The 60,948-nt window shown below is 45.5% G+C and overlaps 1 long non-coding RNA gene, 1 pseudogene and 1 gene segment (V, D, J or C); all 3 read right to left on the bottom strand.

Moving 5' to 3' along the window:
• Window positions 1-3,056: 3,056 nt before the first annotated feature.
• Window positions 3,057-12,546, bottom strand: LOC140619063 (uncharacterized). The gene is made up of 2 exons (XR_012018988.1): window positions 12,277-12,546; window positions 3,057-3,224 (listed from the first exon to the last, which is right to left on the bottom strand). It is a non-coding gene; the product is annotated as an uncharacterized lncRNA (long non-coding RNA).
• A 297-nt stretch (window positions 12,547-12,843) lies between these two features.
• Window positions 12,844-17,958, bottom strand: LOC140619020 (immunoglobulin lambda variable 1-40-like). The segment is given in 3 exon segments: window positions 12,844-13,007; window positions 17,495-17,800; window positions 17,913-17,958. Coding segments are annotated over 3 exon segments (516 nt in total).
• A 15,567-nt stretch (window positions 17,959-33,525) lies between these two features.
• On the bottom strand, window positions 33,526-34,022 carry LOC140619019 (large ribosomal subunit protein uL11-like; annotated as a pseudogene).
• Between the last annotated feature and the right edge of the window lie 26,926 nt (window positions 34,023-60,948).

The following is a 60,948-nucleotide window of genomic DNA, read 5'->3' as shown; positions in this document are numbered from 1 at the left end:
CATCAGGAGACAGGAGTCCAGGACATAGTGACGGTCCCCTCACCAGGTGGGCTTCTGCAGATGCCTCCTTTTACCCCCATTATTTTCTACCAGAGGGTGTCCATGCAAATGAAGTCCATCTAGTGATTTCCCAGCCCCTCCCTGAGCCCTGGTGCTGGAGCTCAGCTCACACCCCATTGTGGAGGTTGGGAGTTGGCTTCCCCCCTGGGGAGAGCCCTGGTGGAAGAACCTGCTGAGACCACACGCAGTCCCTGCTCAGGGGACTCTTCCAGGCCTGAGAGGACACAGCTCTTGAGTCCCCATCAGTGAGCAGAGGGCTCAGCACACAGACCCAGGCTTCCTTGAGTGAAGGTTCCTCCCTGAACAGTTATGTAAGGTCCACACCTACAGGTCCACAGCTCCCCCTGTTGGTCACGCATCCACCCCATCTGGGATCAAAGCCCTGGGAGCCCAGGGGCTTTCACCAGCTCACCAGGGCCCTGTCCACACCCCCATGTCTTATCTCTAGATACCATGATTTGTATACACTGCACACGATTACTCTGGTCTCCTTCTGTGAAGTGATGCTTCCCTATCTAAAGAACAACCATGTGCACAAATAGCCAATTAATGTGTCACCAGAGAAGTTACGACAAAAGGTGAAAGTTAAGGGTGTATCATGTCAAACATCACTGATCAGAGGACAGTGGAGCTGGTTTAAAGGACTGGTAGGTGCACAGGACACATTCATAGATCAATATTTAACAAGTATTCCGAGATATATTTATGAAAGTTAGTGTTCAAAAGAATCTATTACTATATTTTTGAAAATTTTTAAATTTTTAATTGGAGTTCAATTTGCCAACATATAGCATAACACCCAGTTCTCATCCCGCCAAATGCCCCCCTCAGTGCCCATCACCCATTCACCCCCACCCCCTGCCCACCTCCCTTCCACTACCTCTTCTTCATTTCCCAGAGTTAGGTGTCTCTCATGTCGTGTCACCCTCACTGATATTTTCACACATTTTCTCTCCTTTCCCTTTATTCCCTTTCACTATTATTTATATTCCCCAAATGAATGAGATCATTTAATGTTTGTCCTTTTCTGATTGACTTATATCACTCAGCATAATATCTTCCAGTTCCATCCACTTTGAAGCAAATGGTAGGTATCTGTCGTTTCTAATGGCTGAGGAATATTCCATTGTATACATAGACCACATCTTCTTTATCCATTCATCTGTCGATGGACACCAAGGCTCCTTCCACAGTTTGGCTACTGTGGACACTGCTGCTATAATCATCGGGGTACAGTTGTCCCCGCGTTTCACTGCATCTGTATCTTTGGGGTAAATCCCCAGCAGTGCAATTGCTGGGTCGTAGGGCAGATCTATTTTTAACTCTTTGAGGAATCTCCACACAGTTTTCCAGAGTGGCTGCACCAGTTCACATTCCCACCAACAGTGTAAGAGGGTTCCCTTTTCTCCACATCCTCTCCAACATTTGTTGTTTCCTGTCTTGTTAGTTTTCCTCATTCTCACTGGTGTGAGGTGGTATCTCATTGTGTTTTTTTTTATAATAATTTTTTTTATTGGTGTTCAATTTGCCAACATACAGAGTAACATCCAGTGCTCATCCCTTCAAGTGCCCCCCTCAGTGCCCATCACCCATTCACCCCCACCCCCCACTCTCCTCCCCTTCCACCACCCCTAGTTCGTTTCCCAGAGTTAGGAGTCTTTATGTTCTGTCTCCCTTTCTGATATTTCCTACCCATTTCTTCTCCCTTCCCTTCTATTCCCTTTCACTATTATTTTTGATTTGCATTTCCCTGATGGCAAGTAATGTGGAGCATTTCCTCATGTGCTTGTTGGCCATGTCTATGCATTTCTGCTTTTCATACAAACCTCCCCGCTTTGTAGGGAGTGGCCATGATCTGTCTGAAACCTGCAGAGGAGTCCTTCTTGCCTCTCCATAACTGTAAGAAATTTGAGGACAAATTTTGTGATTCCCTCTCTGCAGCTGCAGAACCACATTCTTCATCTCCACCTTCCTACGGATCCCTGCTTGTCTCCATCTGACTGTCATGGTACAAGCACAGGAATCAATTGAATTAGGAGGCCACCCCACTCTCTTAATCACTGCACCTGTACTAATTAAATCTGCAGTACCCGTTTTCCATATAATGTCACATTCTAAGTCCTGAGCTCTACAATTTCAACATATGTTCTTTGATAGGATAGAATTTAAATGAGAATGTTAGGAAAGAAGAATCCTTTCCCAAAAGGTTTATAAGTATCACTATTTTATTTATTTATTTATTTATTTATTTATTTATTTATTTATTTATTTATTTTAAAGTTTTTGTTTCTTCATTCAAGAAAGACACACACACAGAGAGTCAGGGACACAGGCAGAGGGAGTAACAGGCTCCATGCATGGAGCCCAAAATGGGACTCAAATCCAGTACTCCAGGATCAAGGCCAGGGCTGAAGGCAGGAGTTCAACCCTTGAACTAAGCAGGCCTCCCTTTAAAAAAAATTGCTATTATTTTTTTTTAGTATGCAACACAGTTTCATTGCACTGAAATGCAACCTAATAAAGTAAGCATCAAGAAAATACTAAATGAACGCTTCTCGATTTTTCATTTTTTTCTGTAAAGGAAATGTATTTAGCCTCAATCTATAGTCCTGATCCAACAGACATTTTGTAATACGAAATATCTGATTTTGGGTTTTTGTGAACTAACGCCTCCTGAGTCACTCATATACTTTTCAATGTTAGCATTCACCCAGGGATGGAAATCAGACCAGACCCTTCCCAAGGCCCATCACCCCATGACCAGTCTGCATTTATAGTGCTCTGGGCTCATGTATTTGGCCATGAGATGTCAGTAATCACATGATATTTGTATCCACACTTGATGAAACAAAGTGTATGTGTCCCTTCCTCATCTTGGTTTCTCACTGGGCCCAGCACCACTATAGTGTAGCCCCCAGGGGTACTCATCCTTGTCCTCAGGCTGGGCACTAGTAGTTGGTCAAGTCAGATTTGTTCCCAAGAAGGGAGCCTGAGAAATCAGTATTTATTGTTTTTATTATAAATAAATGCTCCAGACTTGGCCAATCTTTTCCTAGATCCAGTATGGATAGAGTCCTGTGCTGGAGGCATTCCTGAAAGTGACTGTCCCTCCTGGGGACACTGCCATGAAATCTCCTGAGTCACCATGATCTAAGAATTGGTCCCTGAAATGAAAATAGGCACATGTTAGGAATGAAGAAGAAAGGTGGATGGATTCCCTCCTAAGGATGCCTCTGAGATCCCCATGAACACGGGAAGTGGCTGAGGAAGGGGAGAAGAAGGAGAGGAGTCAAGATCATGCTGTGGAATTTCCACAGATTTCCTGGCCTTAAAACTGGCTCTGGTCTCTGGGATGTCTCTTTTTTATTTAGGTTTTTCTTTACATTTCAATTATTAACACAATGTGTAATAGGAGTACAATTTAGTAGTTCAAGACTTAAATAAATGAGCCTGTGCTCATCACAAGTGCACTCCTAAACCCCTGCACCACCTTTGTAACCCATCCCTCCACCCACCTTCCATTTAGTAAGCATTAGTTAGTTCTCTAGAGTTAAGGGTTCGTTCTTGTTTTCCTCTCCTTTTCCCCTATGATGCATTGTTTCATTTCTTAAATTCTTCATGAGTGAAATTATATAGTATTTGTCTTTCTCTGATTGACTTACTTCACTTAGCATTATACTCCCTAGCTCCATCCACATCTTTGCAAATGATAAAATGTGATTCTTTTTATGGTTCAGTAATATTCCATCATATATATGTATATATATAATTTCTTTAACCATTTATCAGTGGGGCTCACTCTGGTATTGCTCAAAATGCCACTATGATATCAGGGAGCATGTATCCCTTTGAGCTATTATTTTTGTATTCTTTGGGTAAATACCAGGAGGGTAATTGCTGAATCACAGAGTATTTCTATTTTTAACACTTTGAATATCCTTCAAATTGTGTTCCAAAGGATCTACATAAATTTGCACACCCATCAATAGTGCAAGACGTTTCCCCTTTCTCCACATCATTGCCCACACCTGCTGTTTCCTATGTTGCGTCTATTAGCTGTTATGACTGGTGTGAAGTCATATCTCAGTTTAACTTTTATTTCTTTTGGGATGTTTTGTTTATCTCCTCCTCAGCTCCAGGGATGAAGGGTGCGCTTGGGGGTATGTTGTGTAAATAGGAGCCCAAAATTCTATCTCATTCTGGACCCTCAGCCCAGGTAGTGGCTTCCATCCAAGGTCGATTTCTGGGGTGGGTGAGAGCTATGGGTTTGTCCCCTGGGAGGAGAGAGCTGTTGTCATCTCTCCCTCTGGCAGTGAGCACCAGTGCAGGGCCCAGGCAGGTGGAACATTTTCAGTGGGTTTCAGGCCTGTCCAGCTCTGAGCAGGTGCACAGAGCCCCCTGGTGACAGCCTCAGCAGATCAGTCAAGGAGGAGAGAACTGTGCAGGAGAAATGGAACCCATTATTGGTTTCAACAAATAAGCAAGAAAACAAACAAATAAGAAGTGTTAAAAAAAAAAAAGAAGTGTTACCTACTCTTAGTCCCTCTGGAGAGTTTCCTTTCTGTCAATGACTTCTGTTATCTTTTTCAGTTCTAAAGTTTCCATTTGGTTTGTTTTGATGGTTTCTCTTAAATTTCTGCATTTCTATTTTTTCCATTTGTTGTAGAGTGTTTGTAATTTTACACCACATGGGTTTTATGAGAGTTGCCTACAACTACCTGTCCAATAATTACACCATGTGAGTGATCTCAGTGTTGGTGTCAGTTGATTCTCCTTTCTTATTCAGGATTTTATCTTCCTGGTACTTGACATGTCATACTTTTTTATTGGATCCTGAGTATTATGGCTATTATATAATGATATGCTTGATCTTCAGTTATTTTTCTTCAAACAAGCGATCCTCCCGCTAAGGTGCAGCAGCAAGGGGAAGGGTGTTCATGACAGCTTCCAGGTGGCTCAAATGAAAATGTTTACCACTCTGCTGCTTACTCTCTGCTGGAGAAGGTGGGGCAGTGATTGTCACTTCCCAGCTCTTATCAGGTGGGGGTGTGGGACAAGCTCTTTGCTGGGCCCTGTCAACACCATGGTGGGATGCACAGGACTGAATGGAGCTGCTTTCCTTCAGGGAGTGGATCCTCTGCTCCCCACTGCATTCCTTGCCCTCAGTGACACCAGGGAGTGGAGGATCAAATGCAGGTCCAGCTCGCTTGTCTCCTGCATCATACTTCAGTGTTTTGAGGCCCAGGGAGAGCCCAGGCTCAGTTCCCCAGTGTTCAGACCGCCACTAGCAATGGGTTATGGCAACAAACCAGCTTTGCCATGTACCACTGCATTCATTCTCCCTGCTGAGCGAGGGAGTTCATATGATCTCCCCAGTATCTGCCAAAATCATGGGTGAGAAAACCTGGGGTGCAAACTAGTCAACTAGGCCTGCCTTGCCCAGAATTGATGATGTTCCCATGCGATGGAGGCTCAGCTATCTCCTCAGTAGCTGACACCATGGCGGATGGGTATTGGGACATGGCCTGCTTCTGCCAGGAGGATATGGACACCATGTCTCTGCTGAGCAATAATTGAACCCTTCATGAGGATACCCTTTGGGGATTCATTAGTGTGTGCAAGTCATGGGCAGGTTTGTCCAAATATTTCCTCCACTCAGGCCAACTTATCTACATATCCTCTGACCAAAGGAGTTGCTGCTTTTGGAGATTTAGTGTTTTCTTTCTTTTCTTTTCTTTTCTTTTTTTTTTTGAGATTTAGTGTTTTCTGGTTTGATTTTCTGGATCTCAGCCTTTGAATGTTTCTTGGTTGGAGGAACCTACAGGATCTTGTCTTACATGTAGGGGACCTAACACAAGAAAAGGAACCAGGGTACGCACTTTGGCATTTTCCTCAATTTGTTTGAAGTCTTCCTTCTTCCTCTTTCTACCTTCAAAAGTCTTCCTTTACTTGTTTGTTGTAGTGTGTCAGGACATTTCAGTTGTAAGAGAGAAGACCTGCATGAATGGGAGCACTTCCTGCTGTCCAGTGCTGGGGAATCTCATGGTGCCCATTCTGAATTCTTTCTTTCAGGGCTAGAATGGTGGGGAACCTGCTGAACTGCTGGAAGGGAGGAGATTTATCTTGACTCTCAAGCTGTGTAAATAAAAGACAAAGAACCTGATTGTTATTTTTACATTACTCTTTACAGTGTAAAGAAAAACAAATACATTCCATAACCAAGAACTCAATGTGAAAAGTTTTACAGGCCGGCTGGAAACCAGTAGAGCACAAATATCTGTCTTTCTGTTCTTTTTTTTTATTTTTTTTATTTTTTTTCTAATTTTTTTTTAAAGATTTTATTTATTTATTCATGATAGTCACAGAGAGAGAGAGAGAGAGAGGCAGAGACACAGGCAGAGGGAGAAGCAGGCTCCATGCACCGGGAGCCCGACATGGGATTCGATCCCGGGCCTCCAGGATCGCGCCCTGGGCCAAAGGCAGGCGCCAAACCGCTGCGCCACCCAGGGATCCCTGTCTTTCTGTTCTTAAATGCAGAGGAGTGGAGAGAAGAAATTTTTATTCCTTTTTTCTTTTATTTGTGTATAGAAATTTTATTCTGTAATAAGTTTACATTTAAGGAAATAAATACAAATATGGGATAGAGACCTCTATGTTTCACCCAGCTTTTTCTAATGGTAACATTTTGTGTTGTTATGATATGTTTATAAAAATAAGTATTTACCAGTAGTGTGATAATCCTGAAAAATTGCAGACTCAATCTGGATTTCAAAATTTGTTTGTTTGTTTATTTATTTATTTATTTACTTATTTTAACACTGCTTTGCCTAAAATCAATCCAAGTAATAACATTGCATTTATTCATAAGGACGTACTAAAATCCTCCAATGTATGAGTTTCAGGCTTTCTCTGTTCTTGATTTTGGGAATTTGGAGACAGCTGGTGTGGTATATTGTAGAATGTTCATAAGGACATACTAAAATTCTCCAATGTATCAGTTTTCAGGCTTTCTCTGTTCTTGATTTTGTGAATTTGGAGACAGCTGGTGTGGTATATTGTAGAATGTCCCAGAAAATGGGTTTATCTGATTTTTTTCTCATGATTACATTAATTTTATGGATTTGGGGAGAAATAGCACAGAAGTGAATTGATGTTCTTAGTGCATCATTGGGAAGATGTGTCATACTAACATGACATATCATTGAGAGTATGGGTGGCGACAATGCATATTCGGTGCTATTTTATTTTATTTATTTATTTAATTTATTTTTTTGAAGATTTTATTTTTATTCATGAGAGACACACACACACATACAGAGAGAGAGAGAGAGAGAGAGAGAGAGAGAGAGAGGCAGAGACACAGGATGAGGGAGAATCAGGCTCCATGCAGGGTGCCTGACACGGGACTCCATCCCTGGTCGCCAGGATCACACCCGGGACTGAAGGCACTGCTAAACGGCTGAACCACCATAGCTGCCCCATTTGGTGCTATTTTAAATGATTCTTTCTGTTCATAATCTATCTTATGTCAGTCTACTGGATTTTGGCCATTCTGATAATTGTGCAATGGTAGTTCATTCATATTTGCTTTTGCTTTTCCCTAATCATATATAGTATGGAATAGAATATCACATGTTTATATGAAATCTCCCTATCTCCTTCTGTGAAATATCTGGTAATGTCTTTAACTTACTTTTTAGCCACTTTTTTTCTTGTGCTTTGTTTGAGAAATACATTGTATAGCGTTTTTCCTTCCTTCCTTCCTTCCTTCCTTCCTTCCTTCCTTCCTTCCTTCCTTCCTTTTTCTTTCTTCCTTTTTCTTTCTTTCTCTCTCTTTATATCCTTTCTTTCTTTCCTTCTTATATATATTTGTATCTGTATATTTATGACTGCTCAACTCTCCAGAAGTTTGGCAATTTATCTGAAATACATTCTGTCTCTGGTTTATTGATTTTGTCTGTTAGGTTTTATTTTTGTCATTTTTCAGGGGAAATGGGACACATCTTCTCTAAGAGACATTTCACATCACATTTTCCAGTCATCCAGATCATACTAGAAGTGGAACCATACCAGTCAGGGCACCAGCTGCTCTCCATTGACTTCCGTATTTCTGAAACCCCAGGTGTCTTTGTTCTGCTGCTATAATCTTTGCCTATGAGGTTGGCCAAATGTGCCAGCGTTTCTAATGACTTGGTGAAGAGGAAATAACTATGGTATGGGGTGACACCAGGGATGGTAGTAAAAGTCCTTATGAAGATCCCATCTCAAGGCCTAGAGAACACACAGTCTGAATCCATACATGCTACAAATGAGCTTCCAAACAACAAGCCATTTTGTTCAGGCCCAATGGATTGAGGACAGAACTCAGGAGGTTTGTCTGGTGTCAATTCCCCACATCTAAAAAAAAAAAAATTCCCCACATCTGCTTGTCACCTCTACAATGGAATTGCTAAAATTTCTCACTCCTCCCCTCTGCCCTTCCCCACACATTCTCTCCCTCTCATTCGAATAATAGTCTTGAAATATAATACATTATATATTTATCATATGTTTAATGCTTACATATTTATGCAATATATTTCAAATATATATTATGTATATATAGAGAGATTAGAAATTAGATGCAAATATGAATATTTTTTTCTAAGAGAAAAAATTATCTGTTACCACAGACGACAGCATAGCATATTCCAGTTTAGCCCCCTGAAGAAGAGCTTGAACCATAAGGCAACTGGATGACTAGGGAGATGACCATCCTGTGAAAATAATGAGAGCAAGGGACTACAAATGACCGCCCTCTGCATCTTTTCCCTCATCACTGAAAGGAACCCCTTGTTGATGAGGGAGGAGGTAAAGGGAAGAATCAGGACAGGACAGAGAAGCCCCACCTTCTGATCCCTGAGGACTCACTGGAGGCATTCCCATTTGCCCCTCATCAAAGGTCTCTCACCTTAGACACAGGTAGCAATACTGATGATTTTTTAAAAAGCAAATTTGACCAGGTATGGAATTGTCTCCCTCTGCCTGAACATCAGCTCTGAAAATGACTCCATGGGGATTGAGGATGAAATGTTCCTGGAGAAATTGAGTCAGATCTGAGAACTCATGAGACTCCAGGGACTCCTGTGCAGCACAAAACTTCACTGAGGACACTGCCTGCTCAGTTTGCAGGAATTTGTGTATTTTCTTAGACACCTGGCCCAGAAGTCTGGTCTCACAGGACCCATGCGACAGAGCCCCCTGTTGCTTAGCCCACCATCTCCTCTGACTCCACCCAACACTCCTGGAATGGTGTCCAGACTGTGTAATTGGATCATTTTAATGTCACTGCCCAGGAAAGGAGAATGAGGAGTTGCCCTTGTCAACTTTGGCCCTGACACTTATTTTCAAAAAACTAATGGTCTCCAGACAGTTAAATACATGATAAATTGAATTGTGCTCATATTACCAGATATTTCAGAATTACCTGTCATAAAGTTTGCTTCTTCCAGGTGCCTGAGGTCCATACCACTCTATCATCCTCTTGAAAGAAGTAAAGGTCATAAGGTTCTCAGGGTACCAAGGTGGCTCACACCTTGTAATAATTCTATGTGAATTCTTCTTTCGTTTGAATGTTGTTGTTGTTTTCTTGTTACCATGTAGATTTCCTGTCAAGTCTGCATCCCTCACTGCTAAGGCTTTTCAGCCTATATTTGCTATGACAATATAATGCCATCAGGGGAAATGTGTCTTCCACTCCTACTGATTTGTCTGAGATCAATTTTTCCCTTGAATGTTAGCCAGAAATTCTAATTTGCTTGTCCCTCTGATATACTTTGTATTTCTAGGTTCATTCTGTTATTTACTCAGCATGATGATTCCTATTAAGAGAACCTTACTATAAATGAACCTCTCCTCACTTCTGAGGTGTTCTTCAACCTCCCCTGCACTGACACCATCATGGTCCTGCACTCTAATTACATTGGACTCTAACCTAGAAATATTGTTCAGAGTTCCATGGAAGTCACTGGAGTTGTGTGTCTAAGATCTGAGTCCAATAAACAGCTATTGTCTAACATCTTGCCTAATAGGGAACCAGAGGGGATGAACAGTAGACAGTGAAGGATTGAACCAGGAGAGTGTCCAAATGGCAGGATGACACCAAGTGTGTAGATGTATTTGGATGATGGTGGTTGAAGCTTCACTATATTAAGTCATCCAATCCATTGCCACCGTGTCTTCTTACTTACTGAAATCTGCTTAATTTTTGGCAATCTTTTGTAGTTTTCAGTTTACATTTTTTTCCTACTCCTTATATTCCCTCCTAAATGTTTTATTCTTTTTGATGCTATCCTAAATAGAATTGTTTATTAGTATCTTTTTTGGGCTTCTTCATTTTGGATATAGACAACACTACCTGGTTGGGATAGGGCATTACCACTTGAACTCCTGTGGGAGATACTAGATAGATCTCATTGAGAATTGATGATAGAGTTTGTTCCCTATTTTGGAAGAGTAGGAACAAATAATGAAACAGGAAGCTCTGCAACCGTGACCTTAAAATAAGCAATCTAACATGATTGACTGTATGCACAGGAAAAAGTAGATGACTAAATAAAATGGCTGTTGCCTCGACCCCTTATGGGGAAAATAGAAAACTCTAAAGCTTTTTCTTCTTTTCCAGTTTGACATACATCTGATTTATGTTTTCTAGAACCTATGTAATAATTTGTGAAACATGTATTTCACAAGGACCAAGAATTCTCCGGTTGATGCAGTCCAAGGAGTAAGAGATGGGGTGAGGAAGGAGCTTCCCTCTTTGTTCCTGACACAGTGATTTTGGCAGGAGGGAGAGGAGAGATATGCTTCCAGCTCTTTGCTTCCTCAGGATGTGGCCCCTGGTAGAGGACACCCTCCTCCCTACAAGGAACCTTTCTCTGCTGGTTCCCCAGCTTCCACTCCCTCCTCCAAGCTCTAACATCTCCCCCATCTCCTCACTGGACCATAATTCCCCTTCTCTGAGAACAATGATATCTAGGGAATAACCCTCAAGTTTTGACACACACCTACAACTGCTGGATTATTTGAAGGTTGATTTTTTAAAAAGTATATTTCATTCCAATTAGACATCCTTATTGTCTATTCATGCTGGAATCATGCAGTGAGTAACTATAAGTTTCTGGTAATAAATTATTTCCCATATAATGGTACCTTGTTTAATTGATTCATATGTTCCACTACTGAGACTTCTTCAGTTACAAATAAAGAAGTTATAGAAGTTATTCAGTATTGAATCTCTAAGACCCAGATATTCATAAAGTACATAATTTTAAAATACGCTGTAATATCTGAAATGTATATAAATATCTAAAATACATAGATATAGATGGGATATGACATATGAATAACAAAAAGGTCAGATTTTGAAAATAAGGGTAATTTGTGTTGAGGAGGACGGGTACCATCTAAGTGAGTCCTTAGGGGAGGAGGTTGTCAAAGACCAGCAGTCCTCCCCTGAGATGTGTGGGTCTACCCCACCTCTGAACTCTCCAAGTGAGGAAGGATCTGAATGAGGATTCTAGGAAAGATTCATGGACCTTCAACAAAATTAATGTTCCCTTGCAAAGATGCATCTTCTCTATATAAGGTAGGGGCCTATCCCCATACATCTACTCCACATATTTGCCCGTCTCTGCTTCTGGTCTTAGACAAAGGCAAGTGTAAGAAGAAGAAATCAGAGACAGAATAATGAAACTCTGTCATAGAAAACTGTGGTTCAGGGAAAGGCCCTTTCTGGGCCTGTTGAAGAATGAGAGAGGCGTTTTTCAAGGAATCCCAGATGAAGGGGAGATTTTAACCATGTACTCTGAAAATGGAGATGATTCATATTTGGAGAACCAAATCAATAACAGAGGGATAGGAAGTCAAAAGTTACAAGATGTCCAGGAGAGGAGAGAAGGTTAAGCAAAAAGTGCAGGGTGAGAGAGGACTATCTAAGGCAAAGGAAATGGACCTCCTCTGCCTAGATCATTGCGGGTTCTCCAGCATAGGGCCCCTGCCCCTCCAAAGGAGAGCTATCTGAGGAACCTGTGGAATGTGTTAGAGTGAATGGATGAGGGCATGAGGAAGCTAGATAGATACAAAAAACCTGGGAGAAGATTGATCCTTTCAAAGCTCAGGCTCCTGTCAGGTCAGAGAAGCCCCTGTGAACTTAACAACTTGTCATCTGCCACTCACCTTAATCTTCCAGTTTGAGGGAACTCCCCCACACTCCTCTCAGGACACCCCCCCAGTTATTCTTCCCATCACAAGAGTCCTATCCTCAGTTGCCCTCTCTGACATTTGGTCACCTGAACAAGGACCTTAATCATGCTGACTTTGTAGTTCCTGGAGCTCATGTGTGCAGACTAGAAACAGGTGGGTATTCTGGAAACCCACACCGTGGAGGGGTGGCATGGTGAGCACCACGTCCTGTAAGTGAAGGCAGGATCTGCTTTCTGAGCTACACTGGGGTAGCAGACGGTGTTCTCATGTGCATTGTAGGTCACAATGGGGCATTGAACCATGAAGGAAATGACAGTGCAGCCTCCTGGACACAACGATGAGATCTGCGGACAGAGTCTTACTCCTTCTTTCCTTTTGCTCTTGAGAATGGAGTCACTCACGACATATGGGGTCACATTCCCCATGACTGTTCCCTACATGATTCTGGACTGGTGATGCCTTTAGTCACAGGAAGAAGGAAGAGATGATGTAGGTTTCCATGAGGGTTGAGAAATGCCACCATCCAGTTTCACCAGGGGGTTACAGAGTCACAGCAGAGGAGAACCTCAAATGGGTGGAGTCCTGCTCCAAGTCCCACTGAAGCAGGTTCAGGCCCTTCTCATGTGTCAAGAAAGTGGGCATCAGTCCTTCTAACTTGCCAGTCGCAATGGCCCAGAGCTTCCTGGTGTCCACACAATCATGACCTGTATTTAAATCAAAATAGTGCTTCATAGACAGGTTTTTCAATTTCAGAATAAGATAAACCTCTTGAAAACTTTTAAATGAAAATGTATCATATGCAAATATGGAAATAAGTAATGAAATGTGGACAAAAATAAAGAATGATAAATATGGGTTAATAATAAATAACAGGTACACTTTATTAAGAAGAAGAAAAAAGTCCAAAAATGCTTAAATAAACCAATTTCCTTAGAAAAATTACACAATGTTATTAGGAACTTTTCCTCAAAAAACATAAGATACAGGGAGCTTCCAAAGAGAAACTAACTAAAATAAAGATACAACCATTCTAAATCTTTGGGAAATGGCATAGCAGTCCTAAGAGGGAAATACATTGCAATAGAAACATCCCTCAAAATTTTTGAAAAAACTCTAATACACAAGATAACCTCACACCTAAAGAAACTGGAGAAGAACAGCAAATAAAACATACACCAAGCAGAAGAAGAAAGCAAAACTCAATGAAGTAGACCCAGAAGAACTGTAGAAGAGATCAACAAAACAAGGTGTTGGTTCTTTGAAAGAAGTAATAAGAAACATAAACCCTAAAATTAAATGAAACATTTCTCTTTCTCCCTTGCAAAGGCTACACATTATTTTATTATTTATTTATTTTATTTTTTTAAAGACTTTATTTATGGGATCCCTGGGTGGCGCAGCGGTTTGGCACCTGCCTTTGGCCCAGGGTGTGATCCTGGAGACCTGGATCAAATCCCACGTCGGGGTCCTGGTGCATGGAGCCTGCTTCTCCCTCTGCCTGTGTCTCTGCCTCTCTCTCTCTCTCTGTGTGTGTGACTATCATAAAAAAAGACTTATTTATTTATTTATTTATTTATTTATTTATTTATTTATTCATGAGAGACACACAGAGAGAGAGAGAGAGGCAGAGACACAGGCAGAGGGAGAAGCAGGCTCCGTGCAGGGAGCCTGATGCGGGACTCGATCCCAGGTCTCCAGGATCAGGCCCCAAGCTGAAGGCAGGTGCTAAACCACTGAGCCACCTAGGCTGCCCTCTACATTATTTTTATTCAAAATTAAGAGAGTAGTTAAACAAGATCTAACAAGAGTCAGGAAAGTTAATTTGTGATGCAAAGTGGGGCAAAGTATGGGAAAAAATATATATATATATAAACTCTACTTTTATTTCACAGGATTATATACCACTCATTGAAGAAGCCCTGGGAATTGTGTACTCAAATGGATGGTGCATTGGACTCTAAAATGAGAAGGAAAAAACAAACACAAAGAAACAACAACCACTAAACAAAGTGTGAGGTCCTTGAGGTGAGCTCCCAGGGCAGCTTACATATTTGACCCAGAGACAGGATTTTATGTTAAATACAGTACCTCCAGACAGTTTGGTTTCTCAAATCTGGACTCACTGCCAGTTTCCACTGGGGAACGTACACTGGTTATTGGAGAAATCTCTGTTATGGAGGGAGGCTCGTCATGAAATTCATCTATTTAATTACCTTTCTCCTTTGGAGGCAAGAGGCAGGCCCTGGGCTAGGATCAGCAGCAAGTGACACTCGGTGTTGAAAATATGCATCTTGGGGATCCCTGGGTGGCGCAGTGGTTTGGCACCTGCCTTTGGCCCAGGGCGCGATCCTGGAGATCCAGGATCGAATCCCATGTCGGGCTCCCGGTGCATGGAGCCTGCTTCTCCCTCTGCCTATGTCTCTGCCTCTGTGTGTGTGTGTGACTGTCATAAATAAATAAAAAATTTAAAAAAAAAAAAAGAAAGAAAATACGCATCTAGAGGGGCCTGACTGACTCAGTCAGTAGAGGGTGGGACTCTAGATTTTGAGCTTGTAAGCATGAGCCCCACCTGGGTGTGGAGATTACTGAATAATTAAATCATAAAAGAAAAAATGAAAATAAACATATATGTGTAACATTTCCTAAAACATAATATGATGGTATGTGCTGTCATAGGGATGGCTTTCTACTTCTGTTCTACACGTTTGATAAGGGAAAATACTTGAGTCGATTCCTTTTCATTATAACCTGAACTTGATCCTGATTTTCTCTAGCTTCCTAGGATCTCTGGGTACAAATCTGAAAACTAGCATGTTGATTTTTCTCCCACCTTTGGAAGTGCATTCAAACTGTCCTATATCCTGAAGTCCTGAAAAGTAAATGTGAAACCAACGATAGAACCTTCAGAGAAGTCACCAAAGCAGCTCATGTAGAGGTGGTTTTCATGCCAGTAGATCTATGGGACAGAGATCACCAGACACATTTGAACTACAAACCGGGAAAGTCTGTCAGATTGTCACAGACTTCTGTCACTCTACCTGAAGACGACATGAGCTTGACATCAAGAAATCTTCTCCACTGGTTGCCCTCAGAACTCAGCAACTGCCTACAATTTCATTTGATCATTTACCATCCTTTTTCCCCCTACAAATGCTTCTTGTTTAATACCTGATTTCTTGAACCACAAGCCTGACTTTGAGAATGCACCTCCATCAACCCCTTCTGAAATGAGTTTAAATAAACTGGTCTATCGTCAGGAGAGGGTCAACAAAATGAACAATCTGCTAGCACAAGTTTTAACACATGTATCCTTGGGAAATTTCAGAGAAGAGAGGGAACTGGCTAAAGATAGGCTGCCCCAGATTGAACCCCATTTGCATGAACATTAGTTTCACTTTAAACAAATGAAACTCAGCAGATTTAGGAAAAGCTCTTTAATCCCCCCAAACTGCCAGCTTGTACCAGGAAGAGAGCTATTACCAGGCTCCCTCTTTACCTAAGTCATGTATCTACACAGCAGGACAACCTCTCTTTTCCAAACAACTCCTCTCACCTTCCCTCTAATGCACTTTCTCCTCTTTGGTTATCAGACCCCTGCCCCTCTCCTTCACTCACATATGTGTCATGGTGCCTGACTGTCTTTGGAATTCTCCACGTCTGTGTGGATACCCAATATGTAGGCTATGAAATTTGATTTTCTCTTGTTAATCTGCCAAATGTCAATTAGATTCTTATTAAAACAGAGGGGCCTGAAGAGCACAGGAAATACTTACCTCCACAGCAACAGGCACTGGTGACGTTTCATCAAGGTCAGTCAAGAGTAACCAGAGATGTGCATCACTAGGACTCCTGATCAACATTTCCCTGGATCAGGGGCTGATCCTATACCCTGGAAACATGATGTAGACGTCATCCTGCGTCAGATATGGATCCTCACACTGTCCTAGCTGGTGGAGGCTCCTCCCCACACTGATCCCAAGAAACCCACCTCCTTCCCCTCCTTCCAACTCTCATCCCAGTCCTGGCTTCCTCTATGTCATGAGGACTCTGACTTTCCTCATCATCATCCCCTTGTTCAGAACTCCTAGTCTGACAGGGACAGAGTCCATACGCCTGCCACGTCCCCCCTACATGCTCATGCCCTGCTCCATCACTATCCGGACAGGACTGGGGTGTCATTGTGGGACATCACATTCTGGGGTTCCCTGGGAACTCCTCCAATGCTCCAACTCCACCCCACCAAGCTCACCCAACCTCAGTATCCAGGGACAAGCTTTCCTTATTATACGTATTCTGTGTCCTCTCTCTTCCCCCAGACACTGTCAGCTCCTTGATCATGGGGACTCTGCCATGTTCACTAGTGTCCCACATCCCTAGGCTCACATGGGGCACATACAAGGTGTTCAGTACGTGGTGTGAATGCACACTGTAAGGACAGTGCTCCATCCTCAGTCAGACGCAGGTGGACTCTGTGTCTCCTGTTCTGTCCTGACTTGTCACAGTGATACAGGATTGCCGATCCCAATGGCCAAGAACAAATTCTCAAGATATATAATGGTGGTAACAAGTGATTTTATTATAGCGGGAACAGGACCTGTGGGCAGAAAGCTGCACTGGGATTGTGAGGAGGGACTGATGATATGCTTTTTAATAAGTGGAGGTCGGGGATAGTGTAAAACTCTAAGGAATTTGGAAGCAAGGCTTTCAGGACCTTCATGATCTAGCTGCTGTTAAGGTGAGGTTATTCTCAATATTTACTAAAGATAAACATTAAGGCACGAAGGCAGCCATGAGTTCCTTGAGCAACTCACTCTCTGCATATATGTCAGGTCTCTAACAGTGGGCTGCAGGCTGTAAGGACATTTAATTTAATCTACATTTTCTTGTCTTTCTTTCTTCATCAACAGACTGTGAACAGAGCATCATGCTCCTGACAACAAGGAATTTTTCCTCAATATGAGAAAACCATAGAATATGTTTGAGCCAAGGACAGGGTGCAGGGGCTGAAGTGAAGAGAATCAGGATCATTTTGGAGCCAAAGTTCCCTCACGTTGACCACAGACTGCAGTTTACACCAAACAAAGGGGGAAGCTGAATTGGCCAAACAGTGGGTGTTGCAAAGCAAAATTAATTTCTGGGGGGAGAGCAGGTTTGTGTCTCACTTCCTCCCTGGCCCAGAGCACTGTGTTACCATCGAGGTTATCATCTAAGGACTGGCAGTAATAATCAGCCTCGTCCTCATCCTGGAGCCCAGTGATGGCCAGTGTGGCTGAATTGCCAGAGCTGAAGCCAGAGAATCGATCTGGGACCCCCGAGGGTCGATTGCTATCACCATAGATGATAGTTTCAGGGGACTTTCCTGGGAGCTGCTGGTACCATTGTACAGCATAACCACTGCCGATTTGGGTGCTATTTCCAGTACAAGAGATGGTGACCGTCTGTCCCAGGGCCGCAGACACTGAGGGCAGCGGAGTCAGCACAGCCTGGGCCCAGGACGCTGCAACAGGGAGAGACACAGAGAGGGTGATGCTGGGGCCTGGAGACAAGAGGAGGAAGCATGTCCCCACATGTCCTCCCAGGGCCCTTCCAATGTCCCCACATCCAGTCACCTGTGCAGTGAGCGAGGAGTGTGAGGAGGAGAGGGGACCAGGCCATCGTGGAGGTCATTACTGATCCTGCCTTCAGTGTTCCCACAGATGAGCAGAGCCTCTTCTCATCTCTCTCTTCCCCTCTTCATCTTCTCTGGGAGGGATGGCCCATCCATGCAGATGAGACCCTGGCATTTGACACCCACCTGGCCTTGGGTCAGGTCCCTCTGCCTGAGATGACAGGGGCATGGGCAAGGGAGGGGCTGTGTAAGGCCAGGGGATGGGGAGGTCCCAGCTGTGATCTCTGAGCAGAGGGCACAAGCAGTGCCAGGTGGCAGGTCCCAACTCTGATCACCCTGACTCTTCAGAAATGGAACCAGAATGCACCCTCGTGTCCAGACGCAGAGGCACCACTCTGTGACAAGGTGACCAGGCCCCACATCTCCTGCTTCCCCAAATCTTTGCCTACTGTTCCTTGCATTAGGGCTGCATTAGGGCCAGGCCAGTCCCCGTATGCCAGCTCACATTACTTCAGGGCTCACTATTTGCTCCACTGGGAATCTTCAGAGAGAGTTTGTCCACAACTCCCTTGACCATTCCTGGTCAGGGTGAAGGTGGTATCTCTTACACAAAATCCTCTTAGAGTTCAGAATCCAGTCCAGAGCAGTGATACATCTGCATGGGCACACAGCCCCTGCTATGCAGGATGCTGGAACTTTCCTCTAATGAGGCTTCTCGGATTTCCAGAGTTATCTTCCCCTGAGTTCTGCACAGCACTGAGGACATGGGGACAAAATTACAAACAGAGCTTCTTGGACAAAGGGATTTGGAGACAGACCACCCTTTGGGTTGGGCACAGCTTGAGCCTCTGCAACTTGTGTCCAGCATGTTCAAGATAGAACATTATTCGTGAACCCCCCATGACTACAGGCATGGGTTTTTCCTCCCCAAGGTCCCCTCGACCCAGATTTTTGTCAAACTTCCCACATGTGATTGGAGGAGAGTTGGTGCTGAGGGGAATGATGCCCCTGAGCTCACAGGTCCTGTGGCCCTGGGACGGGTCACAAGACTTTGCATCAGTGTGCGGCCTGGTTGGATGTGGCAGTTGGGTGACTGAGGGAGTGACAGCCCAGGCAGACAGCACAGGGAGGGGTATCCCACATCCCAGTGGCCTTGAGCTCCGTGGGGGCAGCCCTGAGGCTGAGGTCCCAGGATGAATGGAATGATCAGGCTCAGACACTGAATGGTGCCAAGACATGCTCAGAGACTGAGCTGCTCATGGGGACGGACACTCCCCCTGGGTATACTGAGCATCAGGCTCACCCCAGAGGAACAGGCTCAGTGCACATCCAGGCTGTCCTGGTGACAGGACCCCAGTCACACTAGATGTCACCAGTGTTTCTTGTTGAAGAAGCTTCTGTCTCCCAGAGATTGAGGCTCTGAGAATGGCTGACTGAGGACAAGATGGCTCTGGAGGGATTCAGAAGCCTGGAAACTGCAGCATCCAGGATGCTATTCACTCAGGCAGATGAAAGAACTGTGTGTTTGTGTGTGTGTGTGTGTGTCTGTGTGTGTGTATGAAAGAGAGAGAGAGAGAGGGAGAGAGAGAGAGAGAAAGATAGAGAGACAGACAGGCAGAGGGAGAAGCAGGCTCCATACAGGGAGCCTGACTGGATCCCAGGACTCCAGGGTCCCACCCTGGGTTGAAGGAGGGGCTAAAACCCTGAACCACAGGGGATGACTTGAAAAGTTTGTTAGCCAAGAGGACTGCTGTGAGAGCAAACGCTTAACAATCCACTGAATCAGGAGTCTAGGACCTGTTGAGTGACAAGAAATCTGTCCATTCCTTATCTCCGCAGACACTACACCTACCTCTCTAGGGTTTCCAGGTGTCATGGAGCGCAGGACAGGGGTGAGACCCAGCCTCTTCCTTCTTACCCCACAACTCAGCCACACCCAAAGTCCCCTGAGTTTCTCTGGTGTTCACCAGGAGTGAGAAAACATACTGCTGTGAGTTTTGTGTCTGTGTGTGTGAAGAAACGATACAGCCTGGGACTGTTTCTATGGTAGAAAATGTTTCTGTGGTGGATCTACTTTCCACAGAATTCTTCAGAATGAAAGTCTGGAGCCCAAGAAAAAAAATGACTTATCTTAAAATATGCAGCAAACCTTTGTCGATGGATTCCTCCATGATTCCCCATGAGTGAGGGCATCGGATAATTCTGAAGTAGGTAAAAATCATTACATCCATGTGCAAATACCTAAAAGTAGATAAACACATCCTTTTCAAGAAATGTAATAATTTTACTTTCATATTAAATACAATGGAGTAGGGAGTGCATCTAGGAGGTTCAGGTCATTGAGCATCAACTTTTGTTTTTGCTCATGTCCTAATCCCAGGATAGTGAGCTCGAGCCCTGCACAGAGCTCTACACTGAGCCCAGAGTCTGCTTGAGCCTCCTTCCCTCCTCTGCCTGCCCACAACCCCCCAATGCATGCCCTCTCTATATATAAAAATAAACAAACCTCTAAAAATATTAAGACTGACTAGGAGTGCTGGGTTAAAAAAAATGGAGCCTAGATCTTAGAGCAGGAACGAGAATGTCAGGAGATTCTTGCAACTCTATTTTCTTATCAATCTCCTCCAAGAGTTGGACCCCTCAGACTAGAAACTACAGCAAGATCATTTCTGGTTTTCTCTGAAATCCTGAGGTGGAGACATAGCTCAGACCTGAGGAGCCAGAGGGAGAGACCAAAGCCAAAGGACAGAGGAACAGAGGGGAGAAGAGAAGAGAGGGGGTGTTGTCGGGCATAGCCAGCAGGATCTGGTCCAAGTTCCCATGGAGATGGTTCTGAGAGAGGAGACTGTGTCTGTGACCAGCGTTATGGTCAGTGTATCCCCTGTGGATATAACAGTAGTGACACAAGGTCACACTCTACAGAATGAGATGATAGAACTGAGTGTGGAAGAATGTTTGGAGTCTGCACGTTCAGGTGGAGCACGGTGTTTCATCCTGTTCATCTTCTCCATATTGAGAGGGGAGGTGCCTTGGGCTCTTTTACATTATATGTCTGTGTCTCCTGGAATGTTCCAATTTCTCTTGGTCTATGCGCTTTACTGGAATGTTTCTGTTTCCTGTGGAAGCATAGATCATCGTGCAGCAGAGCCCACCCTGCTCAGTCTCTCCAGATAAGTTTCTTCCTGAATGGGGGTTCAGAGACAAGATCCTTGGGTCCAGAGATTTGTCTCACTCCCCCCTTATCTGAGACCCTGTGAGTATCTTGTCAAGGAGGACAAGCTGACAAAGTCTGTGGAAGAAAGTCAGGCTGTAGCCTGGAAGCTCAGTCAAGGCTGTGCTAGCTCACAACTCAGGGTTTCTGCCAGAGAGCTTGTCCTATATTAACTCCCATTTTGCTTCTCTTCACTCCACAAAAGGTAAATTCTACATTCACAACAGCCTCATAGGCAAAGGGTTTTGCATCAAATGATCAGATTCCTCCTCCCTAGACATCCAAGCCATACTCCTCCACCCAGGACTATTGCAAACCTCCACTGTGTACCAGAGGAGAGGAGGCCACAAGCAGGCACTGGGGGATCAGGAACAGGACCCCAGAGGATGACCATGGTCCTGAGTGGTGTCAGCTGTAGGAAGTCACATCCACAGGACTACTTCAACCAGTGTCCCTGGAGCAGAGTCAGCGTTTTTACAACATTTCAGGACCCCAAAACCCCCATTCCTAACCACAACTCTGATGTCACAACTGAGGGTCAAGTCCACAGCTATGGGCCATGAATTCCTCTTGGGCCTGGCTCTCACCCAGCATCCCCACAGCCTAGTGTCTCATACCTGGGATTCAATGAGCCTTGGCCTGTTCTGAGAGCAGAGGCCTGGTAGAGAAGAGGAGGTTTCTGCTCTGACAGCTGGAAGGGAAGAGTCCACCCTGAGTAGGACTTTCAAACTGCTGGGATTGTCATTTGTTCTGAATATTAAATTAATAAAAGTAGACGTTCTATGGGAAGAGAAAAGGACCACCATGACAACAGGATCTAATTTTTCTTTTATTTGTGTATTTTTTATTGGAGTTCGATTTGCCAACATATACCACAATAACACCCAGTGCTCATCCTGTGAACTGCCCCCCTCAGTGCCTGTCCTCCAGTCACCCCCAACCCCCACCCACCTCCCTTTTCAACACCACTTTTTCGTTTCCCAGAGTTAGGAGTCTCTCATGTTCTGTCTCCCTGTCTGGTATTTCCCACTCATTTTCTCTCCTGTCCCCTATAACCCCATTTACTATTTTACATTCCCAAATGAATGAGATCATATCATGTTTCTCCTTCTCTAGTTGACTTCCTTCACTCACCATAATACCCTTCAGTTCCATCCACATCGAAGCAAATGGTGGGTATTTGCCATTTCTAATGGCTGAGGAATATTCCATTGTATACATAGACCACAGCTTCTTTAGCCATTCATCTTTCAATGGACACTGAGGCTAATTTTTCAATTTGGATCACTAACAATATTTCTGTATCTATTTCTTCTCAGTTTTTATTTCTTCTGTGTCTTCAGAAATGTGTAAATAGAAAACTAGGAGGAAGGATATTGTGACCCAAAATCTACTTCCAGGAAAATTAGTGTGTATTCAAGTTATCTTAAATTGGGAGACAAAGTCCAAGGCCATAGGCAGGCTGAGGTGTTGCCCCTCATCCTCTTCTGTGTGTGCCCTTGTGACCAGGACCACTGAGCCAGATTGTAGAGTAAGAGTCATTCTTATCCTCACCCTGCAGCCCAGAGATGAGCAGAGGCGCTGCTTTGGCTGAGGTGTCTTCAGATCCAGAACAGGGCTGGGGATTTTGAGCCCTGGTGCTTATCTGAGTCTGAGTAGAAACTCAGGAGATATGGGGGGAAGGGGACTCCCTGGCTTCTGTTGGAACCAGTATATGTAGCAGCCGCCAACAATGAAGCCACTGCTCATGGTTCATGTGAGTCTGGCTGTTGTTCCTGGAGATGCAGAGGGAGGTGGGGGAACAGCTGGGCCATCCCTGGCTGGGACAGGGAAACTGTAAATACACAAACTCCCAGGAGGTGGGGAAGTTTTGGTGGTAGTTTCCAGGGGATGTTAATATCGAAGAAGGTCCCCCAGAAGACAGATGATGTCCCTTCCTGGGAAGAAAGACAAGAAATGGAGGAGGAGAGGAGTCCAGGCAATGTTGACAAATCCCCTGTCCCAAGAATGGAGCTGCACTCTGTTAAGCTTGTCTAATTCTCCCTACAGTCTCCTGGCAAATGACAGTGCACTTTATGCAAATTGTCACCCCTTCCAGTCTCTCTCTGACTCCATCTGGTCAGTAATTCAGGAAAACAGGGGACAGAGGATGCTGAAGGCAGGGACTGCTCAGAGTGGACATAGGAAAGATGGAGGGAGCATCTGTGGGAAACGCTCAAGACCCTGCCCAGGAGACTCTGCCAGGCCCTTAGGGAACCAGGCTGTTGGGTCTCACCAGGGGCCCAGAGTGCAGCTCGGCCTCTGCCCAGCTGTGAGGTCAGGGGGGCTCCCCCAGGTGGGAGGGTCCCCTTGCAGGGCCCAGGGGATGCACATTGCCCTTTGCTGATTACATGTCCCTTTCAGGGTCCTCAGTGTCCTGAAGGTAACATCCAGAGCTGTGATCCCAGCACTCACCAGTGACCTGAAGGACTGGGTGGAGCACCCTGCATGGTCTGCTGTAAAGAACATGGATACAGCGTCTGTGATTTGAGAGCTTCCCACATGGAGGGAAGAGTCCTCACAAAATAAGCACTCCTGTGAGAGGGGGAATGTCTACAAAACATAAATCCTGCAAAAGACTGAGCCTATCCTAACCCATGGAACATTTAGGGAGCTCCTCTTGGGACGGCCTTTCATATTAATCTCAAGAGAGGAGTGGCGGTGTTCTGCACAAAGAGTCATCGAAGAAAATATTAAAATATTAAAACAATGCATAAAGATCTTCAAACCATGTTGGGAGGTGGTGATTTAACAAAAGCATCACCACCTGGTGAACCTGTGGCCCCGGGGGATAGGAGGGGGGACAGAACAGGGCAGGACTGAAGATAACCAGGTGTCAGGGCAGAGCACCTGAAGCAGGAGCACAGCCGGAGGGGATGCTGGTGGCTGTGGTCCCAGGAGAAGGCGGGGAGGGAAGCGGGAAAGAGGACTGTGTGAACTGGGGTCTCTGCTATGCCAGGCCCTTCAGAGTGCTGCTGTCACTGCAGGGGAGCCTCAGGTAGGGAGAGGCTTCTCTGAGCATGTAGGAGTAGAAGATCTAGGGAAGGAGCACAAACACTGAATTCCTAGCTCAGAAATGGGAGACCCTGACCTTGAGCGTCAGGATCAGTGCCCATAGCCTGAGGCAGGTATGCAGCCCTGGTGAGCAGGCCCTGTGGTGTATGTGTCGTGTAGGGGGACAGGAGCCTAGATTGGTACCCTGGACCCCTTCCCTGGGTACGGGACAGGGGACAGATGTCCAGGAGGCAGCGTCCCTCAGTCCAGGCTGGCTCAGGGGGCCTTCCCTGCATCATCCCTGCAGTGTGTGGTGATGTTAGTCTTCCCCTCTGCTCCAGGTCCCCAGAGGTGAGCCAGGTGTCAATGATAAGACATATGCCCCTCCTCGTCTCCCACATAAAAATGTTCCAGGAGGGTTGAGGCCAGTGACCATGTGTTGGGGGTTTGCAGACCTTTACAGCCCAGCAGAATGAGGAGTCACGGAGGAACATGACCTGAATGTCCAAGGTCAGGCTGCAGTGCCCGGGATATGGGGGTCATGAAGAAATGGGGTGGAGAACCCCAACCTCTGCCTTGAAATGCACAGCCCCAGGATCCCAGCCACAGGGCAGCAGAGCTTGGGGATCTTTCTCAACCTTTCAGCCCCCAGAGGGAGGAAAGTATCATCTTGGTCACTGCTCCCCACTCCCAGGTCCTCTCCTGGTGCCTGTAATGTAACCCCTCTGAGCTCAGGGTTTCTGAGGCTGACAGCAGGTGGGACCTGGGCCCAGACTCAGGCAAGGGATGCACAGCATCCCATGGAGCTGAGGGACAGGCTTCCAGGCTCCTGCTGCCCCAGTCCTGGTCCACACTGGCTGAGATGAGGGAAGAGGATTGCAGAGCAGAGCCCTCTGCCTCCAGTGCTGTGGGTCCCCAAACCTTGTGCATGGAGGACAGGCCACACCCAGGTCCCACCCACCCTCCTGAGGCTGCACCTAATGACTCCAAATGGCTCAGAACCCCCTGCTGTGGCTCCTTCTGGGAGACTGTCTCCTACTGTCCCCACTGCTCCACTGCTTCTCCAGGATTAGAGTGAGGCTTGGGGTCAGGACCATCCCCAGGGCAGGGAGCACATGGACAAAGACATCAGGGATGCTGCCCCCATGGACTCCAAGGTGGGTCCTCGAGGCCTGGTCTCTGTCTCTCTCTGTCTCTGTCTCTCACCCCAGCTCCTCTGTCAGCTGAGCCTCTGTCCACTCTCCTGGGGGGGGGAGGATACAAGCTCGCTCTGTCTCTACGATGACCTCTGTCTGTGGCCCCAGGTGTGTGCTGTAATTTGCAGGTTTATAAATAATCAACCATTAGTTTTCAAACTATCCAGTGTTATAGCTGTATCCAGTGTCCTAGGGCAATCGTCTCCAGAACCATAAGGGCGGGTCCGATCTCCACACTTGCTATGGAGAGGTTGAGACTCTCACAACACAGGACCTTCTGTTCCTGAAGGGACAACGATGTCTACCATCACCTATGACCTTGGACGTTACGGTTCAATTCCAGGCCCGTCCCTGACACATGACAAGGACTGAGCCCTCAGCCCAGGGGACACACTCTGTCATCCTAAGGGGCTCACGTGCAGTTTCCTTGCTCCCTTTTCAAATTTCCTGTTCACACTCCCTGAGGTCTCCACCTTCCTGTCCTCCCCCTTTGGGGACAAGGGTCACACCTCCTTGGAGAAGTGGATGAGATGATATTCCCTGTGAGCTGTCATGGACCCCAGACTTCTAGAAGACATTCTCTGCCTGCATGAAGGAGCTGTCACTCTGGGGTACAGTTTACTGAGCTGTGACAACACAGCACTGGGGTGCCGCTGCCTTCACAGTGCCATGTAGGAGAGTGACATCACCTCGAATAGAGTCACCTAACACACTCCCCCTCCTCCTTCCTCAACCTGCTGTCAATCACTGGCCTCCTTGCCACCTCTAGATACCCACATCTTCCAAATTACAATGAAATTCCCATGACGTGGAATTTAGCCTTTTATGTGTTATTCATCCTGAAGAAATATGCAGTTAATATTCATGCATGTTTTTGAACTTAAGAACTTATTTCTTTATTTTTTTAAATTTATTTTTTATTGGTGTTCAATTTACTAACATAGAGAATAACCCCCAGTGCCCGTCACCCATTCACTCCCACCCCCCGCCCTCCTCCCCTTCTACCACCCCTAGTTCCTTTCCCAGAGTTAGCAGTCTTTACATTCTGTCTCCCTTTCTATTTCCCACACATATCTTCTCCCTTCCCTTATATTCCCTTTCACTATTATTTATATTCCCCCAAATGAATGAGAACATATAATGTTTGTCCTTCTCTGACTGACTTACTTAACTCAGCATAATACCCTCCAGTTCCATCCACGTTGAAGCAAATGGTGGGTATTTGTCATTTCTAATAGCTGAGTAATATTCCATTGTATACATAAACCACATCTTCTTTATCCATTCATCTTTCGTTGGACACCGAGGCTCCTTCCACAGTTTGGCTATCGTGGCCATTGCTGCTATAAACATTGGGGTGCAGGTGTCCCGGCGTTTCATTGCATTTGTATCTTTGGGGTAAATCCCCAACAGTGCAATTACTGGGTCGTAGGGCAGGTATATTTTTAACTGTTTGAGGAACCTCCACACAGTTTTCCAGAGTGGCTGCACCAGTTCACATTCCCACCAACAGTGTATGAGGGTTCCCTTTTCTCCGCATCCTCTCCAACATTTGTTGTTTCCTGCCTTGTTAATTTTCCCCATTCTTACTGGTGTGAGGTGGTATCTCATCCTGAAGAAATATGCAGTTAATATTCATGCATGTTTTTGAACTTAAGAACTTATTTCTTTAAATGTTGACTACTATCACACTCTACGACTATACATCAGGTTGGAGTAAATCTTCGTTACTTCAAGTCTGGATATTTCATAAAAAGCTGGTATAAAAATCAGTGTGTATATTTTTTATTGCTTTCAGGGGTGCTAATTATGAATAAAGTTTCCATAAACATTCACGTGGGAATTTTTCTCTAGAAAGCTTTTTTTTTACCTTTTATATTTCTGAGTGTGGCATTGATTTATGTGTTCCTTGCAATCATCAAATAATAAGAAGAAATCATCACCTAGTTGAAGATAAGGCAATAATGTTGCCAGCTGTAAAAAAAGCTGACATGTGCATCAGCAGAACAGGGATGGGGATGAAGGACCATGATAGCTTCGTGGCCTAAGAGTGTTTCTTTTACTGAGAAATCAGAAGATGACAAGTGAATGTACTCTAGCCTAAAAGAACCAGTCCCTGATCCCAAAGGCAAAACTTTCTCATTCCTTTGACACCCTCTGTGCACAATGGGCTACTCTGAGATACTCTGAGGTCAGAGATGATGAAGCAGGTGCCATTTCCAGGAGGTCCCCAAGATGCACCTGTGTTCAGGGCATCAACTGAAGAATGAGCAGAAACCCAGGGGAATCCTAAGCAGGCAGCTGCTGGGGCGCTCACTCACTTTGCAGATGGGTAAGTGGGTTTTTGTCTCACTTCCCCACACGCCTGGAGTACTGTGCCACCACTGAGACTGCTGTCATAGGATGAGCAGTAATAATCGGCTTCATCTTCAGCCTGGAGCCCAGAGATGGTCAGGGTTTCTGTGCTGCCTGACCTGGAGCCAGAGAATCGATCAGGGACCCCCGAGGGTCGGCTACTACTATGATAGATGAGGGTTCTGGGGCCTGTTCCTGGGAGCTGCTGGTACCAGCCCACATAATTGCCATAACCAACATTGGAGCTGCTTCCAGTGCAGGAGATGGTGACCCTCTGGCCCAGGGACCCAGACACTGAGGCCGGCTGAGTCAGCACAGACTGGGCCCAGGACCCTGCAAGAAGGAGAGAATAGATAGGGTGATGCTGGAGTCTGGATTGCATATGTCCTCCCAGGGCCCCTCGCCCTGTCCCACATCCAGTCACCTGCGCAGTGAGCGAGGAGGGTGAGCATGAGAGGGGACCAGCCCATGGTGGAGGTCATCACGGATCCTGTCTTCAGTGGCCCCTCAGCTGAGCAGAGCCTCCCCTCATCTCTCCCTTCTCCTCTTCATCCTCTGAGAGGGAGGGGCTCTTCCATGCAAATGAGACCCCGGCTCTCTGACCCCTCCCTGGTTCTGGGTCAGTTCCCTCTGCCTGAGCATGTCAGGGGGGGTGGGCAGAGGAGGGGCTTGGAGCTGGTGTACGGTTCAGGAGGTCCCAGCTGTGAGCCCTGAGCAGAGGTCACAGTCAGTGCCAGGTGGTGTTCCCAGCTCTGATCCAGCCTGAGCCCTCAGTAATAAGTCTCAACTGTGTTCTGGCATCCTGACACCACCTCACCCTGCATGACATGGGGATCAGTTGGCCATGGGACACAGGTCCTGTCTCCAGAGCTCTGACCACTCTCCTCCTATGATCTGGACGAGTCTCCCCACATGTGGTCTCCCCTGAATGTGGCATAGATTTTAGGCTACACTCTCATTTCTTGGTGTGAGGGACGCCTGGGTCACTCAGGGGTTAAGTGTCTGTCTTTGGCTCAGGGTATGATCCTGGAGTCCTGGGATCAAACCCCCCATCAGGCTCTGTGCAGGGAGCCTGCTTCTCCCTCTGCCTATGTCACTGCCTCTCTCTCCATCTCTGTGTTTCTACCACAAATCCCTTGGATTTTCATGACTGAGGTGGTGTCTACACCAATTTGTCTGACATCACTGTCACATCCAGTGGAATGAAGGGTCGCCGTGTACAAGTGGCCTCCTCTACACAGGATGCTTAGAACTTCCTCCTATATGATGACCCTGGTTGCAGCCCTCTCCTTCTCTCAATTTCCTGAAATACTGAAGACCCAGGGAGCTAGATTTTCCAGGTTGTGTGTGGAAGGCCTCGTGTGCTTTCCTGGAAAGGTTACACACTGAACATCGTTGTCATCTTTCACTGTTTTCACCTTTTTTTAAATTTTTTTAAATTTATTTATGATTGTCAGAGAGAGAGAGAGAGAGAGAGAGAGAGGCAGAGACATAGGCAGAGGGAGAAGCAGACTCCATGCACTGGGAGCCTGACGTGGGATTCGATCCCGGGTCTCCAAGATCGCGCCCTGGGCCAAAGGCAGGCGCTAAACCGCTGCGCCACCCAGGGATCTCTTCACCTGTTTTAAACATTAGTTCTCCCCACCCCTTGGGCAAGAACTCCTTCCTAGAGTCTGTCCTCCCCGCATATGGACACAGGTCTGCAGGAGCCCTGCCATTTGAGGTTGTCTGTGTGCCACTGACCTCAGAGCACAAGAGGCAGACCTGCAGGGTGTTTTAGCAGGAAGATGTGACAGCTGGAGAATTTCTGGCAAGAATCCAGAGGAAGAGATTGCGTATTGGTCACTCCCTAGACCAACTGTACACATAAATTGGATGAATGTTCTTTTTTTCCGTATCATTATTTTTAAATTTTTTTTTTAATTTTTTTATTTATTTATGATAGTCACACACAGAGAGAGAGAGAGGCAGAGACACAGGCAGAGGGAGAAGCAGGCTCCATGCACCGGGAGCCCGACATGGGATTCGATCCCGGGTCTCCAGGATCACGCCCTGGGCCAAAGGCAGGCGCTAAACCGCTGCGCCACCCAGGGATCCCCGTATCATTATTTTTAATATCCAACATTTATAATATGAGGACCAGGGCTTTCTCCTCAACTCAAGTTTATAAATTTTCAGCTGGCTTGTGAAATCAATAGGGATACTTCTTGTCTAATTTGGTTTCTGGGAAGACTTCATTCAGATCCTCAATGGTCATCTGATCAAATGGAATGATGTTCTTTATCATCTCCAGCTCTTTTTCATATTCTTCAATCCTGGCCTTTGAGAGGGATAAAAACTCAGCACAGCTTTTCACATCTTCTTTATCCTCAGCATCCACCTGGACAGTGTATTTATCCTCTGGTACAGGAAACTTCAGGGCATTAAACTTCTTCTCAAAGTCACCTACCAAGCCAGCCTTTGCCACATTGGCCTTGTAGTAAACCCAGTCGGTAGCAGGTGGTTTCTCAGGAAGAGTAGCCAACCTGGAGGTAAGCATCTCATTCCAGGATTTCAGGGAGTTGGCAATGGCCTTCTGGTTTCAGGGTATGATCTCCACAAAAGCTACCCAATGGTTTTTAGAGCAAGTTTTCGCCCAGCCATCTTGAGATCCTTCACCGATCTCATCTGCCCACAGTCCTGAATGTTCTTTTTAAGAAAATCTTCTCAATGTGCATTGACTAAGACTCAATGATGATGTCACTGTGAAGACACAGGCAGAATTACGAGTATATTGTTCACAGATCTGTGCGGACTGCATGGAAAATAATGATGGAAGTGGCATTGAAAATCTCAGTGCAGTTGCACTTGGTGGCTCAGTGATTGAGCATCTACCTTTGGCTCAGGTCATTATTCCAGGGTACTGGGACCAAGACCTGCATCAGGCCCCCTGCAAGGGCCCTGCTTCACCCTCTGACTCTGTCTCTGCCTCTCTCTATGTGTCTAATGAATAAATAAATAAAACTTTTTTTAAAAAAAGAATGACTTTGTCTTTCATTTAAATAGACATTTAGAAACATTTTATAGAATCATTTGTCTCTTTTTTTAACCTTATGATTACATCATGGGTCTGTTCATGCAGGCAGGAAAATCTGAAGGGGTGCCCATGAGTCCCCATGAGGACCCTTGTTGTATGAATTTCACAGCTATCTGAGTGACCTGCATTGGCCGAGGTGTCTTTGAAGCCAGAGTAGTGGCTGGGGACACTGGGGCCCTGGTGAGTCTCAGTAGACCATCAGCAGGTACTCAGGAGGCCTCCTGGCTGCTGGAACCAGCATATGGCCACCGCTGCAGCCACTGCTCAGTGTGCAGGTGAGTCTGGCTATTGATCCCAGGGATTCAGAGACGGAGGGCAGCTGGGTCAGCACAGGCAGGGATGGGGAACCTGCAGACACATTCACGGGTGATGGATCAGAGGCCAGACTGAATTTTCTCAAATCTCTAAGCTAGACCAGCAGACGTAGGCTGACAGTGGCTCCGTGTCCCTGAGGTCACTCCTGACCTGTGCACTGACAGAGTTGAATGAACATTAAAGATCACAAGTCAGGGTGACAAAGTCCCTGGTCCCCTCCATGGGCTGGGCTGCCCCACGCCTCCTCTTCTACTCCCCCCTCTGCCAGAAGGGCTGTCCATGCACATAGGCTCCACCCACTCACTGCCCAGCCCCTCCCTGGGCCTTGATCCTGGAGCTTTGCTCACACCACACACTGAGGAGAATGGGGTTGGCTTCAGTCCTGGGAGAGCCCTGGGGGGAAGCATCTGCTGGCACCACACACAAGTCCCTGCTCAGGGTCCAGGCCTGAGAGGACACAGCTGCTGAGCTCTCATCAGGGAGCAAGGGACCAGCACACAGGCCCAGGCACCCTGAGTGAAGGATCCTCACAGAGCAGCCCTGTACGGACCACAGGGCAGTCCCTCAGCGCCCCCTCCTGGTCACAGGGCACTCACCTCAGCAAGGCCCAAAGCCCTGAGAGCCCAGCTGGTTTCCAGGGCTCACCAGTTCCCTCCCCATTGGCATGGCCAGGTCTGACTCTCAGAATGGGTTCCATCTCTTGGGCATTAGAGACATGAGTTCCACATGTTCTCACAGAAATGTATTTGTGTTTTAAACTCCTGTTTTTGTCATTTTTGTGTATTTTTTTTGGACTTCTATTTGCCAACATATAGTATGACACCCAGTGCTCATCTGTCAAGTGCCCCCCTCATTGGCCATCACCCAGTCACCCCGTTACCCCACCCACCTCCTCTTCCATACTCCTTGTTCGTTTTGTACCAACATATTTGGTGTATCAGTGACAAATCCGAGAAGCACAGTGTGTTCACAGATGAGCACTAGTGTGGCTCCCATCAGGCCATATTGTATTAGAATACAGTCTACACTATAGGGACATATTCAAACCCTCATTCATTGTCTCCATCATTCATGTCTCCCTATACAGATTCTTTTCTTTTATGGACAAACCTCATTTTTTTCATATGTTTTGCTGTGGAATCCACTCAGTAGGATTGTGTTGAAATATGGAAATTATATATACTACCAAAGATGGCGGAAGAGTAGTGTCCCCAAGTCACCTGTTCCCACCAACTTACCTAGATAACGTTCAAATCATCCTGAAAATCTATGAATTCGGCCTGAGATGTAAAGAGACAACAGGGGATCCCTGGTTGGCGCAGCGGTTTAGCGCCTGCCTTTGGCCCAGGGCGCGATCCTGGAGTACCGGGATCGAATCCCACATCGGGCTCCCGGTGCATGGAGCCTGCTTCTCCCTCTGCCTGTGTCTCTGCCTCTCTCTCTCTCTCTCTGTGACTATCATAATAAATTAAAAAAAATTTAAAAAATAAATAAATAAATAAATAAATAAATAAATAAATAAATAAATAAGAGACAACAGCTGGAATGCTACGGTGAGGAGAGTTCACACTTCTATAAAGGTAGGAAAACGGAAAAAAAGAAATAAAGAAACTAAAAGCATCCAAGGGGAGAGGCCCTGAGGAGCTGGGCTGAGGCCGCAGCGAGCACCCCCAGGTCAGGAGAGCCCTGTCAGAGGAGCAGGAGCTGCACCAAACTTCCCGGATGGACAGGCGCCCACAAGGATTCAGAGTATGACCCCAGGAGGGCGGGGATGCCCTCAGGCTCCCGGGGGTACGAAAAAGCCCCTGCCCAGGGGAGAGCCCCGCACCCTGTGGCTGAGCTCTCTAAAGGGCTGCAGCATGCCCCGTGGCCTGGGAGCAGCTCGGAGGGGCTCGGGCGGAGGCTCCGCAGAGAGGGGGCTGCACGGCCGTGAGCCCGATTCCAGCAGTGCAGGCCTGGGAGCCCAGGGCGCCGGGGACACAGCCCAGGATCCGGCCTCCATCCGGGACAGGCGGAGGTGGGAAGGCCCAGGCAGGACAGCGAGGACACCTGCCGCTGGGGGTCCCAAGCTGAGCAGGTCAGGGGCCCCGCCCCAGAGCATCCAGTCCCCTGCAGACTGGCAGATGCAGTAGTTACTGCGGGAGCTGACTCTAGGGCTGGGGAGCTGGCCACCACCACTGCTATTGTTCCTTCTGTCACCTTGTGCCACGGACAGAGCAGGGCTGCCGGGGAAGAGGGACCTCACAGGATAAACAGCTCCCACTGAGACGACCTGGCAGGGGGCAGGACAGCTCCCCAAGTGCACAAACCTGAGAGTCAGCACAACAGGCCCCTCCCCTAGAACCAGCTAGAAGGACAGGGGAAGAGCAAGTTTTTTATTTTTTATTTTTTGTCAAATGATCCTTTGTTAAAATATTTTTCTTTGTAGTCACCTCGCTGGGCATTCCACTGCATAACTATTGATGTCATCTATGATGTCATGAGGGTTACGGCAACCAACATTGCAGCCCACAGACCGGGCAGTGCCCAGGATCTCTTTAATGGTTCCAGAGAGTTCTCTGGCTAGAGATCGATGTCACGTCTGTCAGGCAATATTGACAAACTCATCAAAAGTGATATTTCCACTGTGGTTAATGTTTTTCTGCTGCTTTCTGTCTCTTGGTGGTTCCTTGAGGGCTTTGATAATCAGGGCAGAGGCAGAAGGTATCACTTCAATCTGGGCCTGTCTGTTCTGAATGATCAGTTTCACTGTAATCCTTAGACCCTTCCAATAACCGGCTGTCTTGACGATGTCATAACCAACCTTTTTTGGAGACAGACCCGGCAGTCGATCTTCAGGGCCAGGGCAGACATGGCACCGACCTCGCCACCGGTGCACCTCAAGAACATGACGTTGATCTCATTGGGATCGAACTTAGGCGGCATGGTGGAGGCAGCTGGTGTCGGATGACCCTGGATTCAGGAGGACCAAAGACAGTTGCACCTTTGCCTCCTCTGAGCCTAAAGCCAAAAGCAGAAGAGCAAGTTCTTGACCAAGCAGTGCTGGAAACAACAGGGGAAATCAGGGGACTTCCAGTATACAGAACAGGGGATACCCCTCCTTGTTTTGTTTTGTTTTTTGTTTTTTTGTTTGTTTGTTTCTGTTTGGTTTGGTTTGTTTTGGTATGGTTTTTTGTTCTTTATTTGTTATACCTTATTTTTTTTCCATTCCATTTTCCAGTATAACTTGATTTTAGCCACTCTGCACTGAGCAAAATGACTAGAAGGAAGAACTCACCACAAAAGAATCAGAAACAGTACTCTCTCCCACAGAGTTACAGAATTTGTATTTTTTTTAAATTTTTTTATTGGAGTTCAATTTGCCACCATATAGCATAACACCCAGTGCTCATCTGAAGTACCCCCCTCAGTGCCAATCACCAAGTCAACTCAAACCCCTGCCCAAATCCCTTCCACTACCCCTTGTTCATTTCCCAGAGTTAGGTATCTCTCATGTTTTGTCACCCTCACTGATATTTTCACTCATTTTCTCGCCAAATTACAGAATTTGTATTACAATTCGACGTCAGAAAGCCAATTCAGAACCACAATTATAAAGCTAGTAGTGGCTCTGGAAATAAAAGCATAAAGCATAAAGCATTTAATCAGGCCGAAATTAAAAATCAATTAAATGAGATGCAATCCAAACTGGAGGTCCTAACAACAAGGGTTAAAGACGTAGAAGAACAAGTGAATGACATAGAAGACAAGCTGATGCCAAGGAAGGAAGTTGAGGAAAAAAGAGAAAACCAATAAAAAGATCATGAGGAAAGGTTAAGGGAAATAAATGACAGCCTCAACAGGAAAAATCTACATTTAATTGGGGTTCCAGAGGGTGACGAAAAGGATAGAGGAGCAGAAGGTGTCTTTGAACAAAACGTAGATGAGAACTTCCCTAACATTGGGAGGGAAACAGGCATTCAGATCCAGGAGATAGAAAGATTCCCCCTAAAATCAAAAAAATATCCATTCATCTTTCGTTGGAAAATAAGGGAAGGGAGAAGAAATGTGTGGGAAATATCAGAAAGGGAGACAGAACATAAAGACTGCTAACTCTGGGAAACGAACTAGGGGTGGTAGAAGGGGAGGAGGGCGGGGGGTGGGAGTGAATGGGTGACGGGCACTGGGGGTTATTCTGTATGTTAGTAAATTGAACACCAATAAAAAAATAAATTAAAAAAAAAAAAAAAAATTCAACACCTTGACATTCAATAGGGAAACTTGCAAATTCCAAAGATAAAGGAAAAATCCTTAAAGCAGCAAGAAATAAGAAATCCCTAAACTTTATGGGGAGAAGTATTAGGTTAACAGAAGACCTTTCCACAGAGACCGGGCAAGCCAGAAAGGGCTGGCAGGATATATTCAGGGTCCTATATGAGAAGAACATGCAGCCAAGAATACTTTATCCAGCAAGACTCACACTCAGAATAGAAGGAGAGATAAAGAGCTTCCAAGATAGGCAGGACCTGAAAGAATATGTGACCACCAAACCAGCTCTGCAAGAAATATTAAGGGGGACTCTGTAAAAGAAAGAGGAAGTCCAAGGGAACATTCCACAAAAACAGGGACTGAATAAGCATCATGATGACACTAAATTCATATCTTTCAATAGTAACCCTGAACGTGAATGGGCTTAATGACCCCATCAAAAGGCGCAGGGATTCAGACTGGATAAAAAAGCAGGACACATCTATTTGCTGTCTACAAGAGACTCATTGTAGACATAAGGACACCTGCAGCCTGAAAAGAAAGGTTGGAGAACCATTTACCGTTCAAATGATCCTCAAAAAAAGCAGGGGTTGCCATCCTTTATCAAATAAACTAAAGTTTATTCCAAAGACTGTAGTAAGAGAGGAAGAGGGACACGATATCATACTTAAAGGATATATCCAACAAGAGGACTTAAATATCATGCATATTTATGCCCCGAATGTGAGAGCTGCCAAGTATATCAATCAATTAACAACCAAAGTTAAGACATACTTAGATAATAAATCACTTATACTTGGTGTCTTGAACACAACGCTTTCTAGAATCGACACATATTCTAAGTACAACATCTGGCCTGCCAGGTCTCTGTGGAGAGGTCTGCTGTTACCCTAATACTCCTCCCCATAAAAGTCAGGGATTTCTTGTCTCTTGCTGCTTTAAGGATCATCTCTTTATCTTTGGAATTTGCAAGCTTCACTATTAAATGTCGAGGTGTTGAACGGTTTTCATTGATTTTAGGGGGGATCTCTCTATTTCCTGGATCTGAATGCCTGTTTCCCTTCCCAGATTCGGAAAGTTTTCAGCTAGAATTTGTTCAAATACATATTCTGGCCCTCTGTCCCTTTCGGCACCCTCGGGAACCCCAATTAAACGTAGGTTTTTCTTTCTCAGGCTGTCGTTTATTTCCCTTAATCTATCCTCATGGTCTTTTAATTGTTTGTCTCTTTTTTCCTCAGTTTCCCTCTTTGCTATCAACTTGTCTTCTATGTCACTCACTCGTTCTTCCACCTCGTTAACCCTCGTCGTTAGGACTTCTAGTTTGGATTGCATCTCATTCAATTGATTTTTAATTTCTGCCTGATTAGCTCTAAATTCTGCAGTCATGAAGTCTCTTGAGTCCTTTATACTTTTTTCTAGAGCCACCAGTAGCTGTATAATAGTGCTTCTGAACTGGCTTTCTGACATTGAATTGTAATCCAGATTTTGTAACTCTGTGGGAGAGAGGACTGTTTCTGATTCTTTCTTTTGAGGTGCGGTTTTCCTTCTAGTCATTTTGCTCAGTGCAGAGTGGCCTAAAGCAAGTTGTATTGGGAAAAAGAGAAAAAGAGAGGAGAGAAAGAAGGAAAGAAAAGAGAAAGAGAAAAAAAAGGGAAGAAAAAAAAGGAAAAAAAAAAGAAGAAAAAGAGAAAGAAAAAGAAAGGAGGAAAAAAGGGGGTGGGGGAAGGAAACAAATCAAAAAGCAAAACAAAACAAAGCAAAACAAAAAAAAAGAACCACGGGGGAGTATCTTCTGATTCTATGTACTTTAAGTCCCTTGGCTTCTCCTGGAAGTAGTCAGTCTAGCTGGCCTTCTGGGGGAGGGGCCTGTTGTGCTGATTTTCAGGTGTTAGCAGTTGGGGGAGCTGCTGTGCCCCTGCCTTGTGCAGGGCTCAGGGGGGGTTGTTTACCCCATGAGGCCGCAGGAGGAACAGCCCCAGTGGCGGGGCCAGCTCTGGAAACCTGGATTCAGCTCCGGCAGGAACTCCGGAACTCCGTCTGCAGGGCCTGGAGGCTCTGGGGCGGGGCCGCTGCTCTGCTCAGCTGGGGCAGGAGCGTCCTTGCTGTCCTGGGCCCTCCCGGCCTCTGCCTGTCCCGGGGGGAGGCGGGATCCTGGGCTGTGTCCCGGCGCTCTGTGCTCCGGAGCCTGCGCTGGTGGATTCGCGCTCCCGCCCCGCAGCCCCCTCCGCGGAGCTGCCGCCCGAGCCCCTCCGAGCTGCTCCTGGAACCGCGCAGCCCCCTCCGCACGGAGCCTCTTCCTCTGCCCGAGCCCCTCCGAGCTGCTCCCGGGGCCGCGCAGCCCCCTCCGCGGAGCCGCCGCCCAAGCCCCTCTGAGCTGCTCCGGTCCCGCCGTGCGCGCTGCAGCCCTTAGGGAGCTCGGCGCACTCTCCTGGGCGCGCAGTTGCTCTGTTACTGTCTCAGGGAGCCGGAGGGCATCCTCGCCCTCCTGGGTCCTGCTCCAACTCCCCACGAGCCCCTTTCCGCCCGGGAAGGTCGGTGCAGCTCCTGCGTCTCCGGGACGGGGCTCTCCTGTCCTGGGACACTCGCCCCGGCCCCAGCCCGGCTCCTCTTGGGACCCCTCCCCCTTGGATGCCTTTTGTTTCTTTATTTCTTTTTCCCCCGTCTTCCTACCTTGATAGAAGCGCGAACTCTTCTCACTGTTGCATTCCAGCTGGTCTCTCTTTAATTCTCAGGCCGAATTCATAGATTTTCAGGATGATTGGAAGGTTTTCTAGGTAATTTGGTGGAGACAGGTGATTTGGAGACCCTACTCTTCCGCCATCTTGCTCCTCCCCCCTGTTTTATTCTTGTTTTATTTCTGAGGACATATAGAACTTGAAGAGATAATGGAGAATAGGCTCATTATGAACCAGGCGGTAATTTTAAGTACACATTAGATATATCACTTATTTTACACGTTATAAATTTTCATGGAAGAAGCATCTGAACAGATGAAGGATTTTGTCCCATGTCCCAAACTGTCAGTGTCACTGTTAGAAGCATTATTGTTTCTGATTAGACAGTGAAGGTCAGTCTAGTCCTCAGGCTGCAGCCCAGAGATGAGGGTGCCCTCCAATGACTGAGGCATCCTTGGATCAGGAGAAGCAGCTGGGGACCCCAGAGCCCTGGGTCTTATCTGAGTCTAAGTAGTAGTATAGGTGATACCAGGGAGAGCTCCATGGCTTCTCCTGGAACCAGTTGATGTAATAGCTGCCAACACTGGAGCCACTGTTCACGGTACAGGTGAGTCTGACTGTTGTTCCAAAGATGTCAAGAGGGAGGGCGACTGGGTTAGCACAGGCTGGGACAGGGACCTGCAAACACAGACACTGATGTGTAATGGAGCAGAGACCAATGTAAAACTTCCCAGCATCTGAGCCAGAGGGGCTGATGGAGCCAAGGAACTGGAACATGGTATGTGACGCCTGTCTGTCTGTACCTGTGCACTGAGAGAAATACATCAGGAGACAGGAGTATAGGCAATGATGACCATCCCCACACCAGGTGGGGTCCCCAGACCTCTTTTTGTCCTCCATTCTTTTCTACAAGAGGGGTGTCCATGCAAATGAAGTCCATCAAGTGATTTCCCAGCCCCTCCCTGAGCCCTGGTGCTGGAGCTCAGCTCACACCACATTGTGGAGGTTGGGAGTTGCTTCTCCTCTGGGGAGAGCCCTGGATGAAGCACCTGCTGAGACCACATACAGTGTCTGCTTAAGGGACTCCTCCAGGCCTGAGAGGACACAGCTGCTGAGCCCCAACAAGGAGCACAGGGCCCAACACACCGTGTGATGGGTCCTCACTGAACAGATATGTAGGGATCACGGGCCCATAGCTCTCCACTGGTCACAGGCACCCAGCCCAACTTGGACCAAAGACCTGGGATCCCAGGGGCCTTCACCAGCTCACCAGGTCCATGTCTATTCACAGTCCCATGTCTTATCTCTAGATACCATGATTTGTACACACTGCACATGATTACTCTGCTTCCTCATTCTCTGAAGTGATGCTTCTCTATGGAAAAGACAAACATGTACACAACTGACCTATTCAGGTGTCACCAGAGAAGTTACCCCAAGGTGAAAGTTAAGCGTCTATCAGGTCAAACATCACTGATCAGAGGACAGTGGAGCTGGTTTGAGGGGTTTGAGGCAGATCATGAGGGATTGATGGAGTTGAATACTGTCCAGGAAGTAAGGTTCTAGGCTTATTGCCAAGACAGCAGTTCAGCAATGATTTTAAAGCTCAAGTGATGCTGTTACAATCTGTTCGGAATCAGATATGACCGAGTGATTTGTGAAAAGCAAACAGCTTTGCCTGGTGGAACATTTACTGGTGAATATTAGACATAGCTCTTTAGGTTTGGAATTGAGACATATCTCGTAAATTCATGGTTTCTGTGCATTTGTGTTTTCCAATTCCTCTCAGATATTTGTTGCTTCACACGCTGTTTATATTGTACCCAATTATTTTTTTCTTTTTTTAAAATTTCTTTTTATTGTAGTTCAATTTGCCAACATATAACAATAACACCTAGTGCTCATCTCATCAAGTGTACACAAGTATTTTCATTTATAGTTTCGTACCCTTTACTTTCCTTCAATTGGAAGATGAGTGTGAAGTTTTATCGTTGTTTCCACATGCCTGGGATTAGCGTGGAGAAATCATGTTCTCAATGGGCCCCAAACAACTTTGGTATATGTGCAAATAGCCAAGAAATCTCTAGACTCATAAGGACCTGAGGTAAAAGATATATGACCATGATCACCCTCTTCCCTCAGATAACTTTAGGATGAATGTTTCAGATGAGTCATGGTGCATTTATTTAGATGGCCATACCTTTTAATTTATTCTCTTATAAAATTTATTACATGGACTGTTTTCCTTTTTTTAGGATTTTATTTATTTATTCATGAGAGATACACTGAAAGAGAGAGAGGCAGAGACACAGGCAGAGGAAGAAGCAGGCTCCATGCAGGAAGCCCGACGTGGGACTCGATCCAGGGTCTCCAGGATCACACCATGGGCTGAAGGTGGCGCTAAACCGCTGAGCCACCCGGGTTGCCCTGATTTTCTTTTATACATTTATAAAAGATTTATTTATTTGAAAGAGAGAATTGGGATAGTAAGAGAGAGACAGATGAGTGGGGGGCGAGTGGGTGGGTGAAGCAAGCTCTCTCCTGAGCAGGATACCTGACAAGTTGATTGATTTTAAATGTTACAAAAATTAAATGTCTAAAATGACCACTCTTGATAATCTGTCACTTTGCATTTGCAAATATTTCATTATAATTCAGTTCCTATCTTCATGAAACTTATGGATTTTTAATATCTTTTATTTTGAAATTTGAGTCTGGGTATAATAAATGAGGAAAATAAGCTTTATAATGTATACTCAAAGTTGTTCATTCCTCCCTGCTTCTCTGTAGTATTCTCATTATTTCCTCCTTAAATGTTTGAAGGCATTCTCTAGAGAAGCCTTTGAACCTGGAGTTATCTTTGTGGCAAGGATGTCAGCAGAAGATATGAACAAATAATTTGGTATAAGTGCTGGTGAGCATGAGTTAAACAAAGTGATTCCTCATTCCTTAAACATAATCTACAGTGCATAAATTGTGTCTGTGGCTCCACTTTACATGATTTTAATTTTCATTTACCTTTAATATTATTGTTTCTTTTGTTTTTTATTTTAAATACTTTATTTATGTATTTGACAGAGTGGTCTCTGACTTTAGAGAGTGCACACAATCAGGAGGAGAGCCAGGCATAGGTCAAGGGAGAAGCAGGCTCACAGCTGAGCAGGGAGCCGGATGTGGGGCTCAATCCCAGGACACCAAGATCATGATCTGAGATGAAGACAGATGCTAAACCAAATGACCCACCCAGGTGCCCCCTATATCACTGTTGATGTAAAAAGAACTAAAATACTAATTTTATTACAATGAGATTATTTTAGTAATATTTAATAAATATAATGTATTTTAAAGCAAAATAAACAGAAGCCATCCAAGTATAATGTCAAGTGTTGCACAACATTATTTAGAAGGAGCCATCAGACAGATAATAATTACGCTATCCTATGTCTCTTGATATTTCCCTGAGAGCCCACGGTCATCAGGAACCATGATGCTCAAATCGTACAGTCTCCAGGCTGAATTACACATTGACATCTACTGGTCACATGTTGTCCCTCACCTCTTCATGTCACAGCATACACTGCTCCAAAGCAGGCTGTGGTGACCACAAATGGATTGCAATTTTGAATCTGTTTCTCAGTGTTCTTGAATCGTTAGTGGGATGTGGGAATGATTAAGTTAGAAGATATTACTCTCTTTACATGTAAGGGGATATTTTCAGAACTAATTTCATATTAATACAATAACAGACGCTTCTTAACACTAACTTGCATACGAGTATCTTGGAATGCTTGTTAAATACACATCTATGAACAATGAGAATGGTTTCTGATTTAGAAATATAACATGGAGAATTATAGTTTTATCAAGCTCCACATGATGAAAATATTAATTTGGTCTTCATCATCAAATTAGTGAATAAAATGAGATCTACCAAGCCTCTATGTTTAATAGACCATATTGAAAACTGTCGATTTAAAAAAAAAGAAAACCGTCGATTGAGGCTCAGTATTTGTTTATGTATAATGGAAATGAAGCTCCTCACTCTTCAACATTTTAGACAGAGAGGGAGCGAGGAAGCACAGTCTTGGAAGGTCACATTGGATAGATGGACATGCCCTGGGAGAGATAAATGGGGTTCATTTCATGAACCACTGAACAGGAGAATGGGGTCAGGGAGCTTCACTTCCCATGGTGGTGTTGACTCTTTCCCCATCTCACTCTCTCTCCTGCCTTCATTTTTTTAAAGATTTTATTTATTTATTCATGAGACACACAGAGAGAGGCAGAGACATAGGCAGAGGGAGAAGCAGGCTCCATGCAGGGAGCCCGATGTGGGACTCAATCCCAGAACTCCAGGATCACTCCCTGAGTGGAAAGCAGATGTCCCTCTCCTGCCTTTAAAGCTGAGCTTTTTTGAGCCCATGAGGAGGTTTTGGTTGCACCTCCCCATAGATTTAAATCACTGTGTAAATGTACTACCCATACGCAGTGAACAATAATAGTCTCATCCTCAGGCTGGGCTCCTGTGATGGTGACGGCAACTTTGTTCCCAGAGATGGATCCAGAGAAGCGATCAGGGACCCCGGGGGGGCAGCTGCTTGTGCTGTAGATAAGCATGCGAGGAGCCCGGCCATGGGTCTGCTGGTACCAGCTGGGGTAGTTACTTGTAAAGACTGACCCAGAGCTGAGGCCACATGTGAATGTGACTGTCCCTCCTGGAGACACTGAGAGTGATGGATCCTTGGTGACCACAGTCTGAGAATCTGCTCCTAAATTCAAGAGGAGAGAAAGGTGTTGATATTGGAGACCAGGGTCGCATGAGTCCCTGTTTTAAGTGCTCCCCACAGATGTAAAGTCTTTTTCCTGACCAGAGCCATAGACAAGGAGCCCAAGAAGAAACACTGTCCAGGCCATGGTGGGGACCCTCACAGACTACAGCCTCCTTAGACTCCTAGGATGGAATGGGGTGTCCCTGGACCTTTTCATGTCTCCTGTCCCATGAGGTTAAGAAAACACTTCATGCAAATCAGCTTCCTCTCTATCCCTGCCCGAGAGTCACCAGCATGTCCCCTAGGAGACTTTGAAAGGAGCAGAAACTGGGACTTCACACACGCAAGTGACTGCAGGGTGACCTGAGACACTGGGTGTCAGGAGGACATCTTCCAGTAAATGACCGCCATACTGTCTCTAGTGACCTCTGCCCCAAGGCTCTTCTCTGGAAAGCCTGAAAGCTGAATGAGGAGGTGGATGTGTTCTCACCTCCTGGCCCCACATCTACCTCATCTCAAACCTAACCCATCCCTGGAACATTTTCTTCCATCCCCAGTGACATTCCCTCTTCTGTCCTTGGAGGGTCTTAGTAGTGCCCCTTCCAACAGTGAGGACACTGGAAATCTCAGAGCCCCTGTGACAGAGGTAGGGGCAGTGGTCTCCTCTCAGTTAATCATGGACCCGGTCTGCAGTAGTCCCCGGGGAGCTGAACAGGGATGTCTCTTTATTAGAAATGAGGATGACATTGTGTGAACAGGTGATGCTCATGGAGCATGTTGAACTCCATTCCCCTTTGTGTTCTGCTGTTGATTGTATTGCATGATTGTCCTGTTCATCTATCATTCCATGAAAATCATATCTGGACAGGTTATCCCATGCTTTAGTAGAGGATGAATTATGAGGCCTGTGTGATTCAGAGCTGAGAGCTCTTGTGGCTCCAAGGTCATAAGTTCAGGAAAGTCACCCACAGTGAGGTGGCCACTTGCTTCCTCTAGTGTGCAGGAGCCAGTCATAGATTTTCCTGGTCTTCCTCACCCAGACCCTGAGTCTCACGATCAGCCCAGTAGCGCCCCCTGCTGACCTCAGACACTATGTCGCCAGCCTGAATTAACCTTCCCAGACCTCCTGGAAGGGCCTCTGACCTTTGCAGGTGGTCCTCTGATGTCACCACCCAGGACAGTACAATGAGCAGGTCAGCTCTGTGGGGTTGAGCCATTCATTTTTGCAGGGCATCGATTCCCTCAATTGGACAGCTAACTGGAATATTTATGTCTCAGTATGTTTCAGGTTTTCTGGACACTGGAGTTTGCATCTGCCTTGTCCCTGGTATCATTACTGGGACTTAATGCACTTGAAGTAAGCTCAAGATTTAAAGTCTCTAGAGAAGCCCATTGGTTCAACCTTGGTAATAATTCTCCTTGGGTTACCCGTATAGGCTGACTTACTTGGTTATTGCTGTTGTTGTCAGCGTCCCCTGCTAGGTTCACCAGCCTCCACTTATTCCACTTAATCCACTTATTAGTGACATTTCGTAGATCTATATATTGGTTTTTAGATACACTTTTTTTCTAGGGCTGTCATAATAAAGCACCACAGAATCGGTAACTTAATACAATAAGAGTGCATTTCTGCTGTTCAAACACAACTCCACAGTCTGTAGGGAGTGGCCATTATCTGTTTGGAACCTGTAGAGGAGTCCCTGTTGTCTCTCCATAAGTGTAAGAAATTTGAAGACAAATTTTCGGGTTTGCTGTCTGCAGCTGCAGAACCACAATCTCTGTCTCCACCCTCCCACGGATGCCTCCTTGACTCCATCTGACTGTCATGTTACAAGCACAGGAATCAATTGAATTAGGAGGTCACACCACCCCCTTCATCACCGCATCTGGTCCAGTTATATATGCAGCAACCATTTTCCATAGAAGGTCATATCCTAAAGTCCTGAGTTCTACAATTTCAACATATGTTCTTTGGTAGGATACAGTTTAAATGAGGATATTAGGAAAGAAGAATTTTTTCCAAAAAGGCTTATAATTATCACTATTTATTTATTTATTTATTTATTTATTTATTTATTTATTTTTTTAAAAATTTTTTATTTATTCATTCAATAGAGACACACAGAGAGAAACAGGAACACAGGTAGAGGGAGAAACAGGCTCCATATAGGGAGCCCGACATGGGAATTGATCCCAGGACTCCAGGATCAAGCCCAGGGTGGAAGGCAGAAGTTCGACCGCTGAGCCAAGGTGGCGTCCTTTTTTTTTTTCTCAAAACATTATCATTACTATTTTTAAATATGCAAAGCTGTTGGATTGCACTGAAATGCCATCTAATAAAATATATATTAAGAGAATACAAAATGAGGATTTTTCCATTTTTCATTTCTTAGCTGTAAAGGAAGATTTTTTAATGTTTCTTTCTGTCTTTGAAGAAATGTATTTAGCCTCCATCTAGTTCTGATCCAACAGACATTTTATAATACAAAATACCTAAATTTGGGTTTTTGTGAACTAATGCCTCCTGAGTCACTCATACACTTACTCGATATTAGGACTTACACAGGAATGGAAATCAATCCAGACCCTTCTCATCCCCATCTCCCTATGGCTGGTCTGCATGATGCTCTATGCTCAGGTGTTTGGCCTTGAGATGTCAGTAATCGCATGATATTTGTATCCACACTGGATGAAACAAAGTGTATATCTCCCTTCCTCATCTGGGTCTCTCACTGGACCCAGCACCACTATAGTGTAGCCCCCAGGGGTACTCATCCTCGTCCTCAGGCTGGGCACTAGCAGATGGTCAAGTCAGACTTGTTCCCAAGAAGGGAGCCTGAGAAATCAGTATTTACTTGGGCAATCTCTTCCTGGATCCAGTATAGATTCTCCTTTCTCATTCAGGATTTTATTTTCCTGGTTCTTGACATGTCATATATTTTTACTGGCTCCTGAATATAATGGCTATTATATAATGTTTTGCTTGGTCCTCAGTTACTTTTCTTCAAACAAGTGATCCTCCCGCTGATGAGCAGCAGCAAGGGGAAGGGTGTTTGTGTCAGTTTCCCAGTGGCTCAAGTGAAAATGTTTACCACTCTGCTGCTTACTCTCTGCTGGAGAAGGTGGGGCAGTGATTGCCACTTCCCAGTTCCCATCAGGTGGAGGTGTGGGACGAGCTGTTTCCTGGGACCTGCCAACACCATGGTGGGATGCACAGGACTGAATGGAATGGCTTTCTTGCAGGGAATGGATCCTCTGCTCCCCACTGCATTCCTTGTCCTCACTGACACCAGGGAGAAGAGGGTCAAATGCAGGTCCAGCTCCTTTGCTTCCTGCATCAAAGTTCAGTGATTTTATGCTCAGGGAGAGCACAGGCTCAGTTCCCCAGTGTTCAGACAGTCACTAGCAATGGGTATATAGCAACAAACCAGCTTTGCCTTGTACCACTGCATTCATTCTCTCTGCTGAGCAATGAGGTTCAGATGGGGTCACCAGGACCTGCCAAAATCATGGGTGGGAAATACTGGAGTGCAAACTGCCAACTAGGCCTGCCTTGTCCAGAATTGTTGATGTTCCCATGCGATGGAGGCTCAGCTATCTCCCGAGTAGCTGACACCATGGCTGATGGTATTGGGGCACTGCCTGCTTCTGCCAGGAGGATATGGACACCATGTCTCTGATGAACGATAATGTAAACCCTGCATGAGGGCACAGTATGGGGATTCATTAGGTGTGCAAGTGATGGGCAGGTTTGTCCAAATATTTCCTCCTCTCAGGCCAACTTATCTCCATATCTTCTGAGCAGAGGAGTTGCTGCTTTTGGAGTTTGGGTGTTTTTTGGTTTGATTTTCTGGATCTCAGGCTCTGGATGATTCTTGGTTGGAGGAAGCTACAGCATCCTGTCTTACCTGTGTGGGACATCATACAAGAAAAAGAACCAGGGTATGCACTCTTGTGTTTCCCTCAATTTGTTTGAACTCTTCCTTCTTCATTCTTCTACCTTTTGATGTCTTCCTATACTTGTTTGCTGTCGTGTGTCAGGACATTTCATTTGTAAGAGAGAGGACCTGCATGAATGGGAGCACTCCCTACTGTCCAGAACTGGGGATCCTCATGGTGCCTTCTCTGAATGCTTTCTTCCAGGGCTAGGATGGCGGGGATCCTGCTGAGCTGCTGCGATGGAGGAGATCATCTTGACTCTCAAGCTGTGTAATTAAAAGACAAAGAACGTGATTATTATTTTTACATTATTCTATACAGGGTAATAAAAAGTAAATACATTCCATAACCAAGAACTCAATGTGAGACGTTTTAAAGGCCAGCAGGAAACCAGCATAGCACAAATGTCTGGCTTTCTGTTCTTAAATGCAGAAGAGTGGAAAGAAGAAATTTTGATTCCTTCTTTCCCTTATTGTTTGTGTGTAGAACTTTTTTCTGCAATAATTTCATATTTAGATAAATAAATGCAAATATTGGATAGATATCTCTATATTTCACCTAGCTTTTTCTAATGTAACATTTGTGTTCCTATGATATGTTTATAAAAACAAGTACTTGCCTGATCATCTTGTGAAACTACAGAATTTATCTAGATTTCAAGGTTTATTTATTTACTTATTATTTATTTATTTATTTATTTACTTACTTACTTACTTACTTACTTACTTACTTACTTATTATAACACAGTTTTGCCTGAAATCAATCCAAGTAACAACATTGCATCTATTCATCAGGACATATTAAAATCCTCCAATGTAGGAGTTTTCAGTCTTTCTCTGCTCTTGATTTTGGGAATTTGGAAACAGTTGGTATGCTATTTTTTAAATGTCCCAAAATATGGGTTTATCTCATGTTTTCTTATGATTATGCTAACGTTATGGATTTGGGGGAAAATAACAAGAGATGAATTGATGTTCTTAATACCTCATAGGGAAGATGTGTCAAACTAACATGACATATCATTGAGCATATGGATGGGGACAGTCCAAATTTGCTGATTCCTTTTCTGTTCATAATCTATCTGATGCCAGTCTACTGGATTGTGGCCATTCTGATAGGTGTGCAATGGTAGCTCATTCACGTTTGCATTTGTTTTTCCCTAATGATATGCAATATGTAACAGAATATCACACGTTTAAATTCTATCTGCCTATCTCCTTCTGTGAAATATCTGGTAATGTCTTTTTTCTAATAAATTTATTTTTTATTGGTGTTAAATTTGTCAACATACAGAATAACACCCAGTGCTCATTGCATCAAGTGCCCACCTTAGTGGTAACAATTTAACTTACTTTTTCTTCTGTTTTTTTTTTTCTTGTGCTTTGTTTGAGAAGTTCATTGTATAGCTTTTTTCCTTCTTTCTTTCCTTTTTCCTTTCTTCCTTTTCTTTATTTATGTACCTTTCTTTGTATCCTTTCTTTTATTCCTTCTTATATATATTTGTATTTTTCTATTTTTTTATTACTGCTCAACTCTGACGAAGTTTGGCAATTTATCTGAAATACATTCTGCTTCTGATTTATTGATTTTCTCTTAGATTTTATTTTTGTCATTATTAAGGGGAAATGGGACACATCTTCTCTTATAGACATTTAACATCACATTTTCCAGTCAGCCAGATGATACTAGATGTGTTACCATACCAGTCATGGCACCAGCTGCTCTCCATTGGCTCCCGTGTTCCTAAAACCCGTGTTCTGCTGCTATAATCTTTGCCTATAAAGTTAGCGAAATACACCAGTGTTTTTAATGACTTGGCGAAGAGGAAATAACTCTGCTCTGGAGTGACACCAGGGTTGGTAGTAAAAGTCCTTATGACGATCCCATCTGGAGGCCTAGAGAACACACAGCCTGAATCCATACCAGCTGCAAATGAACTTCCAAACAATAAGCCATTTTGTTCAGGTCCAATGCATTGAGGATAGAACTAAGGAAGTGTGCAGATTTATGATTGCTTTGAATTGTGTTGATTATGAATAAAATTTCCATAAATATTCATGTGGGGATTTTTCTTTACAAAGCTTTTTTTTTTACCTTTTATATTTCTTAGTGTGCATTGATTTATGTGTTCCATGCAATAATCAAATAATAAGAAATCATCCTCTGGTTGAAAGTAAGGCAATAATGATCCCAGCTGCAAAAAGAGCTGACATGTGCATCAGCAGAACAGGGATGGGGCTGAAGGACCATGATAGCATCGCGACCTAAGAGAATTTCTTTTACTGAGAAATCAGAAGATGACAAGTGAATGTTCACTAGCCTAAAAGAACTTGTCCCTGATCACGAGGACAAAACTGTCTCTTTCCTTTGACACTCTCTGTGTATAATGGGCTACTCTGAGTGACTCTAAGGTCAGAGATGATGAAGCAAGTGCCATTCCCGGGAGGTCCCCAAGATGCGCCTGGGCTCAGGGCATCAACTGAAGAATCAGCAGAAACCCAGGGGGAGCCTAAGCAGGCAGGTGCTGGGGCGCTCACTCACTTTGCAAATGGGTAAGTGGGTTTTTGTCTCACTTCCCCACACGCCTGGAGTACTGTGCCACCACTGAGACTGCTGTCGTATGTTGAGCAGTAATAATCAGCCTCGTCCTCAGCCTGGAGCCCAGAGATGGTCAGGGTGGCTGTGCTGCCTGACTTGGAGCCAGAGAATCGATCAGGGACCCCCGAGGGTCGGTTACTATTATCATAGATGACGGTTCTGGGGCCTGTTCCTGGGAGCTGCTGGTACCAGCCCACATAACCTCTACCGATGTTGGAGCTGCTTCCAGTGCAGGAGATGGTGACCCTCTGGCCCAGGGACCCAGACACTGAGGCCGGCTGAGTCAGCACAGACTGGGCCCAGGAACCTGCAAGAAGGAGAGAAATAAACAGGGTGATGCTGTAGTCTGGACCCAACATGCCTCCCAGCCCCTCCCCTTGTTCCACATCCAGTCACCTGTGCAGTGAGCCAGGAGGGTGAGGAGCAGAGGGAACCAGCCCATGGTGGAGGTCATCACGGATCCTGTCTTCAGTGGCCCCTCAGCTGAGCAGAGCCTCCCCTCATCTCTCCCTTCCCCTCTTCATCCTCTGAGAGAGGGAGGTGACCTTCCATGCAAATGAGACCCCAGGTCTCTGACCCCTCCCTGGCCCTGGGTCAGGTCCCTCTGCTGAGGATGTCAAGGGGGTAGGTAGGGGAGGGGCTATGTGGGGCTGGGGTGTGGTTAGGGAGGTCCCGGCTGTGAGACTTGAGAAGAGGCCACAGTCAGTGCCAGGAGGTGTTCCCAGCTCTGATCCAGCCTGAGCCCTAAGAAATAAGCCTCAATTCCCTTCTGGCATCCTGACACCACTTCACCCTGCATGACATGGGGATCAGTTGGCCATAGGACTCAGGTCCTGTCTCCAGAGCTCTATCCACTCTCCTCCTATTATCTGGACATGTCTCCCCACATTTAGTCTCCCATGACTGTGGCATAGATTTTAGGTGAATTTAGTCTCCCATGACTGTGGCATAGATTTTAGGTTACAATCTAGTGTCTCGGTGTGAGGGACTCCTGGGTCGCTCAGTGCTTAAGCATTTGTCTTTGGCTCAGGGCATGATCCTGGAAGTCTGGGATCAAGCCCCACATCCGACTCTGTGGAAGGAGCCTGCTTCTCCCTCTGCCTATGTCTCTCTCTCTGTCTCTGTCTCTCTGTGTCTCTGTCTCTGTCTCTCTCTGTTTCTGTGTGTGTGTGTGTGTGTGTGTGTCTGCCACATATCCCTTGGCTTTTCATGGGCCACTCAGGACTCAGGTGGTGTCTCTACACCAATTCGTCTGACATCACTGTCACAGCCAGAGGAGTGAAGTGTCCCCGTGTACAATTGGCCTTTTCTGTGCAGGATGCTGAGACCTTCCTCCTATATGATGACCCTGGTTTCAGCCCTCTCCTTCTCTGAGTTTTCTGAAATACTGAAGCCCAGGGAGGTAGATTTTCCAGGTTGTGGGTGGAAGCCCTCATGTGCTTTCCAGGAAAGGTTACACACTGAACATCGTTGTTGTCTGTCACTGTTTTTTGGCCTGTTTTAAACTTAGTTTAAATAAATAAAACATTTTTTAAAAGGCTTTCATTTAAACAGACATATATAAACATTTTATAAAATGCTTTGTCTTTTTTTTAACATCATGGGTCTGATCATGCAGGCAGGAAAACCGGAAGTGATGCCCAAGAGCCCCCATGAGGACCCTGTTGTATGAACTTCGCAGCCATCTGAGTACTGGAATTCCCATACACAGATGAGCTTTCTGGATGAGAAATTCCGGGTCCCACTCATATCTGGGGTGGGCACAGCTTGGGCCTGGGTCCAGCATGTGCCGGACAGAGCAATTGTTAATTCAGCCCCCCATGAGTAGGAGAAAGAATTTCTATTGGCAAAAAGCACCTGGACCCAGGGTTGTTGTCAAGGTCACCTGTGAGTGGTGGAGAGTGGAGATGAGGGGCCACATCCCTAAAGTCACAGACCCTGTGGTCCTGACTTGGAACAGATGATTTAGCAGAGGTCCAGCCTGGCTGGATGTGTCCCTGTTGAGACTGTGGGAGGGACACCCCAGCCCTGAGAGCATAGGGAGGGTGAGTCCCACATCCTCAGGGGCCTTGACAACTGGTGGAGCAGCACTGAGGCTGGGGTCCCAGAATCAATGTACTGATCAGCCTCAGGCTCTGATTGGAGCCCAGAAATGGTGGGGGGGGCTGAGCTGACCATGGAGACAGAGAGTTTCCCTAGGAATCCTGAGGATCAGCATTCTCCCGAGGAACAGGAATTCAGAGAATATCCTGGCTGCCCAGGTGACACGACTACAGTTCCTTGTGTTCCCTGTTACTAGGGATTGTGCCTTCTGGAGACTGTGACACCAAGGATAGCTGGTGAGCACAGAGTAGCCTAACTTTTGGACGGCTGGAGAAGCCCAAAAACTGCAGAGCCCAGGACAATATACAACCAAAGATGAGACAATTGTGAGTGTGAATGTGTGTGTGTCTGCATGTTTGTGCACACGTGACCCAAAATTAGGCCAAGTGGCCCTCATTCCCTTCTAAGCCTTCTCCACACACTGGGGGAATGCCCTTTATCTCAGGTCCTGGTACCCGGATTTCAAGGCCCGTGTCTCAAAGCCCTTCTGCCTGGGGGAGGATTGATCCAGGTAGTGAGAACTCATATGAGAGCAGCCCTGTAACAACATCCCTGAATCAGACGTGCAGGTGCTGCCGAGTGACACAAACAGGAAGGAGAATGTAGGGTGTCACATGTAGCCTCAATTTCTGGTCATTCTTCTCCTCATAAATGGACCCTGGGGACTGAAAACATCAGCAAGGTAATTTGTGGTTTTCTCTGAAATCCGGAGGTGGAGACGGAGCTCAGACCTAAAGAACCAGAGGGAGAGACAAGCCTGAGGGACAAGGGAGCAGAGGGGAGAAGGGGAGGGAGGGGGTGGGGGTGTTGTCAGGGAGAGTCTGCAGGACCTGGTCCAAATTCACATGTGTCTGGTTCAGAGAGAGGAGACTGTCTGTGACCAGGGTTAGAGACAGTGTATGAGCTGCGGGTACATGAGGAGTGACAAAGGTCACACTTTATGGAATGAGATGATAGAACTGACTGTGCATGAATATTTGCTGGGCAGCAGGTTCAGTTGCAGACACAGTATTTATCCCTGTCCATCTTCTCTAGCCCCCAAGGGGTGTGCAGCTGGGCTCTGATTCCTCATCTCTTCCAGTCTTCCTCAGAAGTCCTGTGATGTGTCACTTTGCAGACATCCCCTTAGCATTTATCTTTTGTCTTTTGAATCCAGACCTTCTAGGGCTCTGTGGTGGCTCAGTGGTTGAGCATCTATCTTCAGCTCAGGTGGTCTCAGGTCCAGGGATGGAGTAATGCATCAGGTTCCCTGCAGGGAGCCTGCTTCTCCCTCTGCCTATGTCTCTGCCTCTCTCCATATCGCTCATAAATAATAAATAAATAATAAATAAATAAATAAATAAATAAATAAATAAATAAATAAACTATAAAAAAAGAAAGAACCCAGACCTTCCTACAGATATGTGTCCCTGCATGTATCTCCAGGTAAGTTTCTCTGAGAAGTAGCTCCAGACCATGTCTGTGGGTCCAGGGGTCTTTGTCTCATGTCCTCCTTATCTAAGACGCTGTGAGTATCGGGAGCTGCTCCCACTGCCATGGTCTGTAGCACAGTGACAGTCAGCCTCGACCTCAGGCTGCAGCCCAGAGATGAGCAGGAGCCCTGCATTGGCCGAGGCTTCCTTGGAGCCAGAGAAGATCCTGGGGACCCCATAGCCTGGTGAGTCTCAGTAGACCATCAGCAGGTACTCAGGAGGCTTCCTGGCCGCTGGAACCAGCCTATAGCCACCACTCCAGCCGCTGCTCAGGGTGCAGGTGAGTCTGGCTGTTGTTCCCAGGGATGCAGAGAGAAAGGGCGCTGGGTCAGCACAGGCTTTGACGGGGAACCTGCAGACACATTCACGGGTGATGGACCAGGGGCCAGACTGAATTTCCTCAAACCTCTAAGCTAGACCAGCTGAAGTAGGCTGACAGTGGCTCTGTGTCCCTGAGGTCAGTCCTGACCTGTGCACTGACAGAGTAGAATAAACATTAAAGATCGCAGGTCAGGGTGACAGTCCCTGATCTCCTCCATGGGCTGGGCTGCCCCAGGCCTCCTCTTCTCCCCAGTCTGCCACAGGAGGGGCTTTCCATGCACATGGGCTCCACTCACTGACAGCTCAGCCCCTCCTTGGTCCCTGATCCTGGAGCTCTGCTCACACCACACACTGAGGAGGATGGAGGTGGCTCCAGCCCTGGGGAGAGCCCTGGGCTGAAGCACCTGCTGAGACTGCACACAGGCCCCCAGGGGAGACTGCCAGGCCAGAGGCAACACACATGCTGAGTCCCCGTCAGGGAGCTCAGAACCCAGTTCTCAGTCCCAGGCACCCTGAGTGAAGGGTCCTCACTGAGCAGCCCTGTAGGGACCACAGGGCAGTCCCTCAGCGCCCCCTCCTGTTCATAGGACACACACCTTGGCAAGGCCCAAAGTCCTGAGAGCCCAGCTGGTTTCCAGGCTCACCAGTTCCCTCCCCATTGACATGTCCAGGTCTGACTCTCAGAATGGGTTCCATCTCTTGGGCATTAGAAGCATGAGTTCCACATGTTCTCACAGAAATATATTTGCGTTTTGACCTCCCGTTTTTGTTTATTTTTGTGTATTTTTTATTGGAGTTATTTGTCCAACATATATTATAACATCCAGTGTTCATCCGTCAAGTGACCCCTCATTGCCTGTCACCCAGTCACCCCATTCCCCACCCACCTCCCATTCCATTACCCTTGTTCGTTTTGTCTTGTTTTTTTATGTAAATTTATTTTTTATTGGTGTTCAATTTGCCAACATATACAATAACACCCAGTGTTCATCCCGTTAAGTGCCCACCTCAGTGTCCATCACCCATTCACCCCCACCCCCTGCCCACCTTCCCTCCACTACCCCTTGTTCATTTCCCCGAGTTAGGATTCTTTCATGTTCTGTCTCCCTTTCTGATATTTCCCTTGTTCATTTGTACCAAAATATTTGTTGTATCAGTGACAAATCCGAGAAGCACAGTGTGTTCACAGTTGAGCACTAGTGTGGCCATATTGTGTTAGCATACAGTCTACACTTTAGGGACATATTCAGACCCTCACTCATTGTCTCCATAATTCATTTCTCCCTGTACAGAGTCTTTTCTTTTTGGACAAACCTAATTTTTTCACATATTTTGGTGTGTAATCCTCTTAGTAGGATTGTGTTGAAACATGAAAATTATAAATTATTGCTCATATTCTGGGCTATGAACTCAATAGGTAACATCTTGTTACAAATGGTGAACTTATATATTTTTTAGGGTAACATTAGGGACAATTACCCAGATTAGCCACACTCTGCACTTTACTTGCTCACAGAACTTATCTCTTGTGCTCAGGATTTGTCCTCTCCCTCCTTCTCCCTGTGCTTTCCTAACTCAGTACAGAGGGCCCATCTTGTCCATCTCCACCTCCTGCAGCGATTGCCATGGTCCTGGGGCTGTCGGAGTGGGCCGAGATTCTGCAACCACAGGGGTGACCATGTGCTGGGTGCCACAGAGGGGGAGTGGTCTTGAGTCTGGGTCGGTAGGTTCTGGCCTCATATTGTAACGGGTTGGTGCCTCTGTCTAGAGGAGCCAGTCTGGAGGCTAGGTCCTTGAAGTCAGCCTGAAACAAAGGTGGGTCAGGAGATTGGGTGTACAGGAGCCCTCCTGGCACCTGGGACCACAAGGCATGGTCTGTTCCTGGGGTGGTGGAATCCTGCATCTGATGGGGAGCTCTTGGTACCTAGTTGCATGCAGCTACATTTGCATGGAGGCTGGCGTTAGTCATGGTCAAGAATCTAAGTCCATGGGGCCTCCCTTCTGGTATCTTGTCTGATATGGGATAAACAGAAAGGTTGTGGTCACAAAAGAACAGATGTGTCCTGGATCTGTGGATAAAGTTGGGCACCCTGTGATCACAAGCGTATAGTGAGGCTCACTAAGCTGGCAAAGAACAATAATGGGCCAGGACCTAGGACATATAGGACCTGGCAGCCATGGCAGCTTGCCTGGCTTGGGTGCAGGCAGATGCTCTGGTCTCCAGTAAGCTCAGGTGCACACTTCACCCTGCCTCCAGGGGAAGGTATTCCCTCTGAGTTGGGCCCCCAAACTGGGCAGAGCTCACCAGCACCAGGTGAAACTCTTCCCTTCACTCTTCAAGGCACCTTGCTTTCTGTCTCATTGCACCCAGGGACCGAAACAGCTCACTGGAATCCTCAGCTCTCCTGGAAGAATATGCATGGTGGATCTGGTTTCAATTGATGTTACTTTTTTATTTTTTATTGGTGTTCAATTTGCCAGCATATAGAATAACACCCAGTGCTCATCCCGTCAAGTGCCCACCTCAGTGCCCGTCACCCAGTCACCCCCACCCACCGCCCACCTCCCCTTCCATGACCCCTAATTCGTTTCCCAGAGTTAGGAGTCTTTCATGCTCTGTCTCCCTTTCTGATATTTCCCACTCATTTTTTCTCCTTTCCCCTTTATTCCCTTTCACTGTTTCTTATATTCCCCAAATGAATGAGATCATATAATGTTTGTACTCTGATTGACTTATTCCACTCAGCATAATACCCTCCAGTTCCATCCACGTCGAAGCAAATGGTGGGTATTTGTTGTTTCTAATAGCTGAGTATTACTCCATTGTATACATAGACCACATCTTCTTTATCCTTTCACCTCTCGATGGACACCAAGGCTCCTTCCACAGTTTGGCTATTGTTGACATTGCTGCTAGAAACATCGGGGTGCAGGTGTCTGGGAGTTTCACTGCATCTGTATCTTTGAGGGAAATCCCCAGCAGCTCAATTGCTGGGTCGTAGGGCAGATCTATTTTTAACTCTTTGAGGAACCTCCACACAGTTTTCCAGAGTGGCTGCACCAGTTCACATTCCCAGCAACAGTGCAAGAGTGTTCCCCTTTCTCCACATCCTCTCCAACATTTGTTGTTTCCTGCCTTGTTAATTTTCCCATTCTCATTAGTGTTATTCCACACAATTCTTAAGATAATTTGTTTCACCTCTCTGAAGAAAGTCCATGGTATTTTTTTTTCGCTCAGAAGATTTTATTTATTTATTTATTTATTTATTTATTTATTTATTTATCTATTTATATATTTATTTATTTTTATTTTGTATTTTTTACATATTTTTTAAAATGTAGTTCAATTTGCCAACATATAACATAACACCGAGTGCTCATCCCATCAAGTGTCCCCCTCAGTGCCTGTTACCCCATCACTGCAACCTACCACCCATGGTATTTTTTTTTAAGATTTTTAAAATTTATTCATAGAGACACAGAAAGAGAGATAAGCAGAGACATAGGCAGAGGAAGAAGCAGGCTCCATGCAGGGAGCCCGACGTGGGACTCTATTCTGGGCCTCCAAGATCACACCCCAGGCTGCAGGCGGCACTAAACCGCTGCACCACAGGGACAGTCCCGCCCATGGTATTTGGATAGGGATTACATTAAATGTGTAATTTGCCCTGGGTAGCATGGACATTTTCAAAATATTAATTCTTCCAATCCATGAGCATGGAATACTTTTCCAAGACTTTGTGTCTTCCTACATTTCTTTCAGAAGTGTTCTGTAGTTTTTAGGGTATAGATCCTTTACTACTTTGGTTAGGTTTATTCCTTGGTATCTTATGCATTTGGGTGCAATTGTAAATGGGACTGACTCCTTAATTTCTCTTTCTTCAGTCCCATTGTTAATGTATAGAAATGCCACTGACTTCTGGGCATTGATTTTGTATCCTGCCACACCGCCAAATTGCTGTATGAGTTCTAAGAATCTTGGGGGGGAGTCTTTTGGGTTTTCTATGTAGAGTATCATGTCATTGACGAAGAGGGAGAGTTTGACTTCTTCTTTGCCAATTTGAATGCCTTTATGTATTTTTCTTGCCTGATTGTTGAGGCTAGGACTTCTAGTACTATGTTGAATAGGAGTGGTGAGAGTGGACATCCCTGTCTCATTCCTGATCTTAGGGGAAAGGCTCCCAGTGTTTCCCCATTGAGAATGATATTTGCTGTGGGCTTTTTGTAGATGGCTTTTAAGATGCTGAGGAATGTTCCCTCCATCCCTACCCTAAAGAGTTTGGATCAGGAATGGATGCTGTATTTTGTCACATGCTTTCTTTGTTTCTATTGAGAGGATCATATGGTTCTTGTTAAATCCCACTTGCTCATGGTGAATAATCTTTTTTTTTTGGTGAATAATCTTCTTAATGTATTTTTGTATCCTTTTCTTTTTTATAAATTTATTTTTTATTGGTGTTCAATTTGCCAACATATAGAATAACACCCAGTGCTCAATCCCTGAAGTGCCCGTATTGTTCTAACCTACTGGCAAGTATCTTGCTGAGAATTTTTGCATCCATGTTAATCAGGGATATTGGTCTATAATTCACCTTTTTCGTGGGGTCTTTGTCTGCTTTTGGAATTACGGTGATGTTGGCCTCATAGAACGAGTTTGGAAGCATTCCATCTCTTTCTATCTTTCCGAAGAGCTTTAGTAGAATTGGTATGGTTCTGTTCTTATATGTTTGATAGAATTCCCCAGGGAAGCCATAGACTTCTGTGTCTTGGGAGGTTTTTTTAAATATTTATTTATTTATGAATGATAGACATAGAGAGAGAGAGAGACAGAGACAGGAGGAGGGAGAAGCAGGCTCCATGCCGGGAGCCTGACGTGGGACTCGATCCTGGGACTCCAGGATCACACCTTGTGCCAAAGGCAGGCGCTAAACCACTGAGCCACCCAGGGATCCCCCTTGGGAGGTTTTTGATGACTGCTTCAATTTCATCCCTGGTTATTGGTCTGTTCAGGTTTTCTATTTCTTCATGTTCCAGTTTTGGTAGTTTCTGGTTTTCTAGAAATGCGTCCATTTCTTCTAGATTGCCTAATATTTTGGCATATAGCTGTTCATAATATATTTTTAAAATCATTTGTATTTCATTGGTGTTGGTAGTGATCTCTCCTTTCTCATTCATGATTTTATTAATTTGAGTCTTCTCTTTCTTCTTTTTATAAGGCTGGCTAATGGTTTATCTATCTTATTAATTCTTTCAAAGAACCAACTCCTGGTTTTGATGATCTGTTCCACAGTTCTGGTCTCAATTTCATTGAGTTCTGCTCGAATATTTATTAACTGTCTTCTTCTGCTGGGTGTAGGATCTATTTGCTGTTTTTTCTCCAGCTCCTTTAGGTTCAAGGTTAGCTTTTGTATTTGAGTTCTTTCCAGTTTTTGGATGGATGCTTGTATTGCAATGTATTCCCCCTCAGGTCTGCTTTTGCTGTATCCCAAATATTTTATTTTTTATTTTTTTTTAATTTTTATTTATTTATGATAGTCACACAGAGAGAGCGAGAGAGGCAGAGACACAGGCAGAGGGAGAAGCAGGCTCCATGCACCGGGAGCCCGACGTGGGATTCGATCCCGGGTCTCCAGGATCACGCCCTGGGCCAACGGCAGGCGCTAAACCGCTGCGCCACCCAGGGATCCCTATCCCAAAGATTTTAAATTTTTTTTAAATTTTTACCTATTTATGATAGTCACAGAGAGAGAGCGAGAGGCGGAGACACAGGCAGAGGGAGAAGCAGGCTCCATGCACCAGGAGCCTGACGTGGGACTCGATCCCGGGTCTCCAGGATCGCACCCTGGGCCAAAGGCAGGCGCTAAACCACTGCGCCACCCAGGGATCCCGTTATCCCAAAGATTTTAAATGGTTGTGTCTTCATTCTCATTGGTTTCCACGAATATTTTTAATTCTTCCTTAATTTCCTGGTTGACCCTTTCAACTTTTAGAAGGATGGTCCTGCATGTTTTTCTCATGTAGGACCGTGAATATATCCTGCCAGCCCTTGCTGGCCTGCCAGGTCTCTGTGGAGAGGTCTGCTGTTATCCTGATGCTTCTTCCCATAAAAGTCAGGGATTTCTCTTCGCTTGCTGCTTTAAGGATCTTCTCTTTATCTTTGGAATTTGCAATTTTCCCTATTAAATGTTGAGGTGTTGAGCGGTTTTTATTGATTTTAGGGGGAGGATATCTCTCTAACTCCTGTATTGGAATGCCTGTTTCCCTTCCCAAGCTAGGGATTTTCTCAGCTACGATTTGTTCAAATACATATTCTGGATCTCTGTCCCTTTTGGTGCCCACAGGAACCCCAATTAAACGGAAATTTTTCCTTCTGAGGCTGTCATAAATTTCCCTTAACCTTTCCTCTTGATCTTTTAATTGTTTTTCTCTGGGTTTTTTTTTCAGTTTCCCTCTTTTCCATCAACTTGTCTTCTATGTCACTCACTTGTTCTTCTACCTCGTTTACCCTTGTCATTAGGACCTCCAGTTTGGATTGCATGTCTTTTAACTGATTTTAAATTTCGGTCTGATTAGATCTAAATTCTGCAAGCATGAAGTCTCTTGAATTCTTTATGTTTTTTTTTTCCCCAAAGCCACTAGTACCTTTATAATTGTGCTTCTGAATTGGCTTCTCGACATTGAATTGTTTCCAAATTTTGTTATAGTGATTTTTTTAGATATAGAATTGGATTGCATAATGTTCAATCCTCTGAGATAAGACATCAAATTAGTAAATCAACTGATGAATATCACATGGTCTCATTAGACCCTGAAAGATCCTTTGACTAAACACACTCTCTCCCACACACACAAAACTCAGCCTCACAGCTAGGATATTAGCCAGTGAGGTGGTGGGTGGAGTACATTTCTACAAGTTTGGAAACAAGCAAGTGTGACTTAAATTCCATTATAATTCAACATCTTCTTCAAGTATTAGACAACACAAGTAAAAAAGAAAAATTACTGGTTACATCATAGCATTGAGGGAATGGTCATGAAGTTATTTCAAAAGACCCAAATATATAATTCTTCCATAGATTCTCTGGGGCTGGTGCAGTTGTGACAGGAGAAATCACCCCAATGAGCAAAAATAATAGGCCTTCCTATTGAAGACTACTAAGAGTATTACATGGGTCTCGAAATTCCAGAAATAGGTAAATGACCAAGGATGGAGATCCTGGATTCATCAGAGGTCAGGTGAGAGAATGAGCACCCTGAACCTTTCACTCCCCAGTCAACGTACTTCAGTCCAAAGAAACTCTGTGCACTAACCTGATGGTGGAGATGACCTTTCTGTGTCCTTTTAGCCCCTTTGTCTAGGAAGTGGCTGAATGACTTTGGGGACAGAGGGAAGGTGGATTGCTTCCTCCCAAGTGGTTCCCCTGGAAGCACCTAGATCCATGTTGGTGGAAGCAGGAGCAACAGAAACAGAAGCCAAAGGCTAAGCCTGAGCAGATGAGGAAGGGCTTCTGATCTTAGTTCCCACAGGGCTGGAGCTCTGTGTGAGCTCTAAGATGTTGTCATAGGAGAGGTTTTGAGGAGCAGCCTCCTCCTCAGCCCAGCGATGGTCAGGGAGCTAGATCACCAGACAAGGAGCCAGAGAATGGATCAGTGTCCACAGAACATCTAACCACCATAATAGATGAGGATTTGGTTGCCCATTCACGGAGCTGTTTGTACTAGGAC

Source organism: Canis lupus, chromosome 27, assembly GCF_048164855.1.
Source record: "Canis lupus baileyi chromosome 27, mCanLup2.hap1, whole genome shotgun sequence".
NCBI classification, from domain to species: Eukaryota; Metazoa; Chordata; class Mammalia; order Carnivora; family Canidae; genus Canis; species Canis lupus.
This window is presented reverse-complemented; position numbering and strand designations above follow the sequence as displayed.